Here is a 64,186-nt window from a genome sequence, read left to right as displayed (position 1 = left end):
ATATACTAGATTAAGCAAAACAAATAACATAAACCTAAGACAAAACACTTCACGGCCAACAAACAACCCGAATTGACTGAAATTCAACCAGCAGTTGTCGGAAAATAAAGGGATCGACCTAAATAGACTTCCGGTTTGTACAGAAGACCAAAAAGAGACGATATGGCCCCTAATTTCCGTCTATCATCCAAACACCACCAAATATAAAAAATATACACAATATATGTATATTTTTTATTGAACGATTTTAAAATGTAAAGGGATAGTTATTTTTCATACTAAATAATTTTTAGAATTGCGTTTTGGAGAGTCGAACCATCAATTTTTAGGATAGATAAAAGTCCACCAATAACTACTATTCCCTTCGATCCACTTCAAGTGTATCGTAGTGAAAGTTGCGAAATTTAAAAAAATAATTAATAATAAAAAATTTTATTTATATATTCATTATTTATTATTCAGAAGTCATAAAAATTTAATCAAAATAGTATATTAATTGAAATAAATGTAAGGATAATATTGAAAAAGAATCTTAATATACATAAATTTCATAAAAAATACTTAAAATAAATTAAAATAAATTTCATTACGAGACATTTAAAACGGATCGAAAGGAGTAGTTAAGACGGTCCCCTTTATGCTAAAAATATATGAAACCATTCATTGTGGAAAAAATCATGACTATGTACCATTGAATTTTTTTATTACAATTGATTGATTTCTCACTACCAGCCAAAAGACTGTTAGTCTAATTTACGAAACCAGAAATTAGACACTTGCTCATTTATTTTTTCCCCAATCTCCAATTCAGATTGCAAATCAAAGGTCAAAATATCATTATTTGGTGCAATGTAAACGTACAAATGTGACCTTAACGTTATTGAAAACAATAGGGTGATATATAGTACATGTACATCTATCTGTACATGCCAAAAACACATTTATATTAAAAAAATATTATCATCCATGTCACTTTCAATAATACTATATAGTCATAATAAATTTGATCAGGATGCAGTTTCAAACAGTATTTTCTTGGTAAACAATGCTAGAGTACAGGTCCACAACTTATAATAATTCTACAGCAAGTTTAGGAAGAGAGAAACAATCAACACCATCAATTAAATTTCCTCGTAATTAGTATATTTTTGACGTTTTCTATTGGAAATTAAATTTAAATATATAGGTTCATGTCATAATCTAAGATGACAAAAGGCAAACGAGTGTTAATTAATTAATCAGCCATTAGCGTCAATTAAGATTATTATTATTGTCTTTTTCTTCGCCACAAGAAACCGCACAAAAAACGTATTATTATATGCGCATATCTCCATCATAATTAAAAACGTACTAATTAATTATCTTTGTTAAAAAGAAATTGTAAAACAAAATTAGTTGGCGACAAAAAGCGTTACTAGCGTTTCTCCAAGGGAGTTTGGCTGGCGTTATTATATACGCCTACTATTTATTATGATAAGCTCTTAATTCTTTTTTCCTTTTTTTTTTTATAAATTTAAACGCAGTCCGCTATTCGTAAAATCAAATGAATGATTTTTCGATTGAACAAATGTCTAGCCATAAGTATCTTATTTTTCTAAAAAAATAGATTTTTAATTTCTTTTGTCAATATGTGTGAAAAAATGTCACACCGTGAATATAATTTTCTTACTTTATAGGGTTGAACTTTAATTAGTCAAAAAATGTGATCTACAATCAAAGAAGATTCCATCAGATATCAATAATACTCATTGCTCATGTCTTATTGCAAGATTATTACACACGGATGCTACCTGAACGTTTAGTTAAATTACGAATTAGTATCTAAAGTTTAATTACTTATGTTTCACTACCGAACTTTAAAGCCGTCATACAAGTTGCTACCTACTGTTACAAAAATATGACGTGTCAGTTAATTGCCGTTACCTTCGTTAGCGGTTGATGATGTGGCGTATTAAAATATTTTTAAAATTTGTTTTTATTAATCACGTAGTACTGAGTGTTAGTGTGAAAACAGACGAGAAATTAGGTTTTTAATTTTTCTATTACTGCATGATCACAAATAATTTAAAGCATAATTTTACTAATCAATTAATTTTCATAATTAGGTCGATCAACAATTACAAAATAAGCATATGCCCTTAATTGATGGTATTTTGGATGGACCCAATTGTTTCCTTTTCTTTTTTTTTTTAAAAAAAAAACGTTATTTTTTCTTCATTGATAAAAAAGCACGAGCACTTTATCCATGAGTTCCACTAAACCATCATTTATACACAACTTTAAAATTGCTTTTATAGATACCTTCTTGCACTTAAAGTGATACTGTTTCATCTATTGCTTACAAACTTATACTGAGGACTATATAATTTCAGATAATGTACTCCATTATTATATTCCTTAAAGTTTGAGAAGTTGATAAGTATATGCTTAATTATTATAAAGTTGTGTACAAGGTTTTCATTTTTCGAGCAAATGATGATTAAATCGGATATTTATATGAGTTATTGAAAATCTATTGTCAGAAGGACTCCACCTCTAGATAATATTTTATCTAAACTTAAATTAATTATGATTTATGAAGCTTCGTAACTTAAAGATCGAGGACTTAGTCAAAGTAATTATTAAAATAGCATTTATCTTCGAATCTTTCAACGAGGAAACTTAATTTTGGTATTGAAATCTTTCATATTCTAGCCTTGGACCTGATAATTAAATGTTCGTACCATCTTTCGATACAAGTTTGTTTAGAATTTTTATTTTGTCTGAATATTACCGTCATACATAATTAAAATCAAAATAAGTTGTATTTTGTATGTTATCATATTTTGCACGTTAATATTTTAAAAAGCATATATTAAGAGACGGAAGAAATAGTACTAATGAATGAGATCCGATTTTTCCTATCTGATTTGCTACATTTTCTTGATGCTGGATACTAGATCATTAGACACAGTTCACTTGACGCGCAGGTCTGGTCTTAAGGAAGGATGGCTATGTGTGTATGTTGGACTTTGACTATTCAAATTAGGGCTATAACTTATAAGCATTCATATATATAATATATGCCCTTAATTTATGTTTTCTAGAGCTGAAATTCAGTCTTGCGCGCATGGAGTCTTCATTTACAAATTGAGGAAATTTGATTAGTCAACAAAGAAACCAAGTGTAGTAAATCTATTTAACGATATTCAACTACCGATATCAATTAAGCAGAGAATTTAAGAAGAAGATGTATTTAAGATAGGGTTCGGAGACAGGGGATGGTGAGAGTTCCAATTTGGTCAATACCAATTTTAGTGTTGAGAGGGACCAGTTTGGTAAATGCTAAGAACTTTTAGGGCTTGAATAATTTGACTTTTACTCTTAGTGTGCAACACTTGACCTTTTTTGTCATGCCATTAATACACCCCCTTTCTTCGTGCCTATCACTTTCTAGGGAAATTCCTAGTAAGTGGATCGAGTAGTAACTTTCTTAACCCTACCCTTTTTTACGTTTCTGTAGAAACCAAGAACTTACGGTGCTTCATTTTTTATCAGTCACTGACTCGCTGTAAATAGTTTCTTTGATTGATGTCGATTGACAATACCAATACACACTAATCGTTGTTTCTAGATATGGTTGCGTGGATCTCGACATATATATTCAAAGAAATTTCCAACAATTTTGATAGCTTCTTTAAGAGACATGATTTTTGAACTCTCCCAAAATCGGATTCATCGAACTCATCAGGTAAAATATTTTTTGTCTCATAAGTTCGATGAATCCGATTTTGATAAGTTTGTTTATCATTACCGCTATTCCAAAACCTGCCACAAGAAAAGAGATTAAATTTATTTTATTTTTTGAAATTTCTTTATTTTACTGAGGATATTCCAAATTAAATGTCATGTATCAAACAGAACAATTTCATATATATTGGAATTCGTTTTTCATTTTTTTTATAATGAGATTATGTTAATATTCAAAGAGATATAAAAATTGGAAAAATTAGGTTAGTACTTCCGCAATCAAATCAATAGAAAATCATATTCATTCTCGTATAATGTAACGTAAAAATGACCGACCAAACTTTGAAAGTCATTCATTTGACATAAAATAGCATTCAATATATGAAGAAATGATAAAATTCATTTCATTTTCAACTTCACATCATATATGTCGATTAATCCAAGCATGAATTATAAAATGAAATAATTATGTATGAATTATTCATTCAGAACAAACAAGCATGTACCTATTATCAAGTACTAGTCGATCGGCATAATAATGGCCAACCTTCCTCGGTCCATGGTAGTTCGAGTGTACTATGCCAGCAAGATATTGTACAACATTGTCCATGCAATTAATCAATAATCACTGGACTATCTCTTGTCTAACTACTACTACAACAATGGATCGAGTGGTATTAATTACAAGCATCATTTTAGAATATATAGAAAGTATAAGTAAAAATGTACATTTTTTTTTCTTATCGACGAAATATAATAATTTTAATTGACTTTTAAGATATGTTAGTAAGGATCGAAAGCATTTGAAACTTGCGCAATATCTTTAAATTCCTTAAACACTACTCTTGACTGAAATGGAAGAATTAATTTTTCCATCGCAAATCTTTTGTCAAAGTCATGATCGAACAGTTTCAAATTCGTGATTAAAAAAAGTTCGACATGCAAATAATATATCACTTGATCGACATGATATCGTTGCCTTTAGCTATTCAAACAAACAAGTCAGTGGACCCGTCCGTTGAACGGAAAATCCGTAAATTTAAAAATTAATAATTTAAATATATATCATATAAAAATTTATAACAAAAAATAAAAATTATATATCAAGATTTAATTTCATAATAAATTTTATAATTACATCTAATCAGTTTAATTGTTCTTATTACTTGAAATGTTTTATCCATTTTAACTCAAAATAAAAAAAATATAACGTATTTTATTAGGAATAATAGTTTAATAAAATAAATAAAATATATATATTATATATATATATATTTTGATTATAAATAATTCCTTTAATATTTTGAATAGGAAAAAAATATATTTTTTTCAATTAAAAAAAAATATATATAATAAATTTTAATTAGAAAAAATTATTAATTGTTTGAAAAATAAGATATGTCATTTATAATTATGAATAAAAAAAATATAACGGATTTTTATTAGAAATAATAGTTTAATAAAAAAATATAATATATATAATTGATTAAAAATAATTGTTTTTTAATATGTCCGTTTGAATAGGAAAAAAGAATACGTGTCCGTTTTAATTAGGAATAGAAAAAAATATAATGAATTTTAATTAGGAAAATATTTTTAATAAGAAAAATAGAAAAAAAAAATACATAGCGTATAATAATCTTATTAGGATAATTTTTGAAATAATAGATGGGAAATTGATTAGAAATAAAATTATTATATTAGAAAAAATAATTGATAGAATTTTATTAGGAATCATTATATTTTTATTATGTTTTAATTTTTTAATTAGAATAAGAAAAAAAATATCATTAATTTAAAATTATAACTTAAAATTTAATTAAATTCAAAATTCTAAAATACATATATCAAATTACTATTTATTAATAAAACGTCATGCGTCGAATATTGATTTGACAATAAATTTATAATTAAAATAAATTTAAAATTAAAAAAAATGTCGTTATTGTTTATAAAAATTTATTGTGTATAAGAAGATAAAGATAATGAAAATAATTTAATAGTACAAGAAATAAACATCAAATTTAATTGCCAGAATTACTAGTTAGGCCATTGAGTTGTGCTACTAATTATCATGTCGTTCGATTTCTCCAACTAGATAATTGTTGACTATAGAGAGAGGTGTTGGGACGGAGTGATTATTAGTACTCTTTTAAATTGAAGTTTAAATATTTTGGATTTTGAGATTTGCATCTTATCGAATTTTTGGTGGGGCGTGATTAGGCTAATGATATTGCTTTGATCCTATTTCCTCCTTTTACGAAGATATTTTCGCGTGATCAGGTATGCAAAACAACAAATTTTCTGTTCCAAACCGTTTATTACGTGGTTTTAGATATTGTTCCGGCTCAGAGGCTTGTCAACAATCTTTTTTTTCTATTTTGAAATTTTATTTGGAAACTAAATGTATTGTAAACAATTAAGTCATTTTTTTAAGAATTGGACATTAATGTTTAACTACTCGAGATAACATACGGAAGCGAGGCATTTTGGTCGATGTAAGTTGTCCAATTTTTGGAGTTACTTTTGAAAACTTGGCTCATCTATGTATCTCTTGTCCATGGTCTCATAAATTGTGGCTGATCTTCTTCCCTCATATCAACGTTAATGCATGGGTCAATGAAAACCTTTTCTCTTGATATTTTTGCCTTCATGATCTCCTGGATCCTCAAGAATGGACGATGTTTTATTGTGGAAGAATAAGAGCAAAGCACGGAATGATCTCTCTTCCCAATTATGTGTCAAGGTCGGCAAGGAAAGTCAATGAAGAGTTCATGTTGGCAAGGAAGTCGATCGACCTGGTATCCAACAATCATGTCCATCCTAATTTTCAATGTCTGAATTCTAACTGGATTCGACCCTCTGATGGCTATTAGAAGGTGAATTGTTTTTTTGCTAACGATTGCAAATGGGGGTTGGGTTCGGTTATAAGAGACTATTATAGGGGGTTTTACTTTCTCATTCAGCCGGCATATAGCGTGTCATTATTGAATCGATGCACTTTCGGTCATCAATATTCTTAATAGCAATGACATGTGTTTTTTATCATGTAGGGATTTAATTTAAAAGATCAAATTTATGTCTTTAAAATTTAATTCTTGTACTTTTACATACACAAAGAAAAACAACAATCGTCTCGTCCATTCAATTGCTAACCTTAAAATGAATGGGAGCTCTCGATTTTGACTTGGATTGAGCAATAAAACCCTCTATTATTCATTAATATATGTATATATTGTCAAGTCCTATTCTTTAATACGACTACCAAATTCATGTTCAATATTGAATTCACAAAAATATTTTATTCCAACCTTCATTGATACGCCCCTAATTTGACCAAGCTGGCAATAATACTAATCGAACTAAAATAAATTAATTAAAATTGGTCAAACTCATGAATAAATTTGATTAACAGGACTAAATACATTTGTAGTTTTTACTTAACCAAAAACAATATTTTTTCTGATGAATTTGACTTAATGAAGTTTAAAAACTTTCTTAATTAACTGGTTAATTAGAGTATTAATTAAAGTTCCTCGATTAAAGAAACACTACTGTACATACATGGTCCAAATCTAACCAGACGTCGACACTAGTACTAATTCGGTTCAATTACTCTAGTTTCCAGTAATGGAGAGCAGTAAAAAGGGTCAACCATAGAGTAGAAGGAAGAGATAGAGAGATGATGATGATGATGGGTCCCACAAAGTTATAAATTGGAAATGGGATCTGCTATGCCTAGTTGTCCGTACACAGACACTGAGTGTTGTCTTAGTCCAATTAAAAGTACTGTTTGTATTATGTATTTATGTATTTATTAATAGAAAGAGAGAGAGAGAGAAAGAAAGAAAGTTTTTAATGCTAACGAAGAAGGGGACAAAAGCTACGGTGTAGCGTAGTAACAAAACGGGGAAACCGCAAATCTGGCAATAATTAAATGCAAAAAATTAATTAAAAATACCATGGCCCGTCAAAACAATACCCAACGATATGACTTTTCTCGTGGGCCCCATTCGCAACGTGGGCTACAGTAGTGATTATATCCAATCTCTGTTTTTTTTTTTTAATTAAACAGCAATTTCATTCCATATTCAATATCTCTGTAGACCGTTTCTCTCTTTAATAAGCCATCAGACGGACCTCACACGTGTGAAATTGTGAACCCCGCTAATGTGTCACGTTCAATATTACTTACTATCTCGGGCTTAAAAATTTGTATTTATTTGGGACGGATGTTATTTTAGAAATAAACTATGCATTTTTTTAGGACAATTTAAAAAAAAAAGAAAAAACTCTTTGATTTTGGAGGGTAGTAGCAGCTGACATGGCATACATCATACGACGAATACGTGGCAGATATGCCGGTTGTCAGTAAAAACAGACTGGTCTAGTCTGTGTGAACAATTCCAGCTCTACCCATATCTCTTTTTTCACATACAGCAAAGCTTGTCAAATTCCTAGATTCCAAATGAACAACAATTTTTTTTGACTGACAATCGAAATGAACAACAATTATTACTTGATCGGTATTGCATGGTCTTAATAGGAATACTACTTTCTATAGAAACCTTAAATAATAACTTATTAATAAGGATGAAATATTTTGACACTAATGAATCAAGGAAAAAATGAAATATTTGAATTGACACTATACAGTTTCACAAATAATGCTTAATTTAATACTAGTCTCAAGCGTCAGTTTCAAATTTTAAGTCTTTAAACATGATTTACCAAAATACAATATGCACATTGATGTAATATATTTTATACTACTATCTCTAATTTAAATTAGATGTAAATATTTACATATAATTTATATATAAAAATTTACATATAATTTAAAATAGAAATAATTTTTTCTTTTCATTCAAATTGATAAAGATTGAAAAGATCAATGGGATTGTTCGATTTTAGACAAATGTGATTTAAATGATAAAATGCATCACCCTTAACATGAGATCACTTCATAATTTAAAATTTTAAGATTATGAGTTTGTGATTTTATAAGATCGCACTCATGTTTATTAAGATATAAGTATGCACATTGAATAATATCTTTTTATACTCTTTTTTTTTTTTCGTCAAAGATTGATAGAGATCGATCATATCGATGTGATTGTTTGATTTTAATTTAAAATGAAAAACTGTATTACTCATAAAATGGGATTCATTCATGACTTGAAAATGTAGATAGCAATCCTACGATATATGTAAATGATCCTACGATCTGGAATTACTAAATACAAATATGCACATTGAAACAGTATATTTTTTTTTACTCCATTTTCTAGTCCAAAATCGATAAAGACTAATAAGATCAATCTGATTATTCGATTTTAAGCAATCATAAAAATTAAATGATAAAATCTATTACTTAAAATAGGATCGCTTCATAATTTAAGAATGTAATTGTCGAAAATCGTATATATTTTATATACCTAATACAATGTACGGACTTAAAATCTGATATATCAAATCTTGAAATCATGCATATTATGATATGTTTAGTTAAGTTGTTAAAATACAAAGTTTTTTATTATCAAAACAAATGTAATTTTAACATAAAAAAAAAAAACAAATGTAATGTAATGTTTTTTAAAAAATACTCCCTCCGTATACAAATAGATGACGTTTTGAGAGAATTTTTTTGTCTTCAAATAAATGACGTTTTGAGAATTTTAAGGTAATTTTTACATATTTGCCCTTTTCTCTTTCTTTCCATTATGAAAAAAAAATAAAAAAATATTATTTAAATATAAATAGAAAGAATAAAACAGTAAAATGAAGATAAATTTTGTCTCGAAAAGAGGGATATTGGTATTAGTGAGAGAGACTAAAACGTCTACTATTAGTAGACAGAGGGAGTAAAATTGAAAGGGACAGAATCTGCAAAGCTGTAATATCTTTTTTCTCTGAGTATAATAAGGAAAGTAAAGGTGGAGGTGAGAGAGAATGACTTTGACTTTCTCTTTCTAAATAAATAAATGAAAAGCCATCACGCCACCATCTAATCTAATCTAATCTTCAATATAAAACCCCCCCATCCGCTTCCCAAAATTCTAGTCGCCACCTATTTCTCTATCTCTCTCTCTAATCTTTTCTTCTTCTCACAACCCAAAAGCCAAAATCCAAAGATAACATTTTTATCTCCCTTGTTTAAGCAAATAAAGCTTCAATACAGCTCTTCTCATGGCCGTTGAAGCTCGGAAGATGAACTTTTTCCCTTCTCAAATATTCTCAGACAGGTACCCCTATTGATTCAAGATAACTCCGAATCCGTTCTTTTATTTGTTTGGTTTTCAGCCGATTAATGGTTTTTTCTTTCAATTACAGAGATTTGATGAAAAATCATCCAGCAGCAACAATGAATCCGTACAACACTCGGATGGATTTTGCTCATCCTTTGTACTCGCCAATGCCAGACCAGCTCCTTCCATATTATCAACAACAACTTGCCAATGATCGAAACACGTCGATGAACAAAACTGAGAGCGGAGTAACTTACAATAATATCAATATCGGTTCCAGAAAGAGAGCCAGGGATTCAAACAACGATTATGAAGCTTACAACAGCACTGCTTCTCAAAAACAGAGGTTTCCTGGAGATCTAGATGTTTTGTTCCAGCTTCAACAACAGCAGTCTGATCTCAACTCCTTAATAGCTGAACATGTAAGTCCTTTCTCTATGTCTGTTTTTAAGAAACTGTTTCGTCTCTTCATAAACAGAGCAGATGCATGAAAAAGTTAATTTTTTTCTCGATGGGTATTGATTTCTAATTCATGCGTAAATTTTTTCGTAACAGACTGAGAAAATAAGATTTGAACTTGAAGAGAGGAGGAAGATGCAATTACGAACTATAATAACAACAGCTCAAGAAGAAGTGATGAAGAAGATGAAAGAGAAAGAGGAAGAGATTCAAGGAATGGGAAAACTGAATTGGGTTTTACAAGAAAGAGTTAAGAGCTTGTACGTCGAGAATCAAATTTGGAGGGATTTGGCTCAGACTAATGAGGCCACCGCTAATTCATTGCGCACCAACTTAGAACAGGTCCTTGCTCACGTCAGCACCGAAGACAACAACAACCACCACCGCCACGTCAGCGGTGGCGGAGGAGATACGGCGGACGATGCTGAGTCCAGCTGCGGAAGTAGCGACCATGGAAGGGAAAAGGGTAAGGAGGGTGTGTGGCAGTCACGGCGGAGTTCCCCGGCGGTTGACGGCGGTGCTGTGTCGGGGGCGATGTGCAAGAAGTGCGGGGAGAGGGAGTCGAGCGTGCTGTTGTTGCCATGTAGACATTTGTGTATGTGTACGATGTGTGGGTCCACTCTGGTGGGTAATTGCCCTGTCTGTGATTCGGTCATGAATGCTAGCATTCATGTTAACATGTCCTAGATTAGAGTTAGATTGTTTTTTTAATCTCAATTAGAGTTAGGTTAGATTACCATTTCTTATTAAATTATCTGTAAACAAAGAAAAAACTAAATGCAAATATTTTGAAATCTTCCTTCTTTTATTACCATTATAATTTTATTTTTTCTGATTTATATATGTTGTTCAAATTTGATCAATACTCTTATAAGATTTATTTGGAAGAAAAAAAAATCTTAAATTTATATGAGTGTAGAACTTCAAAAAATATTTTATATGAGTGTTTTGATTAGACACGCTGAATATTGGTAAGGGTGAACAACATGTCTTATAAAAGAATCATGTCAAAACTTGTATTATTTGTTGAAATATTAGTGTGGGACATATTAATTTTATGAAAATGTGGGAAATTATTAATATGAATGTGCTTCTCATCTTTTCAAGAACATGTAGCTAGCACTAACTAATCTTTCTTGATTGTTCCGGGAATTAAAGTAGAGGGAGACATTTTGATTTCAATTCATATATTTTTCAAAGATATGTTTTTGGTTGGTATTACTACTATTATAGTTTAAATTTTATTTTACTAAAGATGGGTTAGTGCATGACCCTACATGATTATAAATTCGAGCTAGCTTCCGGGAACTATCTGATCTTTTAATAGTAGCTCATCATCTAATATTCTTCTAGTAGTAGTAATTAAATTAATCATTCCGTATAAATGGGATCATTTGGTAGTAGTAAGTCTTAATCATGCATATTAGGAAAAAAAGAAGAAAAAAAATAAAGGTGGTGGGTGAAGGCATTTAAAGATTGTGGCATAATAGAGTACCTGACACGTCAGATATCAATTGAACAAATAAAGAAAAGATGGAGGCCACCAGATGTGCATTAATATGAATGTGCTGACCATATCGCATAATTATCTGTGGATAAATAGTCAGAGATTTGATTTATTTAATTTTTATTTATAAGTATTTATTTTTGGAGAGTAGTAGTACTATGTATATAGTCAGAGTCACATGGAATTGGTACTAGTAAAAAAGAAAAGAAAAAAAAGACGAGAAAAAAAGGCCAGAGAATAATACCGGAAAGCCGAAACAACACGTTATAATAGTACAAAGTACTACTCAAAAGAAACTATTCTGATTATTAATAATAATAATTTTTTTTAAAATAAAGAAAATATTAATAAATCAGTGGGTGTCTGGGGCCGTACATTGTACCCCACCACCTTGATTGTTCATAACATGCGTGCTCCATGTGCATCTGCAGGAAAATAAATAAATAAAAATATAGTAATTTAATAAAAATGAATTATTTTTATTTATTGAATAAATAATAATAGAGGGACAAATATAGTAAAAGGATGGGAGTGTTGTGAAGACCTGAAAGCAGTAGCGACCACTTTGTTTCCCATTTGTTTTTTTCTTCTGTAATTTCATACTGCTTTATTTATTGATTTTTAATCTATAATATTTTTTTAAAAGAAAAAGAAAAAAGAACCCAAGAAAAACGCTGAAAGAAAGCGTACGTTAGTGGGAGTTGTCAGGACAAGGGGCTGCAGTAAATGATGGAAAGCTTTGGAGGGTGCAAAGCCGACAAATCTCTATGAAATAAAAATATTCATTAAAGTTATTTATTTATTTTATTTTTTTATTTGTGGGAATATGTACATGATGATGACTTATTATTTACTGTTTTGCCAAAGAGTAGTAATGGTCACGGCTTGTTTAACATTTCGATTGAATAAATCTTTTTTCTTTTATAGTCCATCATATATAATGACAAAAAATTGCATGGGCCCATGTGAAAACGGTCCTTGTGGGCCTCTTTGCTTTCGTAACTTGTAACTGCTGCTTTATGGGCCCCATCTCCTTTATTTTCTTTTTTTTAATTTCATTCATTTCGTACCCTTTTAATTAATTAATTAGCTACTAGGACTAGTGATTCGAACAAACTACAACAATATATTTAAATTTTAATAACAAATAATGGGATGATAATATTTTTATTAACTTTAATTAATAATTTGATATCTCACGTATTTCTTTAATAATTTGGTATTTTTCGGTTAAGAATTCTAACAAATTTATATATATTATTTATGTGATAAGTTAATTTCGTTAAATTTGTTCTAATCAACGTCACATAATCGACACATCACCACCTGACTCAGCATATACGTCACGTTATCATCCTCAACTTTAAAAAAAAAAATTACAAATTTCGTCCACCATTTCTAGCGAGGACCCGGTCGAATATCGTTGGATTTTCGAAAATTTTATATAGCTGGACTCGTTTCTACGAGTTGAACATCATGGTGATGTCGGATTTTTCAAACTTTAAACCGTTTGATGTAGATATAAGTTTAAAGGTTCGGTTTCCATAATTTTAAACTTAGATCTGCACCAGACAGTTTGAAATTTGAAAAATCCGACACCACCACGATCTACACCTAGTCGAAATGAGTCTGGCTATATAAAATTTTACAGAATCCGAAGACCGACGATCACCAACGGAAGTCCGACCACCACTTACGGCGATGCTGCAATGTAACGTTGGCGGATTTCGGAAAATTTTATGTAGCCAAACCCTTTTCGACGAGGTGAACATCGTGGTGGTGTCGGAATTTTCAAATTTAAAACCGCCTGATGCAGATTTAAGTTTAAAGTTATGGTAACTGAACCTTTAAGCTTAAAGCTGCACCAAACGGTTTGAATTTTGAAAAATCCGACACGACCACGATGTTCACCTTGTCGAAACATTTTCAAATTATAAACTTTTTGGAAGTCTAACGATATTGGACCAGATCCTCGCTGGAAGTGGTGGCTGGAATCTGTAAATTTGTTTGAAGGTTGAGGATAGTGACGTGGTATATATGTTGATTCAAGTGATGATGTGTCGTTTATGTGGCGTTGACTAGGACAAACTTAACGGAATCAACCTGCCACGTAGTGGTGGCTGGAATCTGCAAATTTTTTTGAAAGTTGAGGATGCTGACGTGGCATATATGTTGATTAAAGTGGTGATGTGTCGCTTATATGGCATTGACTAGAACAAATTTAATGGAATCAACCTGCCACGTAAGTAAAATGTATAATTTTATTAGAATTTTCGACAAAAAGATACCAAATTGTTAAAAATAACACGCGTTATATCAAATTATTAATATTGATATTTTTAAAATACCAAAAATATTATTATTTCCGAATAATTTAGCAGATCATATTAAGCACATGACGAAGGAAATGTTAGATGGCATGTCGACCTTGGATTGGAAGGGTATATATCTTGAATTATGCATGCTTTACCAGTAATCTGGCTAGAAAGATTCTCTTTATTTTACTTAATTTGGTCAGCAGACTCGATCAATGTACTTTAAATAACTTTCTTTAAAGGCATCAATACCATAATGATCTTGTTCCGAGTAAAGTCTGATCACATGCGTATTATAAATATAATGTTGTATGATACAGCCCACCTATAGGAATAAATAAATATATTATCATAAACTTTTTTCACCGCCAGGTATAAAATAACCATTAGCTAGCTAGGAGGATACGATCGATTAGTTAGCTAAATTGTTAACTAATTATTAGTACTATAGTATTTTTTGTTGATAATAATAATCACACAAACAAACGAGTGGGACAATAATATATGATACATGCACGTTTTGGTTTAATTAAAAATGATGCTTCTATAAATTACATGCCACCACATTTTTCACTTAGCATATATTGAAAACGACGTCCACTCGTATAGATTAATCTTAGTAGCTAGCCGGATGAAATTGTTTAAGTATTTTTATCTTTTCCATGATTGGAAAAAACTTTGAAAGAGGAAACATCCTTGTTCAAACCATATAGTTAGCGTCCTTCCAAATTAAATGACATTATTGATTTTAAAATTAATTAGTAGATATACTCATGCATCACACGTAAAAATGAAAGAAAGGGAAATTTTAATGTCAAATGTTTCTAGCTAGCTAGGTGAAGAAATAATCTTTTGACCTAATCAAATTTGACTCTATATGCCATTGTGGGATAGAGGAAACGAAAATGAATAATCCCTACACATAATAATTATTTTTCTTGAGATAACGATTAATTTTATTTGCTATATTCATAAAATGACATAACTAAATTAGTGGTGGCATATATCTCCATCCTTAATTTGTCATCCGAAATGGATATGTGCGATTTAAAAATCCGACACGCCATGCATACCGATTAATAATATTCATAATAATAAACAGAAATTGACAATGTAACGTTTTTCCATCGCACCTTTTATAAAACGAAAAAATTTCTGATAAAAAAACGAATAATTATGTTTGCTTGATTCACTTTTTTGGGTTTTAAGTCATTGTCAAATGGAGCTTCTAATTATATATATTCATTTTTTTTGAAGATTATATATATTCATTAAAGTCGAGAAATTAATATAGATAGATAGGATAGGTGTTAACTAGGTGCCTTAGCTAAGCAATTATTGTATAAAAAGATAATTAGATTTGAAAACTGATTAATATTAAGATGATGACATCCTTTAATCTTATCATTAAGGCATCGTTCTTATCTTCGAATAGTAGTATTAGTTTTGCATAATTTTTTAGGGTATATAATATCTATATTCTAAGATCGATACTACTCCCTTGATTGAAAAAAAAATAATTCCAATTTTTTAATGAATAGTCAAAGACTTTCTTAAAAAAATTTATGTACAAGTACTACTTTCGATTCAAAAAGGATTTATATATGTCCATTGCCAATGTAAATAATTATAAGGTCTCATCTCAATTCATGGGATATGGGTATTTTGACATTGGCCATATCAATAAGACTCGGAGATGCTAAATTGCTAATCAAAGAAGACAACGTCAGATCAGCTTCCCACATGGAATGCCAACTCTCTGCATGCCATCAAACAGAATTTGATTATGACTACACACACCCCACTTTTTAAATTAATTAAAAAAAAGTTTTTTTGTTTTTTAATTATTTAAAGAAATGGGAGATTCCTTGTATTCCCCCTCCTTGACCTATACCATAAATTATAATAATGACCTTGAATTAGCTAATGCTACATTTGGGTAGCACTTGATGTTATAAAGTTCGAATACAAGAAAATCTTTATCTTAATTTTAGTGATCTATAAGTTTAGGTTCTTGCATGCATTACGATTTTTTGAGTAATTGATTTGAAATCATAGAAAATAAATGATATCATGAGTAATTAGTTTGTGGTGTGTTAATTTTATGTCTAATGCATGTAACATATTGTTTTAGAGACCCTCAAAATTCATTCTTTCCCTAAAAATAAGAGAAAAAACATTTATTTTAATAGTGTGTAGCCGCATATTTCAGACACATGAGGAACACTCGAGATTACAATTACAATTGAATTGTCAGATTTAGTTTTGAGGGCAAATGGACAATTGATGGTGTAAAATCCAGTTTTTTTCTTTTTTAAGGGATATAAACAAATTCTCACATGAAGCGAATAGAGGGAGGAGGGGTATCCCAGAATCTAGGTCCCATGTCTGCTGCTATATGACCTTTAATTAGTGGGGTACATATATAGAAGACCCTAAACTTACTGGTAGAGAAAAAAATGTTTTCATTAAAAGCATTCTGCAGATATTATCATCATTCATTGTTGTGGGGTATTCATTGGACATAAAACCAATGAATCAACAAATTGAATTTACTATTTTGATGAGTGGATCCCCAAAAAGATTAAACTTTTATTTTAATGTAATTTGTGGTTTTAGGACAAAGTCACCTACTGGCTACTACTGCTCCATCTTTTAATGTTTTCCTATGAACCCCCCCATTTCTACTTTTAATATGACTTGGTCCTACACATGGAAATATGACAACTTATAATCAGAGCTAGACAGAGAAAGGGATAAGACATCATGATCATCTATCTATCTAGAAATCATGACACTCCACTATGCAAAATCTACTAAAGTGGGAATTTAATTTTGATAGGGTTTTTTTCTTTTTTGGGTTGCCAAAAGGTGATAGTTACGGGTATATATGGATTTGGTAGGACATTGGTAGTAGTGGAGTAGAACTAAAGCCATTATAGTAAGTAATGGGTGATTTCACTCATGTTTCCAACTTCCATTAAATGATGAAAGTTTTGTGAAATTGTTGTTTTTAGAAAAGCAATTTATTTGTACAAAATTTCAGTATCATACAAAAAAAGATAATCTTTAAGCCACAACTAGGATTCCGGTTTTCTATATTTATGTCGGGTTGAACTCTATTAATTCGATTTTCATGTATTTGGTAAATTGCAAAAAAAAAAATTTGTTGGTTGGAGAGTAAATTGTCCAACTCACTCGTGTCAATAAAAAAATTCATGAGAAAGACAATCTATCTCTCGTTATTCAATATAATTTGTGTCAATTTGGAATGAAGTATCAATTTAATTATAAAAAAAATTATCTTGGAGAGTTAGATTTAAATGTTTGTTGTGTATTTGAAATGTGCTACATCTTGTTTCAGACTAAAAGACGTATTTTTTTTTTTGTCATGTTTAACAAAAATATATATTCTAAAGATGTTTGGAGATGGATCATGCCCCAGAAACAAAACATGATATCTTAAAATTATAAAAATTTATTTCAAAAAAATATGAAAAATTATAATTTCATGATAATATTGTGTTGATCATATTGATTAATACATTAATCCAAAGAGAAAAGTTAAATAAAACCAACCCACTTTTGATTTTGAAGTGCTCCTCACACATCATATTCTCCCACTACTGATGGCAAGCCTACAACTAACAAAGACATATAGTCTTTTTATATAATCCTACAATGATATGATGGCGAGTTGGAGATTGTTACATCAAAAAGCTTATATATATAGCCAATTAGTGCAGAATAATACTAACCCCATTTAAAGTGGGATGATTGTGTTTTGCTTTTCCTTTTCTTTTAAGCCTTAAAAAAGGTTTCGGAAAAAAAAGGGCTTAAAAAAGTGGTGTTATATATGGTAATCGGCATTAAGCTCAACTACCATCAACCGGCCACGAAATTTGATTTAGTTACATGCATGTTGTGTTTGGGTACCACTTATATATAGAAAAATATACATCGCCAGAAATCACATTGCAAATATCTTCAATATATCCTTGCATTAATCGAGGACAAAAAAAAAAATATTATAAGTATATTTCTTGGTATAAAATTTACGAAAATCTCTTCCTGCCAATTGGAAGTTTAGAACTGTCGTACTAGTATATAGCTATTTCTTTTCTCGATCGTTCCCAGATGCATGCATGAGTTCTTCTTTAATATTCATTTACATGGCCTCATCATTTATGTATCTTCCCCAAGGTAAATTTGTAGGGGGGAACTCAACGGAACTAAGAATGAATATGTGTGTAAGTTGGGAGAATTATAGTAATTTTTTTTAGAAAATAGTAAAAAATATTAATGAAAATTAAAAATATACATTAATTACATTTTATGTCAGATTCGTCACCGGATGCCACCATGAAGCATTAATACGCAATTGAGCAAGCTAGACTTATTATAATAGTACAAAATAATTCAAAGAAACTGTATATGTTTCAATTCAACAAAACTTTCACCCTGATCATATTAAATAAATGAATCGGGCATGGTGGGTAAACCATATTAAATTTTTTCAAGGGTAAGCCATATGTGTAACTATTAAGTGAACTTTCTGATCCCATCCATCCGTGATTCCAATAGTTTTCCAATTTGAAAGAACAGAAATTATAGGAGCGTGGTCCATTTTATTTTCCTAGCTAAAAAGTTATAAGCATCATTTGAGAACAACTTGTCTACTACTGACAAACCCATATGTCTAATTCTTTCACTATCTTGTTCACAAAAAACCTTTTGTTTCTCTTCTTTTTTCGTACCAAACAAACTTCAATCACTCGAACAAATCCACATGTGGACACATTATTATACACCAAAAATTTACGTCAACAAGGCCATCAAGACACTAAATTATGCATCTTTCAATTTGAAAAAATAATAGTTAAAATAGAGTTTTATTTTTAAAAAAGATTATTTTCAAAGAAAGTGACGTTACAAGCGGAGAAAATAGTGGGCATTTATCCCGATGGATGGTTCGCAAGAAAAAGAAAATCCTAAATAGAGCTAACAAGTTGGTCAGATTTTTCCATATATGTCGACTCAATGTAGGTACATTTTAACTCTACGTTTTGTCTGCTGATGTGAACTTTTAACGTTAAAAATAATCTCGAAGGAGGTTTTTAGGATCTGGTCTCTGGAGAAATTGTTTATTCACACGTTTTCCCTTACTCACAGATTGCAAAAAGGCCTCATAACAAGTCCATCTGTGGCCCAGCCCATTACTCTTCTAATTCTCAGCTGAATTTTTTTGTTAGACTGGAAAGAGAAATAAAGCCTCCCTCGACTATTGAAGTTTACACTGGAACACGACGTAAAACGTCCGTGTCTAATTAATTTTCATATTTTTTATATAAAATATTAAAAAATATGATAATTAATTAATGACGAGAGGTAGTAGTATATAAAGAAAAAAAAAAAACTGTAGTTAAGGCGAGCTTATAAAACAACTTGGAGAATTTATTGATTCGGTTATAGGCTTATAGCAATGAGAATTAGATTTTTATTCATTTATTTTACTTCTAAGACTCGAAAATCATAACCGTCTCAATATTCACTAGATGTGGCCAAAATCGAATTCCTAAATATAGAACGTATACCAGTAGGAATGTAAAGAAACGAAATTTCCTATTATTAAAATTAAAACATTAGAAAATGTAGATACTCAAAGTAAAAAGTGGAAATAACTTTAGGGACAGAGTGGTTACGGCAATATGTTATACTAAAACCAAATATAAATTAAATTTTATCAGAGACGATAAAAACAGTCAGTACGGAATTCCTATCGATCCTAAATGTCAAAATTAAATTATGTCAGCACCTATCCATCTACTCAAAAAGATACTAATTGCAGCATTAACCCATTTTAATATGTAGGAGCGTCTGATATTAAGTTTACGAGCGAATTTTTGATTACCTTATATGGCAACAATGTCACTACAAGAAAATATTCAAATAGAAACGAAAATTATTTGGTGTGGTTTCAAATTCTGAACTGATTTGAAACAAAAGGTGGGCTTGAAATTTTCTGACCTGCTCCTTTTTTTTTTTTTTTTTTTACAACTAGCCCACTTGGCTATCGGTCTAGTCATATTAGGCCTATGGACCGAAAAGACCAATTCGACCTTCAAAAAATGAAACAGCAAGTATTCGCAGATGAGCCGAGTTGGGCCATCCAATTTAGATAATTGACTCGGTTTATTTAATTGGCCAGCTAATCATTGGCATGAAGCATGCAATTTTAAGGTCATCGATTTATCAGTGGCTTTAATTAAAACCATGTTCCAAAATTGACTTTCCATTAGTCCTTTCTAGCTACACTTCATCTAATCCGTATTTATTTATTTGTTTATTTATTTATTTCTGTTTCGGAGCACAATAATTAATATGGTCTAATCTATGGTACTATATCGTACGACGTATAACGTACGTCGCGAATAAAATAAATTATACTAGGGTTGAAGAATGAGTAAAATTAATAGACAATTGGTGGGTGATCATACATATCCATGCATGAATAATGCCGTTTCATATAGAATTTAATTGAAACGGCAACTGTTATTTGTTGTCTGTTCAAAATCTCATCCCTCCATGTTATATTATTCATTTGTATTGTCCCTCCCTTTGTTCGCTTATTATTATTATTATTATTATTATTTTTATTCTGAATTTGTAATAGAAGGAACATTTTAATACATACATACATATTTGACTTTGTGCTTCATTCCATAGTTCATTTATTTAACTATAGCCGTACCAAAAAAACGTCCTAGTTTTGTACTCATTGATTTGACAGACTCGTTATTAGTTTACAATTAAGAGATAATAACCCAGAGGTTATTAATACAATAATTGAAGGTCAATATATAGAAGGAGAAAACAAAAGTAGTGCAGCTTTCATTAGTTAGGTAAAAGTATATGAATAAATACTATGGATAAACACTTTTTTTTTTTTAATATATGGGTAAACATTAAAAGTAATATTTAGATATAAAAAATTAACATTTGTAATTAGAAAATACTAACATCAATCCGTACACACATCATTTTCTTTGAGAATCTTTCTGATTTAACAAAAACCTATCTTTCGGCTTAATTTATTCCTTCATACTTTTTCGTTGTTCCAGGTGATTAGCTTGCCACTTAACAAAATAGCATGTAGTTTAGCGATGATCGCTTACAAATCCACAATTTTGGAATTTGCCTCAGAGATTCGTTCTTTCTATCTAGACCGTTTCTAAATACATATCTCTTATAATTTAGAGAGATATATATGTGTTTAGTGACGGAAGGAACAATATTTTTTAGGATGAGTTTATGTACACTCCGTAACAGGTACTAAAGTTTGAACATAAAAGAAAAAGTTGTTTGTAGGGAGACGATCTATTGATAAAAATTTATACTTTCTCTTTCTATTGATAAAAATTTCTACTTTCTCTCAAAAAAAAAGAAAAAAAGAAAGAAAGAAAAGGAATTTCTAGTTCCTACTTTATGTTTGGGATTATTTAGGAATTCGTCCCAACACTTTATCAACACCGATGATTCGTCCTCAAGTTTTAATGATTCAGGAAATCGTCCCAATTAACAGGATCTGTTTATTTGTGCTGACATGGACATAAGTAAATGGATGAACATATAATATGTTCATTCGTCAATTGGTGATAACAGAGGAGGTCATTGAGACATAAAAGCGACACCGTTTGATTCCAATTCCGAAGGGTAAATTTGAGGCATTAAGACACAAATCTAGTGCTTGGGGGAATACAATCACCAACATGGGTTCTCGTCTGTCTATGAAGTCCTCAAATTAATACACACCGGTAGAACCCTAACCAGGTTGGTTGAAATTTGAATAAATTGCTGGTGGAGCTTGAAGGTATTGGGACGAATTCCTGGACTATTAAAAACTTTAGGATGAATTTGTGCGTTTTGATAAACTTCGGGACTAATTCCTCACTAATCCCTTTTTTTCTTTGACAAAACACTAATCCCTTTATTTTGTTTCAGAAAATACTACAACTAGTATTATTGTACACCGTACGTTCCGAGTAGATAAAAACACAGTAGAAAAACCAGGGGTGGATAATGGTCGATTTGATCAATCGACTTGGAAAGTAATTGAATGGATGATCAATTTATACGGAACAATTCATGAAAAATAAAAAATAATTATATGGAACAAATATAATTGTCAACTGAAACAATTATATATACAAACAGATTACCTAGATAAATTGAATTTGTTACGGGTATTTCTATCAGTAGTTTTTTTTTTTTTTTTAATGAACTTCGAACCAGCTTAGAACTAAGAAATCAAGCACTTCGATTATTAAAAAAAAAAAAAAAAAGCACTTCAACCAGCAAGGCATGGTTCGAATCATGCATTTGTTAATTAATTAACGGTCATGAATGTTAAATAGACCAAGTGGGTAGTTAATTCATGCTAAAAATACCTCTCAAAAGGATAATATATAAAATAAACAAATTGATGCTACAATATTTCTCTATAAAAGCAAGCAATTAATTTGCATTAAAGTGCAAACTGAAATCAACCAATAGTATATTTTCTTTCCATTCATTAACCTTTGAATATGGCAACTTCACTAGTGAAGTTATACTCTATAGTGTTTATCATCCTCTCTATTTTGACTACACAAGCTCTTTCATCACAATGTGAGGAAGAAACATCAAACAGTTGCAACAACAAAGAGAAAGCATTATCCCTCAAAATCATAGCCATTTTCACCATCCTTGCTTCTAGCATAATCGGAGTCTGTTCTCCTCTCTTCACTCGTTCCATTCCTGCCCTAAATCCTGAAAAAGAACTCTTCGTTATCGTTAAAGCTTTTGCATCAGGTAATTATAACTAACAATCACATTTTTTTGATAGTGACACGATTACAAAGATTACAGTCAAGAATGATTATATCACATGTATCGAATAACATTAATCAAGATTAGACTTATTTACGATATTTCTAAAATTTATGTGTTTCTGTACAGGAATTATATTGGCGACTGGATTCATGCACGTACTACCGGATTCTTTCGACATGTTATGGTCTGATTGTTTGAAAGAGAATCCATGGCACAAGTTTCCTTTTACAGGTTTCGTGGCTATGTTGTCGGCGATAGTGACTTTGATGGTGGATTCAATGGCAACTAGTATTTATAGCAAGAAATTCAAGGGGAGATCAGCTGGTGGTGGCGCCATTACACCGGAAAATGGTGAGGAGAGAGATCAAGAAATGGCCATGGAATCTAATTTCGGACATGGCCATGATCATGGCCACAATCATGGAAAATCATTATCTGGTCCTGACTCTCAATTGATGCGAAACCGAGTTATTGCTATGGTCAGACGACTTCCATTTTTATTTAAATAAAATTAATAAAATCCTCATATTAAATTAATTTAAAATCTGTGACACTAATACGTACTTAACCGTAATTAAAATCAAAAAAAGAAAAAAAAAAGGTTTTCAATATGTGTGGCGCTTGAATTGAGATCTTATAAATAATAGGAAGAATAAAATCGAGTGGTTATGATTATAGATTTTATTTAGTGATTTTTGACACGCAGCTATTAAATTTTTTTACTTTATTTATTGTAAATTAAAAAAACATTCTTAAAATATTAAACTCAAATAATCAAGATGAATTTTTAATATATTCCTATTTAAAATATACAAATACTTATTTTTTTCTTCTGTTTTTTTCCAATATATCACATTAAATAATAATAATTTATACATTATTGATTAATTTATAATTTATTTTAAAAAATAGGGACTTCTCGTCCAAGAGGGTTGCTGACTTGTAATACTAATTGATATGGTTATTTACATTATTCTTGATTTCTCGTAGGTATTGGAGCTAGGAATTGTAGTACATTCAGTGGTGATAGGATTATCCCTAGGAGCATCAATCAACACGTGCACAATAAAAGGTTTAGTGGCAGCTCTTTGCTTCCATCAAATGTTTGAAGGAATGGGGCTCGGAGGTTGTATTCTCCAGGCTGAGTACAAATGGATAAAGAAGACGGTCATGGTTTTCTTCTTCTCCGTCACGACACCCCTTGGGATTGCGATCGGGATTGGACTCTCAAACACTTACAAAGAGAATAGTCCAACTGCACTCGTCACTGTTGGCTTGTTGAATGCGTCGTCGGCCGGATTGTTGATTTACATGGCTCTCGTTGATCTCCTAGCTGTTGATTTCATGGGTGCTAAATTACAGGCTAGCATTAAACTCCAGTTTAAATCGTTTATTGCCGTTCTCTTGGGTGCTGGTCTCATGTCCCTCATGGCTAAATGGGCTTAATTGATGGAAAGTCACATAGTTGGACAAATAAAAATATCTACAAATTAGATATTCCAAACAACTTTAAATTTATATATATATAATATTTTAATATTATCTTGTGTTCTGTAACTTTCATGTTTTGAGTTGTTTGCCATTCGATGTAAGAAAAGTTCTCAGCATATGATGTATAATATGTTATCATTTATTATATACTCCATTCGTCTGATCTTAATATAAATATAATTTTTTATTTTAAATTAAATAAAAATTTTGATAAATTTAAAAAATATTAATTATGTTTTTTCATTATATCCTCACTATTTTTATCTTCATGTCTTCATGTACTTTCCTTCACCAACTTCACTCATATATTTCTCATTATGATTTTTTAATCTATACGATCATAATTATATTAAAAAATAAACTAAAAAATATGTTTTATTAATTTGTGTGAAATCTCTAGATTAGCATCGAATTTGGGACGAAAGAAATATTCATAATCTTTTTATTTTCTTTAGCTCACATAAGATCATTTTCCCATAAAAATTCAATATTCCCTATAAAATATAATAATATTCTATCTCAGTCTCAAAATACATAATATTTTTTAAATAAATTTTTGTTTAAAAAATATCACGTATTTTAAAACGAAAAAAATAATTTTTTTTTTATGAATTCCAAAAATATAAATATCTAAAAATCATTTACATATACAGATGATGACCTATTAAATACAGAACAATTTCTCTCGAGGCAAGAAATTACAAAAGACTACAATTGTCTTACTCTGTCTATCTATCCACATCACTTAGGATTATTTTAATATATGTGATAGTTTGACTAGATAACCAGCAAACAAATGTTGCGTTGACTTTTCTTGGAGGTGGAAAGGTTGTATTCCAATTAACAAATAATAATACTGGCATAGCACCGATTGCTACGTTGAAGAGGCGACTTAGGCTCACAATCTGTTGAGACCCCTGCATTATATATACAATCAATTCAATCTAATGTAAAAGACCAGGATTCGTCAAGTGATTACATTAGAATTAGATACACAACTTAGCAAATTAGGATTAAGGTTTAAAATCTATGCACCTAATTACACTATCAAAAACTAAACATCTTAGTAAAAAAGATGGTTAGGAATTAGCATCATAGTACAAAATTAGCCTAATGAAGGAGGCGCAAATGAATGACGGCTATCAACCATATAGTTTGGCTTTGCCTTTGTCAGTACCACGACACTTGTTGCTCCTACAAAGACAGTTGAATGGTGGCTTGAAGTCATCACCAAAACCAAAGCAGTAATCCTGCAACACAGATTGCTCTTGTATAAAGAAATATTGCACTGTAAACAAAGCTTGTATCAGTTTTTCAAATAAGATAAATTTCTTACCCGGGTAAGCTCCTCCATTTCATCAACTTTCCTAGTCGTGAAAAGGGCGACCTGCATTATACATATATACACGCCCAAGTGATGAAAATTGCTTAAAAAAGGAAGAGAGACAATACAATGCAATACAATACAAAATACTATACACGATTGGATCGAAGATTAACCGTACATGATAGTAGCCAAGTTTTGGGTTCTCCATTTCAACAAGGATAGGTATTAGGTTAGCATCAGAACACCTAGCAATCAAAGTGGATGAATATTAGTGTATGAAAAGAAACAAAAGTTGCATTTTCTAATGAAGCCTTGAATGGGGAGAACCAAAAAAAAAAAGATAAACCTTGTATTTCTGAAGTTGTTAAAGGAAATACTTGCCTGTGGTTGATAAACCTTGCAGCATTTCCCCAGTCTCTACTATCCAACCACAATGCTTCTTTTTCATCATTCATTGAACCTTGAACAAGGGGCAATGTATATGCATGCTTCGTCTTAACCAGAGCAAAACCACCTTGCTTGTTATAACGGCTTTGGAACTCTACATCAGTGAGCATCTCCCCAACAAACTCACACACAAAAGTGCCTTCTGCCAATTCTTCAACAGTTCGAAGACCCCACCCTTTCCCTTCGTTTGTAGGAAACACCTGAAAAATAAACTATAGTTTCTCAGAATCTCTTCGAGTCCAACAACATTATCTCAAACAGCAAAAAACGATAGACTCTAACCTGAAGCTTTGCCTTAATGCCTCTCTGAACAACACGATTCCCACACTTTTTTCTGTCACATCCGCATTTATGCCAACATTCTTTAATGACATTTCTTAACATGTCACCTTTGGATGATTTCATGGAGATAATACACTCTTCCAGAAATTTTCCTTGGAGTAACCCATCTGCCGTGTATGCAAATCTTCCTGTTTTCTTAGTACATACACATGGCGTGGAAGACACGAGACAATCCACAAAAAAACATTTCTGGCAACATTCGTCATCAGGAATACCAAAAAGTGTGGTGCCAACCACAGCTTTGTTGTGTATGATATTCTCTCGAATGTAGAAAAACTCGGGCCTATCATCATCACTGCTCCCTGTTACCAATGGAATTCTCTCATGCTCTTCTCCTCTAGTAATGTCTTCAGAATGAGCGTCTGCTTTCAAAGAAAATCAGAAACACAAAATTGAAGAAGATCAAGTCAGATTCTAAATCCAGTAAAGTACTTTTTCAAAATAGGGATGAGAGATTAGCATACCTGGCATCATCACATTTAGAGGGACCAAATTCTCCAGGACGTTGTTACTGGACGGCTCAAAATTGTTCGTCGTCAAGGAATTGTCTTGATTCATATCAGACATAACCTTACTTGAACTGCAACTTAAGTCCCTGTTCCCCAAACTTGACATGCTGCTGCCACCACCATTATCCTGAGAATCACCAGATTCAACATGATGTATTAGAGTATTCTAACCTTCATCATAATGTTTTTGGATTAAGAATGGTTTTTGACTTGACTAGCTTGCTCACACTGCATCCCTGAGTCAAACGTCTTGGGCGTCGACGTCTAATAAGGGTAGGTTCAGACTCTTCAAGGTCCATTTCCTCTAGTAAAGTTCTTGTCCATGTCATAGCAGACTTGTCCAGACATACTGTTTTGGATACAGGTTTAGATGTTTCAGGGTTGGGAAGTACCATCAGTTTCTTGTCCCCAGAAGTTCCCTCCTGCCATGGATCATATCAATACAGTAACTAATGGATGAAACAATACGAGCTTGCTCAAAACTTTTCACGCAAGAGCTTGTTACCGAAAATGCAAGTAAATACAACATTCAAGCTATTACACAACATGTTTTTGATGTTTAAACTAAATCAACCAAGTTTAACAAGCATATTTTGTAGTTTGTAGTGACAAATACAATCAACAATGAATTGGCAACATATCTCAAAAATATATTATGCCATGGAGCACAATAAAAGACAAATATATTGAAGTAGACTTTTCTTTAGATTAAAACAAAAGGAGTTCATGTAAAAGGAAAAGCCACCTGCTTATGATTTTCTAAGAGTTTCTTGCCATTCCTCGTCCTCGTCGCTATAGAAGTTCCATAGTTAGAGGGTACAACCTGCTTATCATTTTCTATGAGTTATTGTCATCCCTTGTCCTATTCCTTGTCGTCCTCTTCCTTGTCGCTATAGAAGTTCCATAGTTAGAGGATACAATTGCCCTACTAGTACCTTCCCGATTTCCACAGTCGATACATTTACAATTATCGGAGCATAATTCATCTTCTTTTCTACAGGAACAAAGCTTAATGATACACCTTGACTTCTTGCAGCCACATCCTTTTCTTGCAACAGGAGCTTCCCCTGCATTCCCCTGGATTGTTTGGAAAACTTTAGATTCATGCCACAACAATGTCACTTGCAACAAGAATGTACATACAACATTTATTGTTCTTCAGCCAACGTGCTGATTTCAGTGCCATGTCAATAGGTAATGAAGTGCAGGGTCCCAGGCGTCAAAATTAGTAAAGTTTCAGGACCTATAGTGCACTAATCCCAAACAAAGTAAATTTTGTGAGGGAACAGAACACAAACCTGTAAGCAGTTCTTTTCCTCTTCCAACAAGTGTTCGATCAAAACATGGTAATCATTGTCCTCAATAAAATACCAGCTTCCGTCATATGTTTTTAGAAGCTCATTTATTGCTTGCCTGATCTTAGCTTCGGAGTAACGAAGAGGCTCCAATCTATCCAAGGCATTTCTCATTTTTTTAATATTGGAGCTCATATTTGTACTTAACCCTGTCCCAAACACAAGTGAAATAGTCAGCACTCAGCAGTGTAAACATAAAAAACACACAAAAAGACACAATTTTTTTCTGTGAAAAACTGAAAATCACATTTCGTGACAGAAAACAATGTCTATTGTTAACTCAGAAAGCACAAAGAGAAAAGAACAACACTGGGTCACTCCAGACATTTGATAAATGCTTCCCAAAAACCCTAGAACGAAAATTAAGTGTTAAAAATCACACCTTTGAAAATAAAATTACATGGGTGTTGGCTTAATGTCCTAAAACAAAGATGAAAAAAAAAAAAAGAGATCGGATTCTTATTCCTTAGCTAACACGCTTTTCTTCAAAAACGAAAATGATGAAGCATTTATGACTCAGGGAGGAGGGGAAGAAGAAGATTTTTCAACTCAACACACCCAAGAGCTTAAGAGAAAGAGTTTTTTCTTTTGTAAATGAAAGCTTAGAGCTTTACCAGTTTACCTAACAATGGAGGTCGGTTCGAGAGAGAAGAAGGGAAGAGGGGTTTTCTTCTCTGTGATTCATTTAGTTCTGAGTATTATGAAAGCAAAAGTCTCACTTTGTATTTAGGTTGTCACTTCAGGTTCTTTTTGTTTTAGGTAGATATGTCAGCTTCAAGTTATTTTTTGGGAATGAAATTGGTCTGAACATTCAAGAATGACAAATCTCCCTTTCAGTTCTGTAATAAATAAATCGACCAAAGTGAGAATGGTTTGGTCAGTTCGGATCGGGTCGAAATTGTGTGAGATTGGTTTGGCCAGTTCGGATCGAGTCAAATAATTGGTTTAAGCCGAACAAGATGGGCCGAGTCTCTGGCCCGAAATTATAAACCTTTGCATTGTGGGGCTTCCAAATTTTAATTTCTTTTTGTCTCGGAGCAAAAGAAACTTATGATGCATTTATTTATTTTAAAAAAAATCAAAATATCTGAATCTGAATTCGAATATTAAAATATCATATTTAAATTTGAATGATGATATATTTAGATTGTTTGTTTTTCGCGTCATCTGAATATATTTAAATAACATAAATATTAAAAGTGAAAAATAATTATTTATATTATAAAATATTGATTCTCTCAAGAAAAAAAGAAACGAATTAAATAAATAACTAAAATATAGTTTCAAAGTAATAATAATAATAAAAAATATAAATTTAAATTTGTATTATAAAAAAATAGTTGATATTTTTATTTTTTAAATTCATTATAAATTTAATTTATTTAAATAATAATAATAATTAAATATATCAATTTTTTAATAAATTTAAAAAATCAAAATATTATCTAAGAGGAGTATTAATTTATTTATAAAAAATTGAAACCGCACTCATATTATATGGAGGAAGTCTAAAAAAAATGAAACATATATTACATATAATATAAAAAAATGTTACGTGAGTTTAAAAAAAAAAGAAAAGAAAGCAAGCTATGTAAAATTAAGGGAGGAAAAAAAAGATAAAAAATCATAATATTTTATTTGGGTGGGAATCGAAACATGAGGTACGTGATATGGTAATTTGAGTGAAACACCTTAAGGTGTCAAATTCCGTAAATATATATCTAAATGAAATTAAGTTATAATTCCATCATTTAATGGCTAAAATATATTAAGAGGCATTTTTTTAAAAAAAGAAACATCTTTAATAGTCTTAAATTTGATTGATTCAGATTAAGAGATAAAATAATTGCAACACTAAGTATACATATCATTCGCGTATATCTATGTGCATCGCCCCTGTCAATTACACTTATACCCTTAAGCCTTTTCTCCCGTCCAAATGGTGATTTGGAAACCCAAATTACAATTGTAACCCTGAATTCTATCATACACGAATCGATCGGTTAATTTATATCATACAAGATTCAAACGAACCGATTTTTTTAAACTCACCACACCATCCTTTAATTCCCCAAAAAAATCATTTTCACTCTCTCCCAAAAACAAATAAAATCTCTCTTATCTTCTCATGCCCACTAATTTCAGGTGCTTTATAATTCTGGATTTCAATTGAATTTCTCTGAAACAAATTTCAAATCTTTTGAATTGATTCTTAATTCTTTCTGGGTTTTTTTAGAGAAATAGAAATGGCTAAGGCGTTGAAGAGCAGTTTCAGGATAGAGATGGCTCTGAAACAACATCAAATAAACGACCAAACGGCGTCGTTTAAGGAGGATTTGATCTCTTGTGGGGATGTTGTTGATTTCTCAGTTGACGACCTTGATTTCTCAAACGACGACGTTTTCGTCGTTTTCACGACGAGAGCTCCAAAACCCTAATGGGAATTGACGAGAAAGAGAGACATTGTGAAGAAAGGTTGGATTTTTCGGTCGTTGAAGAAGAAAGTTTCGAGCTTGTTCCGGTAAAGTTTTCTTTTTCTCGGGAAACAAACTGGGTTTTTCTTGTGGGTTATTTATTAGATTTATGACTAAAATTTTGTTTTTTGAACAGACAGGATTTAGGAGACCTTGAATGGCTATCCAATTTCGTTGAGGATTTAAGCCCGGAATATTCTTTGGCGTTACCGGCGTGTTTTTGTTTGAACCGGCCGGAAATTGATGTTTGGATCGATCGGATCAAAATGTTATGAACCAAAATTGATTGATATTATTAATAAGGTTCGAGTTAAAAAACAGGATCTATAGGACGGGGTCAATTTCGTAAATCACTAAGATAACTCTGCCGTCATAGAAACATCATGCTAACAGAGTGAGGGGCAATTTTGTAAAAAACGTAACAGATGTACAGAAATTACAGATGTACACTAAGCATGCCTCGTCTCGGAGAATATTTCTGTGTGGATAGATAGTGGTTGATGCTTGAACTTGACTTGAAGCACAAGCAACTAAAACTAACGAATTTTTTTTTCTTCTATATTAACAGCTTCCTAATGTCTGACTACGTACTAAACTATATTCCTTGATGAATTAGGAAAAGTCCTAATAACTCATCCATCCATCCATTACATATATAAATATACCTGTAAATCCTGTAAATCAGTAGTATTTGCTTTCATCTACGCACTCTACAAACAAAACCTTCGATGGAGATCTCAAGTGTCGATCTTCATTCAAGCATTATCTTCGAGATTTTATCTCGAGCTTCATTACAAACGGTTGGAAAGTGCAGGCTTATTTCAAAAGAAATTGACAATCTCACCTACGAATCGACTTTTACAAATCTTCATGGCGAAAGAACAAAAACTATCCGAGGTTATTTCCTTCAGCAGCTGAGAAATTCCTATTACAAAATTACTTTCGTCTCTTTCGACGGTAAAAAACACGATGAGTTGTCTCTTGATAATTTCTTAAACCCCGTTGATCGTGGTCGCTCGAAGATTGTAGCTTCTACGAAACAAGGCGTTTTGCTCTTAATCAATAATTGGACAAGACCAGTAGATGAATACATTGTCTGTAGACCCGGAAAGGAACTTTGCAGGGTAATACCGAATCCGAAAACACGATATCCTTCTACAGGTTTTGCTCGTATCGGTATGGTCGTGCTTAAATCGAACCTTTTGCATTTCAAAATCGTAAGACTTACCGAGAGAAGTTACGGGAATAGGGTAAATTTGCATAGCCCACATTGTGAAGTTTTCGATTCGAACGGTCTTGGAAGCAAAAAGGGCCAGTTCCATTACCCGAAGGCATGCTTTTAAGTTTGGACGCACCGACTCCTGTCTCCGGCGCTCTTCACTGGCTGATTTTGCATCAAAACGTATTTACTTATATCGTTAAGGAAGAGACTTGGGAAATTTCCGACTTACCAATTTCGACTTCCGAAATATTTGATAGCATGAAGCTCGTGAATTATAAAGGGAGTCTCGGATTGAATTTTTTGAGTACAAGTGAAGATTGTATGGAACTATGGGTGGTAACTAAGCAGAATACATGGACAATGGAATTCTCCGTCAATCTTCCACCTCTAGACAGATATGATAGACCTTCGTTTACTGGTTTTTGCAATGCCGATGTGGCGATGATGAAATCTTTCAACACTCTATGGTTCTACAACTTTAAAAGCAGCGAGTCAAAAATATCAATAAATTTAGACTTCAGTGATGAAATTTTTCCGATTGAAACGGACCTAGAGTCAACAAACTTGCCAGGAAGCGTAAGAAGAGATATACTGAGGCAAAAGGTTAGTAAAGTCAGTAAGCTAAAATGCAAACAGAGGTTTCCAGATGGAAGAAGAGACATACAAAGACAGGAAGAGAGTGATACTATTACAGACAATATGTCAAACAATGAGAATGCAGTTTGCAGCAGCTCTTTAACTCATTAGAGTCCTATTCCTTTCTTCATTCCTATTCTTTTCTGCTTTCTTTTATTCATGTTATGTTATATTTTAGATATATAGATAGATTTTATTGGTATCTGAATTTTGTTGTTTCTTGTATCCGACAATTTTTTACTATTTGCATGAATTACTATTGTTAGTCACCCTCTTGGTTTTCCTAATTCTCTGTAACACGTTGGAATTGAATACATATATATATATATAATATATATCATATCATAATACAGTTCAACTACTCCCTTCGTCTAATACATACGGAAAACATAATGTAATTTGAGACGGAGGTAGTAGTAAATGACAATTTCTGCTCTTTGGTGAAAAAACCAGCATTACAGTTGAGAAATTACAATCTCATGGAGATCACTATAAAAAAATGTCATCTAAATTTGTACAAACAAACAATTCAAAAGAAAAGGGATAGGGTCTGCCTACATTCCAAATAGCTTGAATTGCACGCAACCTCATTTGTTGAAGAGTAAAATATTAGAACGCCAAAATGGAAGTTGTTCAAACAAAGAACATATTGTTTTGCAGCTCCGCGTGCAGCCTGTAAAACCTCTCATCGGAAGACGATGCCGACAAGGTAGACAATGACGATTCAGGTGAATTACTATTAGAAGACGATGATACTGTTACAGAAGTTGGAGACAATAATCCCTCCAGCATTGCTTCATGATACATCCTTCCTCTATAAGCCACAAGATCAGCATAGTAGACTGGTGGGACCAACGAAACCGGTTTAGTACATCTAGCAAAAGTGAAACACATGTTGTATATAAGCTTCTGCAAGTCATCTGAACTGAAATTATGTTCATCAAACAACACGTGGTAATGTGTAGGCTTGCTTGTTCCTAGACTTCCATAATGACTGCAAAGGTAGAAATCGAACTCGAAAGGATGCACGATCTGCGTGTCAACGACGTTCCTGGAGGTACATTTCCTGAGCGACCATTGTCCTTTTGAATGTTTTCTGGAAACAAACGAGTCTGATGTCGCTTCTGAGCTACGACAAGTGTGATAGTCGGGAAATAGTTGATCATTCGAAAGCCTTTTTGATATCGAGTAATTCTTCGTTGAGAACCATGTGGAATTGTCCTTCACTAACTCCGTCACGAATGATTAATATTCTTTTAGGCCTGATTCTGTTCCTTCTAGCATATGCCTCAACAAGCTCCGTACACATTTCTCCGAAATTCAATATCTTCTCTGTCCGGTGTTGCTGCGGCCGAACACGTGCTGCATAGATATTCGCAGCAGGCCAATTCACAGTGGCGACAACAGCTGCTATCGAGGGACTCGTGGTGTTCCATGTTCCAGGATGATTAACATCTGCCCCCACAAACATAACATGATCGTCGTCACCGTCGAAATAGGGAAGTTTATCCATAAGCTCCACATTACTCCCGCCGAGTTTGGCATTGATCTTGAGACCAAGATTAGCAAGAAACTGATCACGTCCTTCATTAGCATGGATAGATAAGCAACATTGAGTTACAACTCCAATTTGCGTCTCCGAAATCCACTTTAGATACTTGTAACCAGGATCTTTTCGGGTCATCACGATTAGAATAAATTGCAAATTTCTGTTAGCAGAAACAGTTTCGAGTAGTTGTCGGAGATCGTCGACATTGGAAAGCACATTCATTTTGGATGAGTGATAAGTCAAAGGCTTTTCCATGTGCATTCCTAGACTTTTGCAACGAGACATAAGCTTTGACACGAATGAGTCTGTGTTCAGCCTGAAACGATCAAACAAAGTAAGGTCAATAAGAGCCCAACGGTCAATTGATCTTCCTTCTACCACTTTTCTTCCCTTCAAGTTCCATGTAAAGTTATCATTGACAGTTACTTTGACAGGTGTTCCATTTGGTGCACTTAGCTTCAACACAGGTGGTTCAATAACACGTCCGTCTATTGTTGTCATGCTCTTGTTCACCTCAAGTCCGAAATTTCTAGCAATGCCACCTCTGCAAAACAAAAAATAATGAAAAAAATGAAAAAAACTAAAGAAGGAAAAGTGTTTAAATTTACATACCCAAGAGGACCATCAACGGATCGGACCATTCTTGATATATTCTTCTCCCTTTCCTTTGGTGGGGCCAACGAAAGCTTCTTTAACATGTTGGCTGCATCTCTATCAAGATGCTCTTTTGGATATATTTGTCCTTCAACTAAGACACACAACTCCATAGGAACATAGTTCTTCCTATTGTTCTTGCCTAAATCAAGACAAGGAATATCTCTGTACAAAATATCCTTATCATACCTCTCACGGAAATAGTCTACTAGTCTAACACGTGTTGTCAGGGTCGTCAAGGATGAACGAAAGATCTTGAGTACATTCCGTGGTCAACGCGGCGACGACGTACCTTTGATTGGTAAGACGGTGAGTCACCATAACTTTCAATCCTTTCAATGCCTTTTCAATATTCTCTAAAACTTGTGAAAATTTGAATTTATCCTAAAACCAGAATATGTTCAGTTAGGAAATCTAAAACTGGCAATCTCTTACGAAATGCGACGACGGAGTAGTCTAAGCACATGGATAATCCTTGCTTGGTTGGTTTCAGGCTATGTTGAAACCCGCTAGACGCTGTTATGCCAAATCCTAGATCATTCTCTGAACTAGATTCAGCCCAATGGAAACTCCGACCGACAGGAATCAAGTTTCTAGCAGGATTTTCCTTCATAACGACATCCATTCCTTGTAAAACATCTCTAGGAATTGAGAAAACACTTCCTCCCACATAATCTTTTAACTTACTAAGCTTGAGCACTTTCACAAGCTTTATGGTGAAAATGTATGATTGGATATTCATGTCTTCTGCTTCTGATAACTCCACCTTAAATTTTCCAGTCGGCAAGGAGACTGCACTGAAAATGTTCTTCTCGCCGTCGTATGCAGTCATGTTTAAGGGAAATTCAGTAGGATTATCAGCAAACATTTGTTCCTGATCATGGATAGATTTGATTTGGATATTTTTATGGGTCTGCCATTGTTTGGGAGAATTTCAGGCTTGACATCAATGTCATAATGTCTTATTATATTCTCAGGATTGAATTTTACAGGAAAATGATTGGCTCGGAGCTTAGCAATTCGGATGGATGATTTGCCACCGTCATCTGGCCGATGAACCGGGTTCAGTTTCTTTCCGGATTGAATTAGGGAAGAGGGTGCTTGATCTTCGACATGTCGAACAATAATTGTAATTAGAAGACAATAATACTACATCCGTCCGGAAATACATACCTCTTTGTGTATACATGTCTATGTAAAGATTATATAGGCAAAGACGCATGAATTTCCGACCGGACGGAGGGAGTAGTGATTTTTCAAATTAACAATCCAAACAAGTTGATTAGAGTTTAAGAGATGATCCATTCTTACCAGAAACAACAACAAAGGAAGAATCAGGAATAGATGGCAACTGATCATTAGGAATTGAACAACCAGTGTTAGGATGACTAGGACCTGGTGGGCCCCTGCCTCTCTTACTGGTGGACCCCTCAACTCTCCTCTCTTGTTAACATTAATATCAGACGTCCTACTCAGCTGGCGTCTCTCCCTGTTGACTTGACCTCCAACTCTCCGACCACCGTGACTTGGCCTATCATAACCATAATGTGCTTGCTGTGTTGTCTTTGGTATGTCCCTATCACTCCGCGGAGCACCAATACCGCCGGCCGCCGGATGATGATAATTATAATTTTCCCTCTCTGTTTCACCATTTCCGGCTGCAGGTTGCTGGGAGCGTTCCCGGTAATAGTAATCACAGCCACCATGATGGCCACCGCCAGAACCACCGTAATATCCACCATTCCCTCTCCGGCCATCTCTAGGAGGAACTTTCTCTCTGTTGCTACCACCGGCTCTCTCCATTGATTGGACGCTAGGGAGCTAACATAGACTCGTGAAAAATACACCGATACAATAGAAACCGGCACGGGAATACGGTTCCGTCAGTTCCAGGCAATGAAACAATGAAAAAGAGCAGAGGACGATAAGAAACAATGAGAAAAAGGACAACAGCCGAACGTTCCTTATATAATGTTGAGAGTCTCGGAAATTACGTCAATACCCTCTATATTTGACCTTTTGGCTTTCGGATTAGACAGAGTTGAGAGTGAAGGATTCGTGTTTATCGCTTCGTAGACACTCCAAATACTAAGACAGAGTCACCCATGAAATGTTTATATTTCATAAATGAAAAATCCTAATAGGAAATTGACAGAGTCTTGAATGATTCCTCACGTCTCGATACATCCGAGGACATTCTTGGAATAGACTAGATTTCATGACTAAGAAATGACTAAGAAAATGTCGGGAGTTTCTCATTTTTTATTTATTTTTAGTGATCTTTACTATGATATGGATTTCGTTTATCACTTAGCATACTTGCTAAAAAAAAATTTCTTATCTTTCATGAAATATATTCCATACATATCGCCATTTTATCGCTTGTTTTATACAAATTATGATGTGATAATTTACGTGTAATATTATTATTGGTTACGTATTTTGTATGAATAGCATTTCTCTGCTCATGCTAGTTTAACCACTCTCTACTAGTCGGCCCAATTACGTTACACTGGGCCCAAGATCCACTCTAGTCCCACTCTTCCCAGTCGGCCCAGTTCCATTACTCTCGGTCCAGAGACACTCAAGTCCGGCCCATATTGAGTCACTATGAGATATTTTTAAAGTTAAAGAAGGAAGGTAGACTTGGTTTGATACTTTGATTCAGATGTATCTAAATTATTGTATAGTTTTATGTTTAAGGAAGCCTTCATCCTTCAATGCGTAGATGTCTTACCATATACAATGATTCTATAATCTGCATATAGTGATATGATAATAAAATTACACAAAAAAAGATAAAAAATCAAATTATTAATTACATTTCATATTATATTAATTATCACCTAAGATTAAGATAAACTTGCCTAACCAAACTTAACAATCAAGTGTCCTACAAGTTCCATCCGGCGGATCGGACTACCGACACAAACTCGCTCAACCACATTTAATAAATCAATATAATTCACCTTATATATATTTTTTTTAAAACAAAAAAAAACCTAACCATATTACACTTCCAGTATACTTTCATTTCATGTATAAGTTTTACCAGTAGTTAAAAGTTAGTAGCTGAGTTGATGAAAGTCCAAAGAAAGTAACGGCAAGAATGTGCCGGCATTAATTAAAAACCATAAACGTTTAAGGTAAATAGATCGAATATATAATGTTAGGGGCATTTCAAACGATTTTTTAAACATCGAGGATCAAATAAACGAATAAACTGCCATAAAGACGACGTTCTAAACTCCCGGGTTTTGTGCTGACGCTGACGAGAGTAAAATAAACCGTCATAAACTGTTTTTTTTAATTTCCGCATGATAAAAACCAAATTGACAATTATATCCAACACCAGAATGAGAAAACTAGGAATCGTATTAGTTAAAAATAGGGTAATATTGGAAATATTAAAAGTTTGTTAAGTCACACCTTCTCTCTTAAGTCGAAGAAAAGAAGAAAATCCGCCAAAAACAGAAAAATAAAATAAAATAAAATAAAATAAAAACAATTTGAACAAGTTAGGAATGTTCTTGGTAGTGTACTAAGGAATTGATATTCCCATTGACAAAATTACTAAATCCTCTAAAACATGTCTTAGCGACGGTGTACTAAGCCTTCTTTAATAAGTTTTAAATTAAAGGGTTTATAAGCACGTCTTACGAACTCTTACAAGCACAAAAAAGTTTGCATTCTAAAAAAAAAAAAGGAGAAAGTTAACAATGGAGAGGGGTGGTTATAGAGGATGTAGTGGTGGTCGTGGCGGAAGCGGTGGACGAGGCCGTGGTGATGGTGGTGGTGGAGGTGTTGGTCGCGGTCGTGGTCGTGGTCAGCATGATCAGAGAGGGAGATCAGCAGTCAGTGGGGCCCATAATCAAGGGCAGAGGCCTCCTGTCAGTCAGAGCCAAGTGGCGGGTCCCACCCCTGGCGCTGGAGGAAGTGGAAGTGGAAGTGGAAGAGGAGGAGGAGGGTGGTCGAATTTGTTTGCTCCTCAATCTGGTGCTGGTGGCGGTCAAGCGGGTCCGACTAGGCCGCCGGTTGGCAATCCCCCGCCGGGGAGTTCAGCTGTAAGTGGGGCCCATCATCGAGGCCAGGGGCCTCCTGTCAATCAAGGTCAATCGGCGGGTTCGACTAGGCCGCCGGTTGTCACTCCTCCGGCTCCTGGGAGTTCAGCAGCAAGTGTGGCCCATCACCAAGGGCAGAGGCCTTCTGTCAATCAGGGTCAACCGGGCGTTGGAGGAAGCGGAAGAGGGTGGTCGAATCTGTTTCCCGCTCAACCTGGTTCTGGTCCGGCGGGTCCCACAAGGCCGCCTGTTGTCAGTCCTTCGGCTCCTGCTCTTTCTTTTGGCTCTGTTGCTCCGCCGGTACGGCCGTCGGAATCTGCTCTCGGTACGAATTCTTCATTTTGTAATATACCGTGTGATATAAACATAAAAATGAAATTGTTTTGATTTGATTTGTGTGGGATATGCTGCATTTGTGCAATTTTGAATGTAGGGAGACATTTTGGTGATAAATAATCTGTTTTTATGCTATTTCGTTGAAGATATTTAAACGAAGTTGTTTTGATGTGTGTAATAACATATGTTCTGCAGATCACCTTAGTGAAATGTGTGGTAAAAGTAATGCAAATTCAAGATTGTGTTTTCTATTTCTACATATGGAGTCGTTGTTTGTTACAGTCCAATTTGTTCTTTCGTTGTAGGTTCTGTTCCTCCTTCAATGAAATCATTGACAATTGCGGAGGCTTCTTCAAGTCATCCATCTACTCCTGCACTTTATCCAATGCGACGCCCTGATAGAGGCGGCACCTCCTCCGTTCGAACTATGAGACTCCATGCCAATTTTTTCGGTGTTAAATACAAGCCTGAAAGTATCATATGGCAAAATAATCTTGACATCAAGCCCTTTGAGAATCCTGCAAATGGTCGGCCTATTAAACTGTCTAAGGCTGATTTTTCTTTCATTCGGAATAAGTTATCTTCAAAGATTCCTATGTCAGTTACTGCTTATGATGGAGTGAAGAATATTTTCAGTGCTCAAGAATTACCCACTACTGAGCCATTCGTGGTGTCACTTTCCGAGGAAGATGGTACAAAGGCCAGTTCATTCACTTGTAAGCTACAGCTTGTGAGTCAGCTTAGGCTTTCTAGGTTGACTGACTATTTGAGTGGAGGAGCTCCAGATTCACGCCCCGGTGATATATTTCAAGGGTTGGAAGTGGTAATGAAGGAGAATCCCTCAAGGCACATGATTCGTGTCGGCCGTCGATTCCATTCTATTAAGCCTGGATGGAACACTGAAATTGGACAAGGAATTATTGCCTCTGGAGGCACTCAGCAAAGTTTGAAATCTACATCCGAAGGTTTAGCCATGTGTGTTGATTACTCTGTATTGGCATTTCGAAAACCAATTTTATACAATTTCTCGAGGAGCATATTCAGGGCTTTAATATGAACAATTTCCATCGGTTTAGAGCACAAGTTGAGAATGCATTGAGTAGATTAAAAGTTACATTTAGCCATCGTGTGACTAAGCTTAACTCCACAATTGCTGGGCTGTCGGTAAAGAATACGAGGGAAATTTCATTCACTATGAGTGATCATAAGATTGATACTGTACCAAGAGAGAGTAGCCTTGTTGAATACTTTATGGAGAAGTACCAAAAGAATATCAAGTACCTTGACGTTCCCTCCTTAGAGTTGGGGAAAACTCGACAAAGCGTGGTACCCTTGGAGTTCTGTACTTTGGTCGCAGGGCAGAAGTGTTCGAAGGAGGTTTTGAGTAAAGATTCAGATGATAGATTAAAGAGGTTATCTTTGATCCCACCACAAGATAGAGCGTATAACATATGCCAGATGGTGCAAAATAGCGATGGACCTTGCGCGTAAGTTTACTGTCCTTAACTACACCTTTTATATTAAGAAAGTATTACAAATCATCCATTTTACTCTGATCGGTTATATTTTTTCATGTCTTTGAGATTCAGTTTGGTTATTGATATGTTCTTGTCGTATGGTCCATGAATAAAGTTTGAAATACAGATATTATTATTATTATAGCTAAGTTGTTTATAAGCTGCTGAACTGATAATGTTATTTTATTGGCAGAGGGGAAGTGATTGAGAGTTTCGGAATTGAAGTGAACCAGAACATGACACAAGTGATGGGTCGGGTGCTTAAGCCACCTGCTTTAAAGCTCAGGACTCCTGGTAATGGTAACATCGTGCAGGTATCTGTTGACAGAATGAAATGTGGTTGGAACCTTGTTAATAGAGCAGTAGTACAAGGCATTTATGTTGAGAGATGGGGCGTGCTCGACTTCAGTAGTTATTCTGGCAGATTCAGCTTTGATGGCAACAAAGTCATCCCGAAATTCATCGAACGTTGTAGAAATCTTGGAATGCCCATGGAAGACCCTCTCGTGTACCAAAAGACTAAAATGGACAAGTTTTATAATACTATTGCAATCCGTGAACTGCTGGACAGTGTTTACCAACAGGGTTGTGCAAAAGGCAAACCCCCACTACAAATCCTTGTTTGCGTGATGGCCAGGGAAGATCCAGGTTACAATTATCTGAAATGGTACTCCGAGACAAAATTAGGTTTACTGACACAATGTTGTTTGTCTCCTACTGCCAACAATCCTAAAGGGCAGGACCAGTACCTAGCAAACTTGGCACTCAAGATAAATGCAAAACTCGGAGGAAGCAACTTTGAACTATATGATCGACTCCCAAATATTGGAGGAGGTGAGAAGCATGTCATGTTTATCGTGCTGACGTCAACCATCCTGGTTCAGGGAACAAAGTAAGTCCGTCTATTGCAGCCGTTGTTGGCTCAATGAATTGGCCTGCTGCTAATTGCTATGCTGCTAGGGTTTGGCCTCAAGAACATCGAGACGAGAAAATCGTGAAGTTTGGGGTAAAATGTGTGGAGCTCGTCAATGCTTACCAAAAGCTAAACAAAGTCAGACCACATAGGATCGTGATATTCCGTGACGGTGTGAGTGAGGGACAGTTCAACATGGCTCTAAATTATGAGTTAAAGCAACTCAAGGAGGAGTTTGCTTTAATGAACTACAACCCAACCATCACACTCATTCTGGCTTTAAAGAGACACCATGGTCGTTTGTTTCTAGATAATGGGGGAGCACCGGGAGGAAACGTGCCACCTGGAACTGTCGTGGATACCAAAATCACCCATCAGACCGAGTTTGATTGTTTCATTAACAGTCATTTTGGTATTCTCGGGACAAGTAAGCCGACACACTACCAGGTCCTCTTGTATGAGCACAAGTTTAACTCCAATGATTTGCAGCAGCTGATCTATAACTTGTGTTTCACATTTGTTCGATGTTCGAAACCAGTGTCTTTGATTCCTCCGGTTTATTATGCTGACCTTTTGGCTTATAGAGGTCAGGTTTATTACAAAGCACTGTTAATGGAGTGGCAGCAGCAACGGCTTGGACCCTACGCCAACGACGCATTGTTTAAGGAGCACCACTACAAGTTGCATCCCGCCATAGACTGTGTTTCAGACTTTGTTTCATCTTCTTAGTTTTCTGACTTCTGTTGCTATCTTTTCTATGTTTTTCTCTGGATTTAATTAATCTCTGGTTTGTGTTATCGTTCCATGAATGTCTTCGAAGTTTTTTTTTTTATATATTTAATCTAAGGTTAAGATTATTATATACCCTTCCATCCCAATTATATTATCCAATTCAAAATGCTTTAGAAATTTAAATTTATGGAAATGTCACGTTAGTTACATCTTCTAGGCCTATCCTTTTTCGATTTTGTTCGGATATAATTAAAAAAATTAAAAAAGAAAAAAGAAAAAGGGATGCCATCAAATCAAATCCATTCTCATCCTTTCACAATCATTTTAACTTGTATAATAACCAACCAAACAAGGCAACCATATCATATTCACATCACATATTGAAGAAAGCTCCAAACTCTCTCTTGTAATCTTCTGTCACACATGAGACTCCTATATAATACAGCTATACTTTATCATGTGCCCATCTCAATAAAATTAATAAATAAATTCATCATAATTGGTATTTAATAAAATTCTTTCAATAATTTTCCTTCCGAATATAAATAGATGACGTTTTATTTGTTGTCTTTAAATAGATGATATTTTTAAAATATTAATGTATTTTCATCTTTTTATTTTTTTACTCATTCTCTTTTCCCACACACAATTAATAATTTAATTAAAAAAATAATAATAAAATTATAAAATAAAGATGATTTATATATTAAAATTGATGTTATTAATATACGTAAAAAATCTCAAAATATCATCATTCAAATACAGAAATAGTATTTTTCTTCATTTCATTTCGATGATAAAAAAAAAAAAACTCTTCATTTTCATTTCTTTTCGGCTATTTTAATTTTTATGACCGAGAAATTTCAACAAATTTTTATTAGATGGGGATCCAACCCGAATCTAAATCAAATAATTAATTAAACAAATGGTTTTATAGAGAGCCGAGTCAACCGGTTTATGACTCGACTGTTGTTCTATTCTATATTGGAGTAATATTTTATTCTTGGAATAGACTAGACCAATGATAGCAGGAAGGAAACGTAGTGGCCAATCAAAAATCTCTGATTCTTGAACGTAAAAAAGCTTTTCTTCGTCGAGGAGAAGAAGTCTACACATAACACACCTCTGACGTTTGATTGACCCTCACGCTTTCCATTTGATGCGTTCTTCGTTGTGATTCATTCAATCTCTCGGTACGTCGATTTCTTCACAAACCCTTTTTGTGTTTTGGGTTTCGGCTGTTGATGGGTTGTTGTATCGTTTCTCCATCAATATATATTGAATTTGATTGCTTATGGTTTAGCTCAGTCTCGCACGCTGTTTGCAGTGATCAAATGGGGTTATGGCATTTTGCTTCGATTCGATTAAGTTTTTGGCCTTGTTTTAATTTAATGGGAGAAAATTTCATAGCTGGATTCTGATCTCATGGTTATTGTTCCCTTTTTTTGTTGCATTTGAATGATGATTGTGAGAATTTTGTTTCTGTTCTCATAAGGATATTGACATTTTGGTCACCTTTTTTTCCTATGAAAGACGAGCTAGCTATTATGAGGATGCCAAAACATTCTGATTCATTTTCTGAAACTCTATTTTTCTTAGTTAAGTGGAAGATTATGCCTCTTTTGTAGAGGTATTCTTGATTATGCTTTGTAAATAGCTTTGGCTGTTCGCTTGGTTTGGTCATTTTGTGAATTTCTCCTAGTTATTTGAATGCTGTGAACAGTTATAGTAGTTTTGAGAGTAATACTGGTGATTATTTCTTCCATTCTTGTCTTTCTGGAATGTGATTGGTTTTCAAGGTGTTCGCTGATTTTACATTGGAAACGACCACTTCAAATTCGATATGATTCGCACCCTATTACTTGAGCTCAATGCTCTGTGAATGATTTTTTTTGAAAGCTGACTCTATTCACATCTGTTATTCAAGTTATAATAAAGGGCAAGAGTAAGGGCAACATCCTACTAATCAGAAAAAGACGGATTTATAATGGCGGTCTCTTCAAAGACGGCTATGGCTATCAAGACATATCAAGATCAAGCTGAGGTTCTGGTTAAGAACTACTTGTTTGCTGATCCTTTTATCCCATACACTTCTGTCCTTGGTGGCATATTTTCTTGCAAAGTGGTACGCTTACTTTTCTTTCATACACATATACATAGTTAGATACATGCATCTACGTACATATGCAGGTAGCGAAACTAATAGATACTTTTCTTAATTCATAACTTTGCTTGCAATCATGTTGCGTGCTTTATGTTTTTGTGGAACTTCTTTACACAAAAGGCACTCAACCAATTTGATTTTGCAAGTGCGCATTATTTCACTCCCCTTATTGATCTGTAGTGAACAAATTCCTCGTTTGTAGGCCTATGATTTTGTGCAGTTAGTCAGCACATTTTACTTCAAAACATATTCTGGTCTTAACAAAATCCAAAGAATTGAATGGAACAATCGGTAAGTGCGTTATCATGTTCTTTTCTTGCATTGTTTTCTTTCAATTGTTTGTATCCCCTTTAACTGATATCTGACTTGGGCAGGGGTGTCTCTACAATTCATGCAGCTTACATCGCACTTATGTCGTTGTACTTTGTTTTCTGGTCGGATCTCTTCTCTGACAAAATTCCGGGTCTCGTGACATTCAGAAGCTCACATCTCTCTACTTCTGCCTTAGGGGTAAGAATTGCTTCTTATTTTGTCAGTTTATATCTTGGAGAAAAAAGTCCTATACTTACCTCTTAAATTTTAGTTATATAGTTCCTTGGGCTAACAGTCTCCAGATTATATGCTATATATAGGTTTCTCTCGGATACTTCATTGCTGATCTTGGTATGATATTGTGGCTATATCCTTACCTGGGAGGAATAGAATTTGTAAGTATGCTCTATACATTGAACTTCAGGATTTATGTACAGACATGTAATTGCAGCAACTATAACTTAGTAATTGATTTCAGGTTATCCACCATATTCTGTCTGGAACATCAGTAGCATATGCACTTTTTACTGGACGAGGACATCTTTATACATACATGTGCCTCATTTCTGAGGGAACTACTCCAGAAGTTAATGTCAGATGGTAAGTGTCTCACTGGATGACTGTCATTTCTGAGTCAGAATATTATATTCTGCAACGATGGTGATGCATTTCTTCGTTTCCTGAAGGTATCTTGACACGGCTGGCATGAAGAGGTCCAATGCATATCTCATCAATGGTGTAATTATGTTTTTTGCTTGGGTGGTGAGTTTAATTTATCTTTATCTTCTTTATAGTGGAAATGGTTCATGCATTGATTATCCATCCAGCTCAGAATTGATGTCGACTTGTGTTGAAATCATGGTCATGAAAGCTATGTGCTAATTTTGAGTCCATTTTCCCTAAATATAAGATTGATTCAAAACTCCATAGCACTTTCTTACATATTTTTTTCTCTCAATGTGCAGATGGCCAGAATTCTGCTTTTCATCTACATATTTTACCATATTTACTCGCACTACACTCAGGTAACTTTCCGGCTCCTTACAAGTTTTCTCTTATATTATTCTGTTGAAAACTTGAAATTGTCTTCTGAACACCATGTAATTTAAAATGTATTGGCAGGTCGAGGCGTTGGATGGCTTTGGTCATCTGCTAGCTCTTGGTGTGCCATCAGCATTGGCTTTTATGAACATGATGTGGTTTGGAAAGATCCTAAAAGGGCTGAAGAAGACATTAGCAAAGAGGCAGTAAACAATCACTCTGGTATTAAACTGCTGCTGGAAACTAATATTTTCTCTCTAACTCGTATAGTGTAAATGATAGAAGGGTTGTGAATGGACAAAATTCTATATATGAAGAAAAAAGAATTGTGATCATATCTTTCTTCCTCCCTCCAAGAGCAGTTGTATATAGTTCATCACAAGGCTTGTTTGTGAACATTCAATATTTAATTATTTTTCTAATAGTTTTTTTTCTTTTGAAGAAAATAGTATAGTATTGTATTTAATTTGTATAAACGTGTAATTCTCAATCCACAATTTTGAGGAGCTTAGGTAGGATTGGATTATGCATTACAATTGAACACAGATATGGTCATATCTATCACTTGCAAAGCGTAGTGGCCTTCAAGGTTGTGAACCGGGGAAATATCTCGTATGATTGCAACAATCTTATCTAGGAAAGGAGTGAAATCACCGACACCTATTCAGATAGATATTATTCAAATATTACGATTCATATTTTAATCCTCTTGTGTTTTAAAAAAGACGACGTCCTCCTCCAATAACTTTAGAGAGCTTTAAATCAATCTTTAGGAAAAGATTATCAAAGATAAATCCTAGTAAGGGTTTCATCGATCCCCTATCCTAGAATGGTATGTCATACACAGTATTCCATCCGTATTAAAATATATAATTTTTTTGAATTTTATGTATAAATATATATATTTAACGAAAATTATTAATATAGATGAATGAATTTAAAAATATTAATATTTATTTTGACACTAAAGGTGATAATCACAAGTCTTTACATCTAAGTCCTAAAAACTTAAAATTTCGACACTGGATGATAAATGATGGGAGGTCGAAAAAAATAAACAGAAATTTGGTGGCAGTCGAATGAAAAGATAAGACTCGGTTTGGCCTTTGTCTTCTAGCTGCATATCTATGGAATTTGATTTGTGACAAATCACTTTAATTAGCATCTAATTTTTGATTAATTTAATTGTGATGACGTTTAAGCAAACTGAAGTGCAAGTCGTTAAGATTCTTAACCCCAACAGTTGTAAGCTTCTTTGATTCTCCAAAAAAGCTTCTTTGTAACTCATTTTTTATTCTTTTTTTGATGAAAGATTTTTTTGTTCATCCATAACAATTTCCACAAAAAATAAGTCATACAAGTACAATACATGGGCTTGAAACTTTATTAGTCATGTGATATATAATTAGTTTAGTTCACTACCTGAAATAGAAATAAAACTTCAAATTAGGGTTTGTCCATGTGAGGATATATTTGATAATTTGTCACTCTATGATTGATTTGGTTCGTTTGATTGAGGATGTTGCGTCAGAAACATCTCAGCATTAACTTTTTGGACAGAAAATGATCTTCAAATTAATAATGCACATATATACTAATTAATAAACTATTTTTGTAGTACCTCTTTTAGAGATGGATCACCCTGTCAGCATCTAAGTATTGTGCATCAGTTAAGATTCTTAGTTTTATAAACTATTGTTAATTACTTTATTTAATCATACTTTACGTTCATAGAGTATATATATGGATCAAACTTAGGAAAGGTTTCACTTTTGAACTGATTATAAAATGAGCAGTGTGCACATTCTTTTTTTCCTTTTGAACTTAATAAGCGCATTTTTATTTGCGTAATAGCAGAAAGAAATTAAGTAAAATTATATACATTTCACAATAGTTGATGTTTTGATTAAAATTACATAATTAAATTAATAAGATATATTAGTTGAAGATATTTTTATAAATAAAAATATTTATTAATCTTTCTCAATTAAAACAAAACATCATATATAATTTAAAAAATATTTTTCATATAAAATATTTTTATTTATCTAATTAATTATATAATGACATTAAAATTAAAGATCGATATATTATATATGACATATACAATAATACAAGCCTACACATACACGCAGACAGAGAGATGAACATTAGTTAGTCTAACATAAATACGTATGTCATTAAAACAGATCATATATTTTCCTTTAAAAGAAGCGATAAGCAAATGCATATTTCCCTTTATTATTTTCTCGGTCTTTGCACATCTCGTTCCATGCCCCGTTGCCCGGAGTAATTATGTTAATTTTTTCCAATCTAGAGCTAATATTCCGTATGTTAATACATATTCTTTTTTTTTAATTTTTAAAATATATTTAAAAAAAATGTATAAATTTATTAATATTGATTAAATATATTTTCTTTTGAATGTATGAAAAAAAATTAAAAAAATATGTATTAGCAGACAGAGAGAATAATACATAGTCGATCTCCATCGTAAGAATATCCCTTAATCCAAATTTAGACGCAATATAAACATGACCGTCTTGAACATTTTGGAAGTCCTGAGTGAAAATTAAAACATAGACCATTATTATTTGAAATTTTTCTTACTTCTAACATTATTTGAATCTTATTCGTCAATCAAATTCTCTAAATTAATTTATTCAAAATCTCATTCTTAATTATCAAAAAAAATATTACAAGAAAAATTGAAGAATCACATTACTGAAGAAATTTTACTCAAACCAAATAAACATCGAAGCAACTAATATTCAATCAATATATTACCTGAAACTTTCTTTTAATATTAGAATTTATAAAAGAAAAACTGTGTATCTATCCAAAAGTATAAAACTCGTAAAGTTCAATTATAGGCTCCATAATTAATTCTTTCAATATAAATTTAACAAGAAAATCGTAGAGAAATTACTGAAATTAATAAAATATGTAAATTTCTGGATTTTATTTATTGTAATATTTTTTTTTAAATAAAATTGTAGGCCTCCCAAAAGATTGGGCTCTGAGCAATCTCTTATCATTCACACTTTTATAGCCAGCCCTCAAATTAACATAATCTTTTTCTCAAATTATTTGATATTTTTAATAAATTTAATGAATATTAATAATATTTATATATTATATTCTCATTCTATCTAAATCATGCTATAAGAATTACTAGATAATTAGACTATACATTTTTAAAGTATCGGTATTGATTTGTGTGCGTGGATATGTTTTATTAATTTTTGTGAATTCTAAAAATTACCATCCTGCGGGAGTACATTAATTATAACGTTTTCGACATATTATTTTTTTCCCCTCAAAATACCGTGGAGCATATATCAACTTTTTAAGCATCTATTTAATTTGCTTTCCCTGCTAATTTAGAAGTAATAATGGTTAATTATATGATAAGTATCTGTACGTGCGTTTCAGGTGATCTTTTGTTCGTGTAATTCATTAGTCAGAAAACATGGGATCCTCTTCAAATTGTTTAGAATTAAGATCAATTAAGAGTTGTACTTTGAATTTATAAAATAATTATATATATTAAATAATTATTTCTTCCGTCTCAAATTAGATGTTAATATAAACATAATTTTTTGTCTCAAATTAAATACAAATTTTGACAAGTTTAAGGAACATTAATTATGTTTTTTCATTATACTCTCACCATCTTCATCCTCATGTCTTTATGTACTATTTCTCACCAACTTCACGCATATATCCTTATAAGAATTTTTTAATCTAATCAATTACAATTATATTAAAAAATAAATTAAAAAATATATGTTATTAGTTTGGATGAAATTTCTTAGATTAAGATTTAATTTAATTTGGATGGGAGGGAGTATAATTTAAGAAAGCATGCGCACTTCAGTTCCACTAATCAGATTTTGTGTTAAGCTGTTCCAATATATATATATATATATATATATTTATCCCAATAGAGAACTCGGATGCATTAATTTCAACTTTTTCCTATTATTGGTAATATCCATGCAAACCCTCTCCCTCGCTCACAAAACCTTATTTGTTTCGTGCATGCAACATCTGTAAATTTAGCTTACCATGGTATGGTAGAATGGTTCTTTAATTTCATCTATAAATACATATCATTTCCTCTTCTCATTACACAAACAAAGAAAAAGAGAGACTCAAATAATGGCAAAACACTCTGTCAACTTCCTTCTCTTCCTCGTTGCCATTCTTCATTTCAAGAGTTTGATCATTACCACCCAAACCCTAGCAAAACAAATTCCTAACTCCCTTGTCTTTGGTCTTACTCACTCTAAACCTAGCCTTCCAATGCCAAAAAAAATCAAAATCATCAGCGTCGAAAATAAAACCAAGCGACGTGTTAGACGTAATGACGGAGCCTCTAAGAGAAATTCGAGATGGATATCTCATATCTCTGACTATTGGCACGCCCCCACAAGTGATCCAAGCTTATGTGGACACCGGAAGTGACCTCATTTGGGTCCCTTGTGGAAACCTAACTTTTGATTGCATTGATTGTGATGATTATAGAAACTATAAGATTTTAAACTCTAATTTCTCTCCAACTCGTTCTTCTACATCGTTGAGAGACACTTGTGCAAGTCACTTATGCCAAGATGTTCATAGCTCTGATAACGATCTCGATCCGTGCACCATTGCAGGTTGCTCGTTGACTACCCTTCTTAAGGGGACATGCTCCAGACCTTGCCCCTAGTTCGCCTATACGTATGGCGAAGGAGGGGTCGTCTCTGGGTCGCTCACCAGGGACACACTTAGGGTTCATGGTGATGACCCTCATGCTACTAAAGATATGCCAAATTTTGGTTTTGGGTGTGTGGGGTCAACATATAGGGAGCCAATTGGAATTGTAGGGTTTGGTAGGGGATCACTTTCACTGCCTTCACAATTAGGGTTTCTTCAAAACGGGTTTTCACATTGTTTCTTGCTGTTCAAGTATGCAAACAACCCTAATGTTTCAAGCCCATTGACAATAGGAAAGTTAGCTCTATGTTCAAATGCTAATGTAGAATCCACTCCAATGTTGACGAATCCAATGTACCCTAACTTTTACTACATTGGTCTAGAAGCCATAACCATTATAAGCAATTCCAGTACTCCAATCGCAGTACCCCTGAAATTGAGAGAGTTTGATTCAAAAGGAACGGAGGATTGTTGATTGATTCCGGAACAACTTACACTCACCTACCAGAGCCTTTCTACTCAGAATTTCTACTCAGGATTGTTGATTAATTTTAGTCACTTTGTGTGGTACTAGTTAATGGAAGTTCTTCCTGTTATTAACTGGTGCTCTTTATAGAGCACAAAAACTCCTTTTTTAATTTGAATAAGAGCAAATGCTCTGTTCTACCATGTAATTTGTCGTCTGTTGTTGAATGCACTTTGCTTTTGCTTTTTAATTTCTAGACATAAATAAGAGTTGATTTCAATCTAGTCCGGGATTTCTCATGTAATCATCAAGCTGCTTAGTGTGCACTGGTTATCCTTGTTTTTAATTTCTAGTTAAGGTTAGATTAATTACTTAACAAGTCAATTATATTAGGAAAGAATTGGAATCTCGCCAGCATGTAATTGTTCACATTTTGGACAGCCTACAATCAATTCTTTAGACCTGACTTAAAACAATGGTTTAACGAATTCCTGGAAAACTTATATATATATATATATAAGAAGGCAAATCATTTATTTACACATGAAGCCGATTTTCATTACCAATCATTCTGTGGTGGAAAAGAGAAGTATAGACAGCACACATTTACAATTCTAAATTGAATCGTAAGCAAGATCAACTAGGAAATATATATAAAGCATATCCATCTGTAGAAACGTACAAACTGATAGTGTAAGCTAGCACATGCACAACCATTTAAGTACTTATTTTAAGAGCAGCAAGATGCTGTCGCCGTCCGTTCTGCTGGTCTGTCCATAAGAACCATTCCAGCCGGATTCTGCACAGGTTGCACTCGAGGCAGTCTCTTCGCTGTTGTCGTCAAAATTGATTACGAAAAACATAATGAGATTTTAGTAATTTCAGAATATACTGAATCAATGAAAAAACAGAATCCCCATAGAAGGAATTTATCGTACGGTCGTACCTATTTCATGGAAGATTTCATTGACATTAGCAGCCGTTTTTGCAGAAGTCTCCATAAAGAAAAGACCGTTCTCTTGAGCATATACTTGTGCTTCCTGGAGAAATATATAAAATCGACATGTAAAGGAACTGTTTAAATATATGATAATCAGTGCTCCAGATTATGAGCAAGATGTGGGCCACACTGTGGTCCAGATTTTCAGATTTCCTATGTAGCGTACATAATGTAACAGCTGGGAAGTGCATCCAGGACATTAGCTGTCTCATTCTTTACTAGACATGCAATAATTTCTAACCAAGTGAAGGCGGTCTCACATTAGCTGGAAACTAGAATGTTTAAACTCAAATCCAAATGAATAAGTCCATACACCCAATGACAACCTGGATATGCCAATCTAGGAACCAAACTATCTAAATAGCTAGTGTGATTAAATAATCTCATGTAATTATACAACATATTCAGGGGGCGTCCCACATACCTTTTAGGGAAATACTAAGTATAAAATGAAAAGCTAGAATATATCAGAATCAACGGGCTGAAAAGAAATAAATAAATAAATGATGATATACTTGCCTCAGCTGTCACCTTCCTTGCATCTAACAAGTCAGCTTTGTTCCCAGCCAGTGCCATGACCATGTTGGGATTGCCTTGAAGCAATACAGAGGAAACAACAAATAAGGGATATTGAAAGGTAAAATCACACTGGACAAAATGAAATAGATTAAAAGCACACCCAAAAGATACACAAATAGTAAGATGAATAAAGCAAAGACCAAAAATTTATAAAAGATATCAATGATGCTCAAACTGTGAAATGATTACCTTGTGCTTGAAGTTCTTGAACCCACTTCTTTGCCCGATCAAAAGATGCCTGCATTGTCCGACACAGAAAAAATCAACGAACACCCGAGGAGATCATATACTTGCACCAAATTTTGTCAATGCAATATAGATAACCACTGGGTATATTGCATGCATGTGAATGCTAAACAGAAAATTAGTATACAAAATCGAAGCAGATGGTAATTAACATCAAACCATGGTATGCAATCATTTACTTACTTGATTTGATATGTCAAAGACAATAATTGCGGCTGCAGCTCCCCTGTAGTACATTGGTGCTAAGCTGTGATATCTCTCCTGACCAGCAGTATCCCAAATCTCAAATTTTACAGTAGCATCGTTCACGGCCAACGTTTGTGAGAAGAAAGCGGCTCCTATTGTTGATTCCTACATCACAAAACAGTAAAAGTAAGTTCCACGAAAAGAAAATTGTGTGAAAGCAGTTTAAGAGTCGTTCAAACCTGGAATTCAGTAAATTGCCCTTTAACGAAACGTAGTACAAGACTTGATTTTCCAGCTCCAACGTCTCCAAGGAGCACCTGAAATAAATGACTTAGAGTCTTAGATGAATCAAATAGAATGAAAGTTGAAAAAGGGAAGGTTTTTATTCTAGATGATGCTAAATGGACAGGAATGAAAAGCTAGGTGAATAAGCACATCAGAACATATGGAATACATAAAGGATTGAGTTCGTATCGGTGGCCTGGCCGGTACAGTAAACCAAAAGCAACTGAGCTGATAACATGTATTCAAAACAATAACAGCACTGTTGAGCTCGCAAATCACAAAACAATAACAGCACTGTTGAGCTCGAACAAAAATTGATGATCATAAAACAAAGCCACAAAGCAATTCTGAACAACCGAATTACATATACCCAGATAAAATTACGCAAACCCATGTCAAAAGCTTTGCCAAAGAAAGAACAAAACACCTAGTTGAAAAGAAATTGAACTGACCAATTTGGCGTTGATGTTCTTGTTTCCAGTTGTGGCCATAATAGCAAGAGTTCGTTGGTTGGTTGATTGATATTCCGATTAGGTCAACAAAACCCAGATCAAGCAAAAGAAGAATCAAAGAGAGTAAATGCAGGGAGATAGAGTTTTGAGTTTTTTTATGGGGTCGATGATGATAAAATAAAAATTGGAGCTTTGACACAAAAGAGGAACTAGATGATGATGATAATAATAATAAGAACAAATGAGAACACGTAAAGAAAAGGCAAAGGGAAGGATCCTCTCAAGTCTCCAACAACCAAAAGACAATCCTTCTCTCGCTTTCTCTCTCTCTCTCGCTGAAAACGCAAAAAACCTAATTTTTATTTATTAAATTAATGAGAAAAAGGAGAGAATATTTTTGCTTCTGATTTTGGATCACATCCAGACCGAATCGGTCCGAACCGACCCAAAACCAAAAATTATACATACGTCATTGCTTTGCTTTGTGCTTCAAAATGCACTTATGTGTCCGTGAAACAAAATGCAAGATAAGGGAATCATAAGTTGATTTTAATTTAAGTGTCAAAAGACATATAAAAATTGAAACTTTATTTCATATTGTACAAATCAAAGTTAAATAATTCGGTAATAACATCACTCAACACTTGACAGAAACCAATTCCAAAAAACACAAACTTCTTCTATCCCATATATATTATAATGCCATCAGGTATTTGGGCTTGTTTCATTAATCCTGAAGCTCAAATGCAGAAGCAGGGAAACTCTTGGCAATTCCAACACTGAGAAACTGAGTTTCTCAGGATCTTTCTGGTCGATACAAATATCAGTAACCGCAAACCACACCGTCATTGCCTTCACTTTGAATCCACTAATTGTGTTCATCTTACCTTCTTCTATAAACCCAACAACCTCGGTTTCATATTGCGCATTCTTGTTTAGTGCACGGAACTTATGGTCACTCTTCTTGGCTTGCTTGATCCAGAAGAAACCTGTTTTTTGGTTGTACCCAAACTCAGTAATTTCCTTAATGGCTAGAAGCCCGTTTGGGAGTTTGGACTTAGTGATCGGAGTTCGTGAACCTTTTGGGTGCAAATAGATGCTCCATTGTACATCTGGTGTGGGAACAGAGTCACACACGATAATACGTTATTCCATGACTTGGTTCACTAAAACGATAATTTGGTTCAAAAGTGATTTTAGACCCATTTTGAAATGATAAGTTATTGGTTTAAAAAGTACCGAGTCTTTGACCCATTTCAGACGGTAATATGAATATGTTCCCTTTCAGAATTTGACGAACGCAAGTCACACGGTATCACTATGTTCCTCTCTTCGACTTAGTAATTCCAAACCGATCAATTCATCCTATTTTACTTCAGAAGTCGACAATTTTCAATTCTAGGAAATTCTATACCGCTCTAACTGATATTGTTCTTACTTAGGTTAAGATTTTAGATTTGTCCAACTTAACTAGATCAATTCATCCTATTTTACTTCTGATTTGGTTTTAGGCGAAATCGACACTAATTGGCCGGATCATGTATTTAAAATTGAACATTCAATTTGTCACCTCTTGACAATAGTGGACATTGTATTTGATGCCTTGGCAGCAAAGGGCAACTCCTTCTTTCTTTGGATTTTCGAGGATATTTTGTGGGTTTAATGTGACTAAGCTTAGTTGTGGAGTCATAATTCGACTATACGTTTTGGAAATCATACATCACTCGTAACCCCATCTGTTGTTCTAATTTGCTTCATTCAGCTGATAAGGGATGCTTGCAGAGATAGAAACACTTAGCACATCTAGCAGTTACCGATTTGATCTTCTCACGAAGGATCATGCTACCAACTATTTCCGATTTTGGTAAGGTTCTCCGGTTATAATTTTCCGTTCTGTATTAGATTGAAGCTTCTGACCACATAATGGTCCAAAAACATAACAATTGTCCTTCAGAAGAGTACATCATCAGAACTAAATCAGATTTTTGACATACAAAGCACAATCTAGCTTTTCTTATTTCAAGAGACTTATTCAAATATATGTACTCATATATGTGTGTTTGTGAAACAAAATGCAATGTAAGGATATCTAAATTTTTTGAGATTCATCGAACTGTGCTATGTGCTTTTAGCAATCATGGTGACACATGCCAAGTTTTGATGTTTAAGTGTCAAAACATATATAAAACGAAACTTTATTTCATATTTGTAAATGACAGAACACAAATCAAAAGTTAGATAATTAGGTAATCATATCACTCAACACTTGACACGACAATACCGAAAAAACACAAACATATTCTATCCGATATATTATAAACTATTGACAAAACCATTGATCAGGTATTTGGACTTCTTTCATTCCTGAAGCTCAAATGCAGAAGCAGGAAAACTCTTAGCAATTCCAGCACTGAGGAAACTGAGCTTCTCAGAATCTTTCTCGTCGATACTAATATCAGTAACCGCGAACCACACCATCATTGCCTTCACTTTGAATCCGGATATATTGGTCATCTTTCCTTCCTCGATAAACCCAACGACCTCAGTTTCATATTGAGCATTCTTGTTTAGTGCACGGAACTTATGGTCGCTCTTCTTGGCTTGCTTGATCCAGAAGAAACCTGTTTTTTGGTTGTAGCCAAACTCAGTTATTTCTTTAATGGATAGAAGCCCTTTTGGGAGTTTGGACTTTGTGAGGAGTTCGTGAACCTTTTGGACGCAAACAGAAGCTCCATTGTACACCTCAGCACCTTCTCTGTTGTTTGCAATCTGTTGAGTTGCCATTTTTTATTTGCTTGGCAAAGAAGTTTTTGTGGAATTTTTCTTGATCTATTTTTCGGAATGGTTTGTTTTTCGATGAAGAGAAATTGAGGTAAATGGATGCATTTATATAGTGACTGGCAAACTTTATACAATTTTTTGTTGGTTTAGTCCAAATCGCCAGGCAAACTTAATTTAATTTATCTTATTTTAATATGCCAAAGTTTACTAGATAGAATTTCTCACTTTAGAATTTTCTTAAAAGAAATAATTGACTTTTGGTTTTCTTCTTTGATGGCCTTGTTGACTGAGCAATATCCCTCCATTTCTTTTTCCTTTGACGTGGGTATGTCATATCATATGTACACACGCGGATTATTTTCCGTCTCTCAATACATATTTTTAAGATATCGGCATACAAAACAAGATAAAATTAAAAATATATCAATTTTATTATATTTTGATTTAAATTATACATGAAAATCATCTATTTTGAAATAAAATAAAAGGTCTAAAAAAATGTATTGAGAGATGGAAGGAGTACATTATGAGTTGGGTCGCAGGTCACGAAAATGATATTAATTTTGTTCAAAAATTCTTACTATAGTGAATTAGAACCATTTTGAAACGGTAACTTCTTGCTTTTTACTCAGAAATGTCGAGTCTTCGACCCATTTTAGACGTACGGCAATGTCTCTGTTCCCTTTGAGACTTTGACGCACGCAAGTCACATGGCATCACTATGTTCCTCTATTCGACTTAGGTTCAGCAATTCCAAACCGGTTGATTCATCCTATTATACTTTCAGAAGTCGACAATTTCAATTCTAGGAAATCGTAAACCGCTCTAGAACTGATATTGTTTTGGCAGGTTAAGATTTTAGATTTGTCCAAGTTGATCTGACTGACCTATGTTAATTCTGATTTGGTTTTGGGCGAAATAGACACTTTGGCCGAATCATGGATTTAAAATTGAACATTCAATTTGTCACCTCTTAGCAGCAATGAGCAATTCCCTATTTTGTAGGTTTTATTGACACCAATCATTTTTAATTAAACTTAGTCGTGTGGACTTCACAACAACAACATCCAGCCTCAATTCCACCGAATGGAGTCGGCTATATGAATCATCGCGTTTAGTCGTGGACTTGCAATTCTATTATACTCCTTCCGTCTAGAAATACAAGCCTCTTTTCTTAATTATGTAGTTTACATGGAAAAAGAGTCATGTATTTTCAGACGGAGATATTACTTTTCGGAAAATTTCATGTTATGTTCAGATTAAAATATTGAGTGAACATGTCACTACGGGTAGTCGATCGGCTATATTTTTTCAGGTCAAATATGTTTACATGTAACAAAGAATTATATTCGTTTATTGCAGCAAGTGAAAATTACAAATAATAAGTTAAAAACTCAGCATTGATTTTACACTCAAACAAAAGGAAAGATAAATTATTACATCTATATGTAGAACTTCATTGATTCCTGAAGCTCAAAAGCAGAAGTAGGAAAGCTCTTAGCAATTCCAGCATTGAGGAAACTGAGTTTCTCAGAATCCTTCTCGTCTGTGCTAATATCAGTAACTGAGAACCACACCATCATTGCTTTCACTTTGAATCCGGATATTTTGGTCATCTTTTCTTCTTCTATAAACCCAACAACGTTAGTGTCGTAGGACGCGAGCTTGTTTAGGGCACGGAACATGTGCTCACTCTTCTGTTGTAATAATTGGATGTAATTGATTTATTATTTTATTACCATGCTTTGACTGACTATTGTTTTCCTCCACAGTATTATTACTTTCACCTAGTAGCTTGTCTCTTCAAGTTGTATAGGCCGGTGGAAGTGTGGAATGTTATTACTTAGGTTGGCACATTGATTGGGTTGGCAAATTATTTGAGAAGTTGCCGACACTCTTGCTTTTGGAACTCTATAAATAGAGTTCAGTTTGGTTATTTGAGAGGCACGAGAGAAAAAGGAAATTCTCTCAAGTGTTTTGTCTATTATTAGATCATTTAGAGTGTTAGTACGCATTAGTGTTTTTAGAGAGTTCTAACATTGTTGGTTCGCCAAGTCTCAAAGGTTGTAGTGCGACGTCATTGAGTATTAGCAGTTGTATTCTGGGAGGTGTTTGCTACGAGCCGTTCAGCACCGTAGACGGAGCAAATAAACCTTAAGGAAACTGATTCGAAATCAGGCCTCGATTTGCAATCTCTTATCCTCTCTTTATGTATTTTATTATATCATGATTTTGCATTAATTTCATGTTATATTTTTTATCGTCTCATGGTACTATGAATTGATTAATTATTTGATATTATCAGCTCTGTTATGTTGTTGTCTTATTAGCTCTTCTTGCTATATTAAGCTCATAAACATAATCATGCTCATATTTATCTTAATTAAATTTAATTTCAAGTATAATATCCAACATCTTCTTGGCTTGCTTGATCCAGAAGAAACCTGTCGTGGGATTGTAACCAAACTCGGTTATTTCTTTCACGGCTAAGAGCCCTTTTGGAAGCTTAGACTTTGTGAGGAGTTCATGAACCTTTTGAGTGCAATCAGAAGCTCCATTGTATATCTCTGCACCACTTTTGTTCTTTGCAATCAATTGGCTTGCCATTATTTTTGCTAGTCAGAAAAGCTTGAGGGGATTAGTGTGGAATATTTTTTCTCTCGATTTCTTTGCTTAGTTGTTTCTAGATGAAGAGAAATAGGAGGTTAATTAATGGGTGTATTTATAGTGGCAATAATATTTGATATTCGTTGTTGGCTCAGTCCAAGTAGCAGGCAAATTAACATTAAAATTTTAAACATTCCACAAGACACAGAAATAATTTATCAAGAAAGTTTCTTCTTTGGTGGCCTTGACATTTGAGGCTCAACCATTTTTAAGATTTCAAATACCTTTTGAAATAAAGTGGTTCCAATCATCTGTTTGATCTTAGCTAAGGAATGGATATTGGATTCATCCTATTTTATTTAAGAAGTCCACATTTTCAAATTTGGAAAGCTGTAAACCCTATTAGATTTGGTACTCTGAAACCCAATTGGTCAAAGGTTGGCCATGTTAGTCCTGATAATGTGTTCTGTAGATTAATTTCCAGCCAAAAACACAAAGATACGACATATAGTTCATTTTCATAACAAAAGCTTAAGTGTAGACGTGTAGTTCAAAAAAGTACATGTACATGACTAGTGTTGATCATATACCAACATTTTGAAGTTTATTCTTGAGGACCTAATCAAGAAGGGAAGATTTAGGACTTCTGAAAACCGCTTTAAGGTATAGTAACGAATAACGATCACCCGGTGTGTGATGAGTATAAGATAGATGATTGTAGGCAAAAGGAATTCCGGCAAAGAGAAATGAGCGAGGAATTGCCAAAGCTGCTATTGATTATGAGAATATGAAATTGTTTTACAAGTTTTATTATCATGTTATTTTCTCATCATGCATGTGCTTTCAAGTAGTTAATGTTTATTGCGCATTGCATTTTCCAAAACAGAGTTTTTTAATGAATTTTGGCCGTGTTCATTTGGTAGTCTTGTCTTGTCATTGAATTTTGCAATTGCAGTAACTGGTTATGTAATAAAAATGTTGGATTATATCCAAATGTAATGGTAGATTGGTAGTAATACACTTAGGATTAGGCAAAAACCGGCCGACCGAACAGAAATCGAAAAATCGGATGAAACGGTCGGTTTTTTTAGCGTCCGGTCGGTTTGTCGGTTTTCGGTCCGGTTTGCAATTTTTGGACTTTTTCGGTCGGTTTTTTTACCAGTAAACGGTCGGTCGGTTAACCGGTCAAAAACCCGACCGAAAGAACAGTATTTTTTTTTAAATTTTTCTTAAATTATAAATAGTATCTTATATAGTTTTACCGGTTAATCGACCGACCGACCGGAAACCGACCGGAAAATTTCGGTTAACCGACCGATCGATCGAAATTTTTAGGTTATAATTAGGCTTTTCAAAAAAGAACCGACCGACTGACAAAAAATTTCGATCGATTTTCGGTTTGTCTTTTAACCGGTCGATTTCCAGTTCGGTTTGATTTTTTAAAACTGGTAAATGACCGGTCCGGTCAGAATTTTGGTCGAAAACCGACCGACCGGACCGGTGGCAATCCCTAAATAGACCATGTATGATTGAAAATACATACACAAAATTCACAGGAAATTAGCAAGAAAATAAATTAGAATTTTTTTTATACATCAACATTTCAATTCATAACACTATGAAAAGAAAAAAAGGACTTGAAATGGAACAGAAAATTCTATATTTTTATTCTGGGAAAATTGATTTCCGATGCATGATTCATAGTACATTGCATAACTAGATGGGCATGAATTTTAGTAATTAGTTTTCTTGATGCTCAAAAGCAGAACCAGGAAAAACTCTTGGCAATTCCAGCACTGAGGAAACTGAGTTTCTCAGGATCTTTCTCGTCGATACTAATATCAGTAACCGCAAACCACACCATTATCGCCTTCACTTTAAACCCAGAAATTTTAGTCATCTTACCATCTTCCACAAATCCAACGACCTCAGTGTCATACGATGCGTTTTTGTTTAGTGCACGGAACTTATGCTCACTCTTCTTGGCTTGCTTGATCCAGAAGAAACCTGTTTTTTGATTGTATCCAAACTCAGTTATTTCCTTAATGGCTAGAAGGCCTTTTGGGAGTTTGGAATTTGTAAGGAGTTCGTGAACCTTTTTGATGCAAACAGAAGCTCCGTTGTACACTTCAGCACCTTCTCTGTTGTTTGCAATTTGTTGAGTTGCCGTTCTTTTTTGTTGCTTGAGTGAGAAGTTTTTGTGGAAATCTTCCTTCTCTGTTTTTTTTTTGGAATAATTTGTTTGTTGAAGAAGAATAATGGAAGTAAATGGATGTATTTATAGTGACTGGAAAAGAATGTTTGATGATCTTTGTTGTTGGTTTAGTCCAAATCGTCAGGCAAACATTATATAATTTGTCTTATTTTAATATGCTAAAGTTTACTAGATAGAAGATCTCTCAGTACTTAGGAGTTTCTTTAAAAAAATAACAATTGACCATTGGTTTTCTTCATTGATGGCCTTGACTGAGCAAAATTCATATGTCTGGTGGCGACACACGGTAATAACTTATTCCTTGACTTGGACGTCACAAGTCACTCTAAAATGATGATTTTTCAAAATTACTCCCTCCGTCACTTTTTATACGTAACTTTTGCTCATTCACTCAAATTAAGGAAAGATCTAATTGAAGATCTCTCAGTACTTTAGGAGTATTACTCAAGTGATTTTAGTTATTGGTCTAGAAATACCGAGTCTTTGATCCATTTTAGACGGTGATAGATACATTATGTTCCCCATATTCATCAGCTTAGAGAGGTTCAACAACTATTTTCATGAATTTACGAAGTCGATATTTCAACTCTAAAAATTATAAAACGGTCTTGAAGACTAAGCTGATGCTGTCAGGACAAATCCAGCTCAGAGCTAAGGGGGCACTTGACCCCACTAACCTGACAAAAATAAGAATATATTTATTGTTTTGCACATAGTTTACTAAAGATAGAGCATGATTGAAACGGTTTAGTAGCAGTAATTCACACGCACAGCTTGGGTCAAATACTTATGCACACTATCTTATTTTTTATTGATTTTTTACATTCTCTCCAACATATTTTTATTTTATTTTTGTCCCACAATTTAAATTTTCTGGATCCGTCCCCTGAATGTTGTATGTTCAAGTTACATTTAGAATGGTCTAAGTCAACTTGATTAGAAATTGATTAATATTCAATTTGTCCCCGCATTGACAGTACGGAGTAATGCTAATGCTATTTCTACAAAACTCCGTATACAAAATCCTAAATGGTAGTTGGGATAAATATTATTATTGATCATGTACATTTCAACATATTTATCAATTAATATAATCATTACATCTACATGGCCATGCATGATTTTGTTTACTGAATTTTGTAGTAATAACATTACTCTGACAGTACGTAGTGCTCTCTAATTGACGCTTAGCAGCATTTTCAAGGATATATATTGCACATTTTATTGTGTGACGCCAATCTTTTTTAATGAATCTTAGGCATGGACATGCAATTGAGAGAGACCTACGCACAATTTTCATATCAAATATGTGGATGAACAAGATAAACTTTTATTGAAGCAATTGTGATCAAAACCATGACCAATAAAGGGATACAAATAATATGTAAAGTAAACTACCAGCATTCAAGAAACACTGAAAAAAGGAAATGATATATTCTTGCATCTATATAATCAGGCAATCTCCAATATATATATATAACTTCATTCCTGAAGCTCAAATGCACTAGCAGGAAAACTCTTGGCGATTCCGGCACTGAGAAAACTGAGCTTCTCAGAATCCTTCTCGTCGATGCTAATATCGGTAACTGAGAACCACACCATCATTGCCTTAACTTTGAATCCGGATATTTTGGTCATCTTACCTTCTTCTATAAACCCAACAACCTCAGTGTCATAGGATGCGAGCTTGTTTAGGGCACGAAATTTGTGCTCACTTTTCTTTGCTTGCTTGATCCAGAAGAAGCCTGTCGTGGGATTGTAACCAAACTCGGTTATTTCTTTCACGGCTAAGAGCCCTTTTGGGAGTTTGGACTTTTGGAGGAGTTCGTGAACCTTTTGAGTGCAAGCAGAAGCTCCGTTGTAGATCTCTGCACCACTTTTGTTGTTTGCAATCAATTGGCTTGCCATTGTTTTTGCTAATCAGAAAAAGCTTGATGGGAATAGTAGTGTGATTTTTTTTTTTTTTTCCTATCAAATTCGTTGCTTAATTGTTTTTTGATGATGATAAATGGGAGGTTAATGGGTGTATTTATAGTGGCAAAAATATTTGATATTCGGTCGTTGGCTCAGTCCAAATAGTCAGGCAAACTTATATTTTCCAACAGTTCCTAGAAAATCACAAAGAAATAATAATGAATTTTCTTCTTTGGTGTCCTTGAGTTGACCTTTGAGGTTCAAGCATTTTTAAGATTAGAAATATCTTTTGAAATATTTGATATTCGGTCGTTGGCTCAGTCCAAATAGTCAGGCAAACTTATATTTTCCAACAGTTCCTAAAAAATCACAAAGAAATAATCATGAATTTTCTTCTTCGGTGTCCTTGAGTTGAACTTTGAGGTTCAAGCATTTTTAAGATTAGAAATATCTTTTGAAAATAAACTGGTTTGGTTCGAATCTAATTTGATCTTAAAAATATAGAATTCGTCCTATTTCATTTAAGAATTAAGTCCACAATTT

General features: G+C 33.6%; 11 protein-coding genes and 2 pseudogenes across 12 annotated transcripts; 6 read left to right on the top strand and 7 right to left on the bottom strand.

Moving 5' to 3' along the window:
• The first annotated feature begins 9,918 nt into the window (after positions 1-9,918).
• On the top strand, positions 9,919-11,123 carry LOC139884112 (BOI-related E3 ubiquitin-protein ligase 1-like). Its single transcript, XM_071868183.1, has 3 exons — positions 9,919-9,974; positions 10,063-10,399; positions 10,533-11,123. The coding sequence occupies exons 1-3, from the start codon at positions 9,919-9,921 to the stop codon at positions 11,121-11,123; spliced, it is 984 nt and encodes a 327-aa protein (XP_071724284.1).
• Positions 11,124-22,843: 11,720 nt separating this feature from the next.
• On the top strand, positions 22,844-24,575 carry LOC139884100 (probable zinc transporter 10). Its single transcript, XM_071868175.1, has 3 exons — positions 22,844-23,108; positions 23,256-23,608; positions 24,120-24,575. Exons 1-3 carry the CDS (start codon positions 22,844-22,846, stop codon positions 24,573-24,575), a joined length of 1,074 nt encoding a protein of 357 aa, XP_071724276.1.
• A 7,227-nt stretch (positions 24,576-31,802) lies between these two features.
• Positions 31,803-33,043, top strand: LOC139884110 (uncharacterized). The gene is made up of 2 exons (XM_071868182.1): positions 31,803-32,405; positions 32,498-33,043. The coding sequence occupies exons 1-2, from the start codon at positions 31,803-31,805 to the stop codon at positions 33,041-33,043; spliced, it is 1,149 nt and encodes a 382-aa protein (XP_071724283.1).
• Positions 33,044-33,565: 522 nt separating this feature from the next.
• LOC139884109 (protein argonaute 2-like) lies at positions 33,566-36,938 on the bottom strand. Its single transcript, XM_071868181.1, is given in 9 exon segments — positions 33,566-33,978; positions 33,981-34,097; positions 34,100-35,025; positions 35,094-35,360; positions 35,362-35,477; positions 35,527-36,002; positions 36,005-36,241; positions 36,447-36,486; positions 36,531-36,938. Coding segments are annotated over 9 exon segments (3,000 nt in total).
• A 3,647-nt stretch (positions 36,939-40,585) lies between these two features.
• LOC139884108 (protein argonaute 2-like) lies at positions 40,586-42,691 on the top strand (annotated as a pseudogene).
• A 1,990-nt stretch (positions 42,692-44,681) lies between these two features.
• On the top strand, positions 44,682-46,421 carry LOC139884102 (uncharacterized). The gene is made up of 8 exons (XM_071868176.1): positions 44,682-44,819; positions 45,061-45,149; positions 45,233-45,368; positions 45,491-45,565; positions 45,649-45,770; positions 45,857-45,932; positions 46,136-46,195; positions 46,293-46,421. Exons 1-8 carry the CDS (start codon positions 44,682-44,684, stop codon positions 46,419-46,421), a joined length of 825 nt encoding a protein of 274 aa, XP_071724277.1.
• Positions 46,422-50,580: 4,159 nt separating this feature from the next.
• Positions 50,581-51,461, top strand: LOC139884101 (probable aspartyl protease At4g16563; annotated as a pseudogene).
• Positions 51,462-52,108: 647 nt separating this feature from the next.
• On the bottom strand, positions 52,109-54,165 carry LOC139884099 (ras-related protein RABF2b). Of its 2 annotated transcripts, none has more exons than XM_071868174.1 (7): positions 54,127-54,165; positions 53,629-53,706; positions 53,387-53,554; positions 53,147-53,195; positions 52,894-52,971; positions 52,325-52,414; positions 52,109-52,209 (listed from the first exon to the last, which is right to left on the bottom strand). In XM_071868174.1, the coding sequence occupies exons 1-7, from the start codon at positions 54,163-54,165 to the stop codon at positions 52,109-52,111; spliced, it is 603 nt and encodes a 200-aa protein (XP_071724275.1). The 2 variants fall into 2 exon arrangements, with proteins under 2 accessions (XP_071724275.1, XP_071724274.1); XM_071868173.1 differs by having other exon boundaries at positions 52,325-52,418; positions 52,898-52,971.
• Positions 54,166-54,831: 666 nt separating this feature from the next.
• Positions 54,832-55,381, bottom strand: LOC139884107 (uncharacterized). Its single transcript, XM_071868180.1, has 2 exons — positions 55,366-55,381; positions 54,832-55,238 (listed from the first exon to the last, which is right to left on the bottom strand). The coding sequence occupies exons 1-2, from the start codon at positions 55,379-55,381 to the stop codon at positions 54,832-54,834; spliced, it is 423 nt and encodes a 140-aa protein (XP_071724281.1).
• A 1,103-nt stretch (positions 55,382-56,484) lies between these two features.
• LOC139884106 (uncharacterized) lies at positions 56,485-56,910 on the bottom strand. Its single transcript, XM_071868179.1, has one exon. It carries the CDS (start codon positions 56,908-56,910, stop codon positions 56,485-56,487), a length of 426 nt encoding a protein of 141 aa, XP_071724280.1.
• Positions 56,911-58,349: 1,439 nt separating this feature from the next.
• On the bottom strand, positions 58,350-59,514 carry LOC139884105 (uncharacterized). Its single transcript, XM_071868178.1, has 2 exons — positions 59,352-59,514; positions 58,350-58,534 (listed from the first exon to the last, which is right to left on the bottom strand). The coding sequence occupies exons 1-2, from the start codon at positions 59,512-59,514 to the stop codon at positions 58,350-58,352; spliced, it is 348 nt and encodes a 115-aa protein (XP_071724279.1).
• Positions 59,515-61,270: 1,756 nt separating this feature from the next.
• LOC139884104 (uncharacterized) lies at positions 61,271-62,254 on the bottom strand. The gene is made up of 2 exons (XM_071868177.1): positions 62,206-62,254; positions 61,271-61,731 (listed from the first exon to the last, which is right to left on the bottom strand). The coding sequence occupies exons 1-2, from the start codon at positions 62,252-62,254 to the stop codon at positions 61,271-61,273; spliced, it is 510 nt and encodes a 169-aa protein (XP_071724278.1).
• Positions 62,255-63,211: 957 nt separating this feature from the next.
• Positions 63,212-63,637, bottom strand: LOC139884098 (uncharacterized protein At5g01610-like). Its single transcript, XM_071868172.1, has one exon. It carries the CDS (start codon positions 63,635-63,637, stop codon positions 63,212-63,214), a length of 426 nt encoding a protein of 141 aa, XP_071724273.1.
• Between the last annotated feature and the right edge of the window lie 549 nt (positions 63,638-64,186).

The sequence above is a fragment of the Rutidosis leptorrhynchoides genome, unplaced genomic scaffold (genome assembly GCF_046630445.1).
Source record: "Rutidosis leptorrhynchoides isolate AG116_Rl617_1_P2 unplaced genomic scaffold, CSIRO_AGI_Rlap_v1 contig500, whole genome shotgun sequence".
In the NCBI taxonomy this organism is placed as follows: domain Eukaryota; kingdom Viridiplantae; phylum Streptophyta; class Magnoliopsida; order Asterales; family Asteraceae; genus Rutidosis; species Rutidosis leptorrhynchoides.
This window is presented reverse-complemented; position numbering and strand designations above follow the sequence as displayed.

What these genes read in the sequence shown, in the direction of transcription:
- LOC139884112 (XM_071868183.1), top strand. Translation starts at nt 9,919, where the DNA reads ATGGCCGTTGAAGCTCGGAAGATGAACTTTTTCCCTTCTCAAATATTC. An exon ending in TCTCAAATATTCTCAGACAG is followed by an intron (nt 9,975 to 10,062) that starts GTACCCCTATTG and finishes TTTCAATTACAG; the next exon opens with AGATTTGATGAAAAATCATC. An exon ending in ACTCCTTAATAGCTGAACAT is followed by an intron (nt 10,400 to 10,532) that starts GTAAGTCCTTTC and finishes TTTTCGTAACAG; the next exon opens with ACTGAGAAAATAAGATTTGA.
- LOC139884100 (XM_071868175.1), top strand. Translation starts at nt 22,844, where the DNA reads ATGGCAACTTCACTAGTGAAGTTATACTCTATAGTGTTTATCATCCTC. An exon ending in CGTTAAAGCTTTTGCATCAG is followed by an intron (nt 23,109 to 23,255) that starts GTAATTATAACT and finishes GTTTCTGTACAG; the next exon opens with GAATTATATTGGCGACTGGA. An exon ending in GAAACCGAGTTATTGCTATG is followed by an intron (nt 23,609 to 24,119) that starts GTCAGACGACTT and finishes GATTTCTCGTAG; the next exon opens with GTATTGGAGCTAGGAATTGT.
- LOC139884110 (XM_071868182.1), top strand. Translation starts at nt 31,803, where the DNA reads ATGGAGATCTCAAGTGTCGATCTTCATTCAAGCATTATCTTCGAGATT. An exon ending in GCCAGTTCCATTACCCGAAG is followed by an intron (nt 32,406 to 32,497) that starts GCATGCTTTTAA and finishes TATATCGTTAAG; the next exon opens with GAAGAGACTTGGGAAATTTC.
- LOC139884102 (XM_071868176.1), top strand. Translation starts at nt 44,682, where the DNA reads ATGGCGGTCTCTTCAAAGACGGCTATGGCTATCAAGACATATCAAGAT. An exon ending in GCATATTTTCTTGCAAAGTG is followed by an intron (nt 44,820 to 45,060) that starts GTACGCTTACTT and finishes CCTCGTTTGTAG; the next exon opens with GCCTATGATTTTGTGCAGTT. An exon ending in TTATGTTTTTTGCTTGGGTG is followed by an intron (nt 45,933 to 46,135) that starts GTGAGTTTAATT and finishes CTCAATGTGCAG; the next exon opens with ATGGCCAGAATTCTGCTTTT.
- LOC139884099 (XM_071868174.1), bottom strand. Translation starts at nt 54,165, where the DNA reads ATGGCCACAACTGGAAACAAGAACATCAACGCCAAATTG. An exon ending in AGAACATCAACGCCAAATTG is followed by an intron (nt 53,707 to 54,126) that starts GTCAGTTCAATT and finishes CATTTATTTCAG; the next exon opens with GTGCTCCTTGGAGACGTTGG. An exon ending in TCTTTGACATATCAAATCAA is followed by an intron (nt 53,196 to 53,386) that starts GTAAGTAAATGA and finishes CGGACAATGCAG; the next exon opens with GCATCTTTTGATCGGGCAAA.
- LOC139884106 (XM_071868179.1), bottom strand. Translation starts at nt 56,910, where the DNA reads ATGGCAACTCAACAGATTGCAAACAACAGAGAAGGTGCTGAGGTGTAC.
- LOC139884105 (XM_071868178.1), bottom strand. Translation starts at nt 59,514, where the DNA reads ATGGCAAGCCAATTGATTGCAAAGAACAAAAGTGGTGCAGAGATATAC. An exon ending in TGGTTACAATCCCACGACAG is followed by an intron (nt 58,535 to 59,351) that starts GTTTCTTCTGGA and finishes TTGGGTTTATAG; the next exon opens with AAGAAGAAAAGATGACCAAA.
- LOC139884104 (XM_071868177.1), bottom strand. Translation starts at nt 62,254, where the DNA reads ATGGGGAACATAATGTATCTATCACCGTCTAAAATGGATCAAAGACTC. An exon ending in TAAAATGGATCAAAGACTCG is followed by an intron (nt 61,732 to 62,205) that starts GTATTTCTAGAC and finishes AAAAAAAAACAG; the next exon opens with AGAAGGAAGATTTCCACAAA.
- LOC139884098 (XM_071868172.1), bottom strand. Translation starts at nt 63,637, where the DNA reads ATGGCAAGCCAATTGATTGCAAACAACAAAAGTGGTGCAGAGATCTAC.